This window comes from Phalacrocorax carbo, chromosome 4, assembly GCF_963921805.1.
Source record: "Phalacrocorax carbo chromosome 4, bPhaCar2.1, whole genome shotgun sequence".
Taxonomy (NCBI): Eukaryota; Metazoa; Chordata; class Aves; order Suliformes; family Phalacrocoracidae; genus Phalacrocorax; species Phalacrocorax carbo.
In genome coordinates, this window is record NC_087516.1 from 6314909 (window position 1) to 6375856 (window position 60948).

General features: G+C 43.8%; 1 protein-coding gene and 1 long non-coding RNA gene across 2 annotated transcripts; both read right to left on the bottom strand.

Annotated features, from left to right (window-relative positions):
* Window positions 1-22177: 22177 nt before the first annotated feature.
* On the bottom strand, window positions 22178-26199 carry LOC135313237 (uncharacterized). Its single transcript, XR_010372867.1, has 3 exons — window positions 26152-26199; window positions 25051-25197; window positions 22178-24136 (listed from the first exon to the last, which is right to left on the bottom strand). It is a non-coding gene; the product is annotated as an uncharacterized LOC135313237 (long non-coding RNA).
* A 3155-nt stretch (window positions 26200-29354) lies between these two features.
* SUCLG1 (succinate-CoA ligase GDP/ADP-forming subunit alpha) lies at window positions 29355-45521 on the bottom strand. Its single transcript, XM_064448882.1, has 9 exons — window positions 45363-45521; window positions 37631-37734; window positions 36612-36728; window positions 35866-36078; window positions 35720-35777; window positions 33302-33385; window positions 32544-32695; window positions 31431-31619; window positions 29355-30427 (listed from the first exon to the last, which is right to left on the bottom strand). The coding sequence occupies exons 1-9, from the start codon at window positions 45412-45414 to the stop codon at window positions 30401-30403; spliced, it is 996 nt and encodes a 331-aa protein (XP_064304952.1). The 5' UTR covers window positions 45415-45521; the 3' UTR covers window positions 29355-30400.
* Between the last annotated feature and the right edge of the window lie 15427 nt (window positions 45522-60948).

A 60948-nucleotide genomic window follows, 5' to 3' on the forward strand; every position in this document is an offset into this window, starting at 1 on the left:
GATTTCTCAAAAAACTCACAATTCTTTCCAGCTGTGCAGTCTGTGAACATGTCATTGTGCTTCAACATTAGCATATGTCTTTGTAACATTTCTAACTAATATTAAATGTTTGGGTGTTGTTTATTTACAGAGTTCAGAATTGTGATGACAGACCCATTTAACTGCAGAATGGCCAGTCAGCAAATACATTCTTCATAATTAAAAGCCTTTTCCCAATCCAAACACCTATTTATAATCCTTTAATTTGTGTCTACATGCCAAACACTGTCTTACTGGAAATCAGCAGTACAGCATTAAACAGCCACTTCTTTATTGGTCCTTCTATAAGACCAGCTCCCTGTCTCAAAGGCCACCTTGGAGAAATAAGCCCTGACACAGGTCCCATGTCAGGTAGGGAGGAGCAGCTGGTCTGCAAGATCTGGTGGCAGAGAAAGGCCACTGTAATGAGAGTTTAAGTGGTTCTTCATTCTCTGTTAAGAGAACACCACTGACCAGCAGCATGCAGCTTTCCAAGATTTCGTGGAGAACCAGCAGTTCACAGACCTTGATCCGGGTTCTGCTGCTTTGTACATTTACATAGTTGTGTACATCTCCAGCCAAACTAGCTATAGTTAGGAGAAAAATAACTTTCCCTTGCTGAGGACTAACCACAACATCCTTATCCACGCTGCTTAACCTCTTTATGTTCCATCATCCTTTACTGTGTTGCTCCAGTGACAACTTCAGAAGATGACTTAAACTTCAAGGGACTGCCAAAATCTTGCCTGTAGGCAACAGAGTTGATGATGCCTCAAAATACTTGCTATAGCAGTAGCTACAAAGTTGTTACAGCTACAACACACTCTATGGGTAAAAGGCTTTAGGCACTGACTTTGTAGACTCATACGCATATTAGTTCCAGATTTCCTATGCATTAAATTAGGCCATGAAAGTACTTAGGCCTCAAAGTAAAATCACCATAGACACTGAAAAGTACCTGAGCACTGATAATTAGCAGGGAATTTGCAAATCCCCTCGTACCCAAAGGGCAAGTCTACAGGACCTCTCTGTAGTCTGCAGTATTCCACGTATAAGGACCAGACTTGAAGCTTTACGCTTTCATACAACAGCTTTTGCCATCGCTCTTCACTATGGTCAGCAGCTACCACATGGGCCGTGTTGCCCTAGTTGGCACTATAATAAACGTGGCTGGGATCAGATGTGCTGACACCATACATATATCTATCATGCCTCAGGACCCCTCATTAGTAGATAACATATATACACACATACTGCCCAGAGACTGTCCAACCCTCAAAAAAGTAAAGAAAGTCTTGATGTGGGACAGAGATATTGAGAAAGGTCTTCCTGAATCCCACCAAACTTCAGGAAGTTAACTGCAGCAACTAGGAAGCCTGCTCACCCAACAGTGAGTCAGGCATCTCCAGTTGATATTTTGGCCTTCCTGAGGGACATGAATTACACCTGCAGTCTTCAGGGGCTCAGGTGCAAGAGGCCCTTCAGTTATTTACCTCAGGCAGGATTCATCTGACTGAACACAGATGTTGACTTCAAAGGCGTCTTCATCTCAACCCATCTCCCTGTGCTCTTCATCAGCAGTGGAGAGAAAGCACTTCGGGTATGGGTCTTCTTATTGCGACATGGATCTCCCAAATAGACTTAGTGAATTGACCACCAATTAAACACTCCTATCTTTCTCTACCAACTATAACCAGTCTTGGGCAGGGGTAGCTCAAACACCCCCGCTGCAGGTATCGCATTCCAATCTAGGTGGGAATGCAATCCTAGCCTAACCTAAGCATGATCCCTGTTCAGATTCCCAAAAGTGACAGCTCTGCAAAGGCTGAGATGCTGTTAACCCAACCTTGAGGCAGTAAAGATGAATATGATGATCTCTCAAGCATTTTCCCAGCCTTGCTTTCTATGACCACATGCTTAAACTGTCCACAGTGTTATTAATCTGCTTTCAATTCCCATGCACGTGTACCTTAAGGGACTCCTGTCCTACATGAGAAATGCCCAGAGTTTTACTGAAATCAGGATTGTTATAAATACACTGAGATGCCTCAGGGTGTAAAGACTGTATTTAATCCCTATTTATAAGGTGACAAGAGGCAAGACTCAGAAAATTGAAAGAGTTATTTAAGTCAAAGGTGCAAAGGTCAAGCCATATACCTTGCTTTGTGTATAGATTTATACTGGAAATGAGGTGCATCCAGAAAAGAGAGCACCTATCTAGTAGGGCGAGTGGAGGTAAAAAACTGAGGTTGAATTTAGACCTTGGTAGGTTTCTGAAGGAATTAATTAGTTCGGCTGGTTACGAAGCTCAGACAATCCCTTCCCACACCACGTGCCCACAAGCAGCTACAACAATCAAATATTTTCCACGAGCAGGTTGCTACAGCATTTTTAAAAAGTCCCTGCTCCTGCAGAGATTGATCTCCTTGCTGCAAGATAAATGCTCTCTCTGCAGCTATCGCCACTGCATTAAAAGACCGATTAGGTCATTAAGCCTATCTCAGGGCCAATGCAAGATTTCCCTAACGTATATTTTCCAGTGCTTTGTCCAGGCTGATTTTAATGACTTCTCCACTACTAAACTTGGCCACATGGCATAAAAACACCTTGAAAAAACAGGGGTAACAATGTTTCTGCCAAGGGAAGCTGCTGCTTGCAAATTTTTTTTCCCTGACTCCTTCAGATTTTACAACATTTTTCAGGGCCTGGAAACAGCCGAAGTGCTGTTGTTAGCAGTAAGCAGCCAAAGCAAAGGAAGGAGAAAAAAAAACGGAGCCATTCTCCTAACCATATGTCTGTTCCCCATGTCTGTCTAGAGAGTGCAATTAGCAATAGATAATCACTCAGTTTAGCAATGCTAGACCCCGTAGGCAGCTTTTGCGACTGAACGCAGGGATATGCAGTATTAAGTAGTTACTCTGCCACAAGAGATAATTCTCAGTAACACTTAGTGGGTCAGAAATCATGACTGCAATCAAATTTAGCTTTTATATCTTGGTCCAATAAGAATATATCAGGTACAATTTAGAAACAGAGTAAGAAACTTGCATACAACCAACATAAAACAGGAACTTCCCTTTCACATTTCCTTGCCCATCTTTTTAGGTTTTGCTCTACATTAGAGAAACAGACAGCCAAGACCTTTTGCCTCTTTGCCACATTGAACTTGTAAGGTGGGTCTTCCTCCCAGCTCAACCTTGGTGAGCTCCAGGGTGGGAAGTAGTTCAAGCTTCCCCTTGGAAGCTTTCTCTACCTACAGGAGCGTGCCCTGCATCTTCCCAGGTACCTCCTTCCCCTCCTCCCCTTATTGCTGCTTGGATGGAGTTACAGCAGCTGGCATGGAGCTATAGAGAGACACATTGCTGGGAAGCCCTGGCAGCGGATGCAGAGAGGAGGAAAGCCCCGAGGCTGGCCCTGCAGCTGAGCCTGAGAAACTCATGACGCAGATGACTTTCCCCTTGAGAAATGCAAGCCAGAGAGACCAGAGAGCTGGTTCCTGTTTGCAGTCTGATAAGACAGGCTGCGTGACCAAGGGCAGCTCTTCTGTTTCTTGTTCTATTGCTCTGTGCCTTCGTACCTCAGGTCTTTGGAGCAGGGTCAGCACCAGCACTAGATGCCCGAGCCTTGGCCATTGCAAAGCGATCTTGCCAGCAATTCATATCTTTATGCATCACCACTGATACCTGACGCTAGCTTCAAAAGAATATACAGCCCCCTCTAATTGGAGTGATATAGCTAAGTTTTGAAATACTTGGAATACTTTATGAATAAGATAGTCATAGAACTTGCTATACGTGATTAGATAGAAGGGAGTCTGGAGACACTGTAACCTTGAGCAGAATAAATAAGGGAATTATTCTAGAATAAGCTAGTTTAGTATCAGTAAGATTTGTGTAACCAAGCCAAAAATGAGCTGAGCATGCCCAGAGACTGAGTTCAACCAATGGGCATGGTGAGGAAGACTATTGACGACCACCAATGAACATGAATGAGCATGCGTTAAGGACATTTGCATATGTTAATGACTCCCAAGAATAGTAAGAATATAGTAATTATTTCCTAGAAATCTAATGAATATGTATATTTTGATTGCATATAACGCCTGCAGTAGAGCAACTCGGCGCACACACTAGGCGGACCGATCCCCTGTGCACCCGGCACCACAATAAAGAACGTCTGTTTTCTAAAACTACAAATTAAGTTTTAGAGGGTTCTTATATTTGCTGACTTACAGTAGCACTACAACACAAGCTCACTAATCCTCGCCTGGCTATGAAAGCCAGCAGGATGGATTTTCCCAAAGTGTTGAAAGAAACTTCTGCAAACCAACTCAGCTTCTTGAGGTAGGAAAGTACATTAACTGCAAGGAAAAGTAGTTTCCCTTGCCCCCATCCAGGCAGCTTTATTTATGTTCTTGGTAGTTCTGTAATGATGCCCTTGACTAATGCACAAAGTACTCCATGACGGGATAGCAAGGTACCAGGTTACAAAACTAAAAATCTCAAGTATCGGTTTTAACCAGTGACACCAGCGTTCGAGATCTATTGTTATTGCTGCTTCTGAGAACGAAAGTGGGCTGGCTACAAAAAGCAAGGAGGGGGCAAAAGCCTGCTCCCCCAAAGCCATAAAAAAAAAATAATAATCTCCCCTCAGTCTCCCACCAAGACCCCTGAGAAGTTCAAACAAAAAAGCTTAGGCTCTGGAAGCAAAGGAAGAGTTGGCTAAAGCTTGGGAACCCCAAGGACCATTCCCAGGTTGCTCCCATCTTGACTTTACAGACATCCAGCTTGCTTTGCCCCAGATAAATCCAACTGAAGTGCTCACACTGGCATCCCATTACTGGTAATGTTATAATTTGAGCAGCATTTTTGCAACCCCACAACTGCTGTTAGTGGTCCTGCAGTACCTGGGGTGCTCCAGCCAGAGTCAGGAGATTGCACACCATTTCTCCTGCTCCATGCCCTCCACCTTCTTCCAAAAGCCAAAACAGGTGGACCTATTTCATCTCTGATGTAGTTTAGATTGGCACGTTGCCCACACAGAAGGGCTTTCATTTGAGTTTTATTAGAAGTCATATGAGAAGCAGGCTTCAGCGACAAGTACAGATAGCAATGTACGAATGACTTGCCTTCAAGAAATATTATTTGGGCTTTTCTTGATAAGGCAATAGGGTAAAAAGCCTTGAGATGTATTTATCTGTTAAGGCTCAAATAAGTTTTTATCAAGAAAACTATCTGACACCTGCAACTCTTAGCTGGTTCATAAGACAACCTGTTTCAACTTGATATTGTCAGAAATTAATGTGCAAGGTTAAATATTACATTAAACTCAATGTTTTTCTGCCATAAATGTGACTACAGTTATGCTAAATCAATAGGCTATGGTAGCCCAAATTTACTGCAGAGTCACAGCATAAATAGTTAATTCATGGATATTGCTTTACCTGGTTTAGAGGTAAAAAGGTTTTTAAGAACAACGCTCTGGAGCAGTTCCCCAAGGCTGCATTGCAACGGCTGCCATTCATCTTCCATCCAGCCTGCCAGGCTTTTGAGTATGTTGAAAGAGACTTTGACTTAAGAAATAAAAATAGGTAGCTCGAATTTTGCTTGCTTTGTTGCTGTGCAAGCACAACTCCCCTAGAATAATTTCGTGTGTTTCAGTTTAAAGGCACGAGCCTTTCAAAACCATCAGCTTAGCAAACATATTTTTAACTTCGTGAAAGACGTGGAACCTACTTGCTGCTCAAAAAGCAGCTCACTGTACTTTTAAACTTTTTATTACTCTTTATACAAAAGTTATTCATATTAAAGTCATTAGCATTAATATGCATGCAACCAGTTTTGCAAGCACTGTGCCTTATATCTGCAGCTGCTTTCCCTCTTGGTTCTTGGCAAAAAATACCTCCCACAGGTTGCCAAGTCTTTGGCAGCCATCTTCTGTATATGTTATTTTGTCAAGATGAGAAGAGGTAGGAAGTCAGATACCACATTAACTCACCAATGCCATGTGCCTTGAAAGTGTTAAAAAGTATCACATAAAACCTGCCTTCAAGGGAGACCATCATGACATTTTGGTTTAATTTATTTTATTTTTAAATAAACAAAGCTAATTTGAAATTCAACTCAGATGAGTGACACAGTGAGGATAAAAAAAACCCTCTACCTTTTCATGTCTACCATCTCTACACCTTTTGGAAGGGGGATTTTCCAGCTCTCATTTGTGCAGATCAGTGAGGTTTCTCTGCACCCAGATGTTATGAAAGAAGTGGTTTTGTGCTTACCTTACAGTTGCCATGAAAATCTTGCTAGGGGTTTTGTGAAGGTCTTAATGGGTTAATTCTTCTGGCATGGTTGAGAAAATTAATCTCCGAAATCAATTTTATATGAAAGACTACACAACTTCACTGACATGTTTGGGGGGTGACTAGATTATGTATCAGTTTGTTTCTGCTGGAAAACAGGTTTCTGTCAAAAGTAATTTATAGTCTACAATGAATTCTTTTTTGGAGTAACCTTTAAATCCTTTTTCAGCAGAAAATTTCCAAATAAAGCAAATATTTGAATCTACTTTGTTTTCAAAGAGCAGATTGTAGATACCAGAAGTGGAACTTTTTTTTTTTTACTTAAAGGTACAAGTACATGGTTTTTATTGTAATATTTTCCTCAGGGTGTTAGAAAATAAATAGCTATGTAATAAAATGAATTAAAACAACATCAGTAGGATTCCTGACATGTTTCTTAAAAAGAAAAATGAAATATAGTTGTCTGTGTAGAGCTGCATTTATGGATTTTTGTTGTTGTTGTTACGGTCATTTATTTTGAGAGAGAGAAGAGTTATTTGTATGGTTATGGCTTCTTACCAGGATTATGGCTTCTCATAAGATGGTATTACTCCATCATACAGGGCTCTGGGTTACTTGAGTAGGCTTTGATATAACTTTCAATTTCATAGGCAGGGGCAGGGGAAACTCAAATAGAAAACTTCAGCTGACTTTTTAGCCCTTTCAGTCCTCAGTTCCTGCTCACGTATGTTTATAGCCACTTCCAAGGATGATAACTTCTTTGAAAGGGTTGCAATTTGAGCATTTTATATACCCCAGGTGCATTGCGCCTATGTAACTCTTATTACCATATAACTCTTTCTAACTATAAAACTCCTTTAGGGAACATAATATTGTTTGCATTAACTCAGGAGCGAGGAGCCAGTAGGCAGGATCTGGGGCACGTTGTGCAGGGCATTGCACATGTCCACATCCTTTATTCCAGGATGAAACAGGCCCAAGAGCCCTTTTATTCCTCTTAATGGCCAAATAGATTATAAAAACATTTCTTCACAGGAGTGGCTCTGGAGAAAAGAAATGTTTATAAGGATTCAACAGGAGCGAATTTAATTCCAGTAAGTGTTATCTCTAACTTTTCTATTGCGCACCTGATGCCTTCTCACGTTTGGCTGTGATGGAAATAACATAACGCCATTACTGACAATGAAAAACCAGTAGCAGGAGATGAGAGACGGAAAGCTTGTTGCGCAGATGAATATTTATAGCAGCATTGTGAGCATCTATTTTCTTCGATTACACTAGAAGATATGATAACAACACCGAAGGAAATTACTTTATGAATTTAATACCCATATATTTTCTGTACTGATTTCATTCATCTAGGTTTGGTAGCATTTTATGTGGATGGTAAACTCTGTTCTATCATTATTCTTCTTACAGCTAATAATAATCATTATTGTTATTGTAATTAATTGCCAATTTCCTCCTAAAAATCTTCTATAAAAACAACCACGACAAAGATACAATAACAATAGAAATAGATACACGGTACATTTAGAAATTGCTTAAGCGGTCACGCTGCCTAAGAGCTTGTGCTAAGGACTTCCCGCAGCTAAAATATGTCTCTGACATACTTAATGGCATTTTACTCAGCACTGAAGTGATGAGATTACATTCAAATTAGGAACTTGTGTCCTTTTTTAAAAAAAAAAAAAAAGCACATACAGAGATAAATTGTTTCAATTGCCTTGAAAACCTCTTAAAACTGCTCCTGTAGGGAAGAGAGGACTTGGTTATAATGAAACAGAAGCTGATTTAATGAGCACCGGACACAGATTTTGGAGGGTCTATCCAGCTTCCAAATGGTTTAATGCAAAGCACAGTACAGTTTCCCCATCTGAGGTGCAGACGATGAAGAGACATACAGGCACAATTCAATGCCCACAGTTGGTACCCTGGCCCACCTGGGATGCACTGGGGTATCAGAGAGCCTCACAGAGCAGGCACAAACCACACAGGACTTGTGGGAACCCCATGCCTTTCTGTCTAATGGGACATTTGGGGCATCTCAGATAGCACATGGTCTCTCCTTTAAAGTCACTGGACCCTTCAGGGACTTTTCCTTCACCAATGTCTGCTAAATCCATGCCACAGCCAGGCCCATCCCTCTCCTGTGAAGGTGGGTCTAGAAAACAGAAATACCTTCTACCATATTCAGAGTTTGGTTCTCCCAATGCTTAAAATCCCATTGTAGCCGTAGGCCCTACCCAAGCCTCTGTCGGTAACCTGATGTCTCCTGGAGCTGGACCACAGCATGCTACCCTGACCCACCTCTGCCCTGAGAAGCCATGGCTCTAGCCCTCACCTGTGCAGGGCTGCCCTTTCCTACACCTTCTCCACTGCTCACCAGCACTTAAGCTGGAAGTATTTAAATGTTATTAACAATTAGTATGTTTGCTAGTTTTCAGCAACACCTTCCTCATTTTCTACTGCAAACTGTGATTCAGCCTTCAGTGTTATTTCATGTAGACACTAAAGCCTGCTGAATAATAAGTTTCTACAGATTTTGCCCTAACTCTCCAGCTAGACAAGATCAGCATCGTTAATCCCCACGCTCAGCACAAGAAAATAACATAGCACAGAACGTTAACAGATAACATTAAATATGGGAGATTAAGCCATCCCCCATATTTGTCCCTGTTGTTTTTATCATTACACAAACACAATAAGTGGCATCAGCTGGAAATTATCTCTTCTAAAGCATTATGCCGAGAGGTATCTTTAAAGAGATCTGGAGTCCACAGACAGTTCCAAAATTCAGTAAAACCAATGGGTTCTCCAAAGGTTCTCCTCTTGACAAAAGGAGCGATTGAGCCCTTGTTTCCCTAAAGACACAAAGGAAATGGAGTTGTGTTTAGCCTGATCCATGTCACCGATGGAGAAGGGAACTGCAGCAGCACAGCAGAGCAAACACCTGGAGAAGGTGGTCTCGCTGCCAAGACAACCTTGCCTTGAAAGACGACGGAGCTCACATAAAGTGATTTTGAACTTAATATGTGAAGAAGCAGGTGGAATTGGCTCCAATTATTGGCTGGCTGCCAGCAGAGGCAGGCTGGGCAACCAAAATAAGATATCAGAAAGCAGAAGTCAGGGACAGGGTCTGGGTCTCCTGAAAGGCTACACCAAGCTCACCATGGAACAGCTATGTCTCTATATGGGTTCAGATACAAGAAAACAACTGGTGGCCATTTCAGTACATAAGAGAGACACAGTGTCACTGCCCAGGACAGGTCCCACTCTGCCAGTGTCCCTCCTCTCTCCACTGGTGCTTCAGATAACAGCTAGTCCCACCACCCTCACCATCCTGCTTAGCTCTCATGTCACTGTTGAGGTACCCCTTATCTCTCCCAGTCTCATCTATGGCCTTTCTCAGCTGGCTTTTCTCTCACCTGGTTAACGTGTGCTCCGAGATATAACCATATTTTAGACATGTTTGCGGGGCGACTGAATTACTTCTGCTTCTACTACAGGAGCATGTAGACACACTACAGTATTTACAGCCCTATTTCTCAAGGCACCATATAGATGCATTTGAAGAGACAATCCCTTTCCTGAGCTGGGTATAGATGAAATAGGCAAAGACAGACCCAGGAAATTTATTATAGATATTCAGCAGCAGAGCAAGTTTAAAAAAAAATACTAGTCTCAAGCTTGGTGTTCTGCCCAAACAATTCTACCATTCCTGCCTTTTAATACATTTAACTCTCCCTTTAGCTGGCATTTTGTTGAAACAAACTTTATGGTCCATAGCATCAATGGTACTAAAATATGACAATTAATCACAGTCAGCCGCCAAGTTTCCACTGAGTTCAAGCATTTAAGTCACAATTAGCAGACACAATATTTCAGGATATCAGTTTAGTCGAAACATTGAAACACTGAACCATATTTGATCTATGACATTGGCAGAGATGCAACCAGCCCATTATCATACAGCTGTATTCATCATAATTTATCTAGTCTCCATCAAACATTGCTTGTTCACCAGGCCATGAAGGAAAGGGCTGTAAGTGATCCTTGAATCTGCAGCGATAATGGTTCAAGCCTAGCTTGCCTAGCAAATTTTACTGTCCTGTTTCACACATGCACAGCCCGTAAAGCTCCTAAGAATAAGCACTTTAAGGCCAAAAAGATCAAATTTTGCAGTAACAGTAGTGCCAGACCAGCTGTACATTGAGCTCCCAAATATGAAGCAATAGCAACCAGCTCCAAAGCAAGGTAGGGTTCATCCACAGCTTTCTTATGTTATTCCTCACTTCCAGACAAACAGCCACTAAACACCAAAACAGAGAGAGAAGAAAATACCTGTAACTGCCATTGACCACTCTTTCTCCTTTCACCTCTATCCCTGTGAGACCAACGCAGTATTTCTGAGAGAGGCTTCGAGAGGACAAAAAAGACATTTGGAAGATGTTACTGGGTGATAGAGTAGCTGCTGAGGGCTCAGACTTTTAAATCAGCTCACCAGCAAATCAGACGTCCTTCAGGATCAGCCTCAGGCACAGCTAACAGGCACAGGTGAAGCAGATGGGGCTAAACCTGCCTATTGAGATGCACATCCTGCTTGGGCTGCAATTCCACCTGTCTCCAATAACAGGGGTGCAAGGCAGTCCTCACCTCTGAGCTACACATTCCTCCTGAGCCCTCCTAATTGCACCTCACAGCTGGCCAAGGCGTGAAACTCCCCTCCCCATCCGCTTCTCTGGGCTTTATTCAGCATCGCCACCAACTTCATATGCACTTCAGATCAAGTCATCAGAGAGGAATAAAAGCAATCTGGCACATCTTGCTATAAGCACTGGTGTCACCGTGTCTATCTTAGTGCACACTAACACTGGACTCTTTCAGCCTGAAAGGTACTGCTGGAATTATAAATGTTATACACTTGCCATGACACCCACAAAGAGAGAGCTATAATTGGACTACGGTCACAAAAGGGCATCTCATGAAAAGAAGCGTTTCCCCCTCCTCCTCCTGAAAAATTTTAACTAAATGGTTGAGAGAACCAAAAAGGGAAATGAATGAAAAAACATCAAAAAAATGCTAGGACTGGTTCATTGTCTGGCTAGTCACTGGTGAATAACAGGGTAGAAAAAGAAGAAGAAAATTAACCCCAAAGCATTAACGAGGATGTGCCCAGTGAGACTAAAATGTTGCTTACAGATAAGCTGCATGCAAAGGCACATATCTGCATTGCACAAAGCAGCGCCGGTGAAGCAAATTCATTCCCTTCATCTTCCCATCCTCATGGGCCTCTGCACGCCTGCTGAGCCTCCCCACTCCTCTGTCCATGAGGTCTGAGCAAGGTGATGGGCAAGAGGCAAAGCCAAGACTGCTGGGTCTTTCTTCCCCTTGGCCCCTTATGATTCAGCCCAAAGGGGCAGCACATCATTGCCCCCTGCTTGGTTACCCCATTGGGCCAACCACCACTGTCATTCTCTGTCCACCTGTACCCACCTCCTGAAAAGGAAGAGCGATCTTGAAGCCAAGCCATTCATCCTGCCATATGGTGCTCTAGACGTTTGCCCCTCATGTGAGCCTGCACTGACCCTCTTCCACACTGGGAAAGAAGATGTCTGCAGCCTGAACTCAGACTGCCTGGTATCCATCAACACCCTCTGCCTCTGAGCTGTGCCATACCCTGCTGGGCACCAGCCATCTGGAGGGTGACATCTTCACGGTGTTGATATGGATGTCTCCAAGCTCTCAAAGCAATGGATGCCCTGTCCAAGTCTCTACATGTGACCAAAACGACCTACTTTCTCCACTTGTCTAGATCTAAAAGTCTTGTAAACAGGTTGCACAGAGCCTATTTCTGGCTTGGCAAATGCATGCTTTTCTCCACAGTGGACTTTTTTAACTGATGGTGCTTAAGATGATTTATGGGTTTTCAAGAGCCAAAGTCAAATCACATCACTGGGTTATTTTTGTATTATTATTCATGAAGCCCATTCAAAGCTCAATTCAAAGGGCATCTGTAAGCAGTTGGTAAAGAGCTGGAACCCCTACTGTAATAAATGAGTCATTTCTCAGTGGAAAATTAAAAACTTACCATGTCAGCAAGATGACTGCACATGGTAGAGCATTGAAAGAAAGATGAAATGGGATTAAGGGAATGGAAATACAAGGAAATCTTAAGAGAAACAGAGAGAGCAAACTATACAGGTGGAGAGAGCCTTAGATGGAGTTGTATAAAGAATTTTCTTATGAAGTTCTTCAAAAGCTCCAGAGCTTCAGAATGAGAGAAAATAATGTGGTTTATGAAACTACTTTCTACCTCCCTCCCCACCGAGCTTGCTTCAGAGAGTGAATGGCCAGGTGCAGAAGAGGTGGTGCAGAGAGCCTCAAAGGCAAACAGGTTTTGTAGATGTATGGATCCATGTGTAGGGTAAATTTGCTAAGTCAGGACATTATTTTCTAGAAAGTACTTGGCTTGGAGCAGACCGGATCGCAGATGGGGCAGGCTTCCATCTGAAGTTTAGTCCACCAGCCTAGTACCATCGTTCTTTAAGGAGAGGGTAAGGATGCAGGTAGGAGCATTCAAAGTACATATGCTAGGGAAAGCAGTCAGGAATATTTTTGCTTGCTGGACTGTCCATAATAAGTTTTTGATCCTTAAGGACAAAAATTACTTTTGCACTGGGCAATGTCAGCCTTTCCCGAGCCATCTAGCTTTCCTGCCTGAAGTTTGGTTAGAAAAATACAGTGGTCTTAGCTTTGTATGAGCTATATCTGAGCTAGGCTACATCAGTGTCCATGCAGTCAGGGGAGTAACTGATCTACAGGGGTTGCCAAATCAGAGCCAGGCAAACATCTGTCTGATACACAGTCCTAACAGCATCAAAAATGAAGGTAGAAAACTTTCACAGTCGGCAGTCACACACTGCTGCTCATAGAAGAAAAGATTTCTTTCCAGGACAGACCAAAGCTTGTTAACTTAGAAGCCAAGGTACAAAGGTTCATCTGCCTCTTGGGCAGGGCTCAGCTGGAGGTAGTTCAGTCTAATTTAAAATAACGAGGTGTTAAAACCATCACTAGCTCCTAGCCTGTTTAAAAAAAATATTCCTGGGCTCACTAAAACCTTCCCCACCTCAAAGAGGAGGTCTCCACTCTGTCTACCTTTGCAGCTGCCTCCGTCCCCTCCAGCTGTCCCCAACCCAGGCATTTCTACCAGCCCTCCTGCTGCGATGGCTATGCATTTGGAAATGTGCTTCCTAGTTATATTGTCAGGCCAGAGAAAGCACTGACATTTTGTTGTTCTTAAAAGGATCAGTTCCTTTAATTCACTGTGGTTTTCTCAATAAAATCTTGTGGCTGAAGCTTTTCCAGATACTTCTTTATTTATTCAGAGGTATTTGCTTTCATCACTTTAAAATGTGTTTCGTTAGGATGGTCCTTGTTCTGGTATGACCAGGAAAGCCTGAGTGATAGACTTACCTTTTACTGCATCATCTTGTATTAATTTCTTCCAACAGAGGTTTTTTCATAGGGGTGATTATTTTCATCTCCCTTCTCTGAGCTTTTCTTATTGCTACCCTGTGCTTTCTCCAACATGGTGATCAGAGTTACACTGGCCTCATGGTATGGGTCTCAAACTGACACAATGCTAACTGTGATATTTGCAAATCTGTTCTTAATATAATCTATCATGTTGTTTGCTTCAGGGCCCTTGGTTGGCCGCTAAGCAGAGGTTTTTCACACTGCTGCCAAGAATGACAACTGAGGATTTTCCCCTGCATGGTGACTGTTGCTGTAAAGCCCAGTGCTCCAGCTGGGTAGCTCGAATGGCTCACTCCGGAGCAGGTAGCCCAGCAGATCATCACCCGGCTCTGAGAAAGCAGCATTTTTAAATTTACCACCTCACCTCTTTTGCAATGGTCATAGATGTAATCCTTCACGATTACCTCAAGGTGGCACTTCTCCCATTCAAATGATTAATCTTGTGCAGTGACCACCAGGGACACATCGGAAGAGAGAAAAAAGGAGGGATGAAAGAAGAAAGGGATAACTAAAAGGAAAGAGAATACAAAGGAACTTCTGCATTGTCTCCTTTGTCTCCCTGCCTCCCTTATTTTTCCCCTCAGAATTATAAATATGGCCCAAAACGTTCAGGTTATTTACAGATAACGCTGAAACAGTTTGCAACAGCAAAGGTGATGAGTGGGTCCCAGGAAGGTGGAGCGTAGAAGTGAAGGACCCTTCAGGGCCGCTGAGCTATGTTTCATGCTGCTTTCCACATACTCTGGTTTGGTTCCTTGCCCCTCCTTTCTCACTTCCCACTATAGAGCAAGACAGAACATTAATCCTTCCTTTATTTTCCTAGTTTCAGTAGAACCATGTCCAGCCTCTACCTTCCTGTCCTTGCATCACTATTGTCACTTCAGAAGCTCTTTTCCTTCCTTTTCCATCCCTGTCAATTATCTCCAAGCAACCTGGACCAATTGCCCATAGTGAAGATCAGGGCTCTTCTCACAGACAGCCACTCAGCCATCCTCATACCTGGAGTAGAAAACACTGTGGATGTTGCTGCATCAGTGATTCTGCATCAGTTCTGTGCTCTGCACTAGCAGCCCGGTCATGCTCTGTGGACTAGCATTTTGAAAGCTTTTCCCTAGACAAAAGCACTCAAACATCACATCCTTTCTCAAACGCTTGATGTTCCAAAGCAAACTCTTCTGGCCACCTTGCAGACAGTCCATTCTCCTTCCCTGCAGCCATCCTAGCTGACTTTCTCTACATGTCTTCAGTTTAATGTCATCTCCTTCTGAGCATGAGTACTTCAGTCATGATAAGGACTCACCATACCATTTACATGGGTATTTATTCTCCCTCTCCTGGAAGTACAGCTTGGGAACACTAGCGCTGTCTTTATGGCTCCATCATAGCAATGGCCTGGCCAGATACTGCATTAACCTAGACAATCCCTTACCTTTTTCTGTGCCGTAGCATTCGGGTTTTGTGAAGGTTGGTCCTTGGCCACGGAGAGAACTGCTAAATAAATCTTTATCCCACCTGTGCTCTTTGGTCCCCTTATCTAATACAAAAGACTTGCTTCACAATGTAGCTGTGATTTAAACAATGGGTATCAGAATACCTTGCTGTACAAGTTTCTTCTATATTGGCATATGGGCAACCTTCCATGCTTCTCAGTGAGGTGCCTGGGTAAACTTTTCAAAGATTAAGACTTATGGCAACAAATAAATCAGGTGCAGAAATACCAGCGTGAAGGGAGGTGAAGAACTTTGTGGCTTCTTGCTAGCATGGCCTGTTGTGACACGTATTTCACATCCCATGACACGATTGCATACCTGGACAGTCCCTGAAAATTGACAGTACGGGCAGATCCAGCCCTGCCTAAATCTGACTGTCTTTGTGCAGCAGGAACAAGCACCTACCCAGAAGGTGAGATGGCAGGCGTGGGATTGATGAGGAACAGAAATTTTAAATGCCAAACTAGTCTGAAGCCAGCATGAATTAGAGGAATGCAAAGTCTTTACCCAAACAGGAGGCAGACCACTGATGCAGCCTTTCACAGAGAAATGTGAACTTTTCCAAAAACATCTAACAGTCCACCAAACCAATGGCCATCCAGTTATCCTACAGTGCCTGCTTCTATGTCCTGTTTGCTCAAGGTCCATTGTTGCTGTACCAGACTTGTAGGTGTACACAAAGATGAGTCCCAGCTATTAAGTGTGACCTCTTGAACCATAGACCAAAGCATTTTAGCAAAAACTTGCCATGGACCAGAACCCCCAGGTCCATCTCTGCAGACCTGCTCTCCAGCCTCTCGCTCCCCAGTCTGTCTGTACAGCCAGGGGTGCTGTGCCCCAGGGGCAAACTCCAGCACTTGCCCTTCTTAAAATTCCTACAGTTGGTGATTGCCCAGCTCTCCAGTGAGTCCAGATCCCTCTGCAGGGCCTCTCTGCCCTCCAGAACGTCAGCAGCTCCTCCCAACCTTGTGTCACCAGCAAACTCAATTAGCATTCCTTCCAGTCCTGCATCCAAGTCAGTTATGAAGAGATTAAAGAGTACCGGCCCTAAGATGGATCCCTGCAAACCCTCCTCGTGACCGGCCGCCGGCCCGATGTAACCCCATTTACTGTAACCCTTTGGGCCCGACCCGTCGGCCCGTTGCTCACCCGCTGCATTGCGTGTTTATCCAGCCGTGTGCTGGGCATTTTGTCCAGGGGGAGGCTGTGAGAGACAGTATCGAAAGCTTCACTGAAACCCAGAGAGATCACATCGGCTGCCTTCCCTTGGTCAGCGGGTGGGTGACTTTGTCATAGGAAGGAATTAAGTTTCTTAGGCAGGCCTTTCCCCTCCTGAACCCGTGCTGGCTGGGACCAATGACTGTGTTGTCTTTCAGGTATTTTTCAATAACTCCCAGATTAATCTTCTCCATAATTTTGCCAGGCCCAGCAGTGAGACTGACGGGTCTGTAGTTACCAGGGTCATGCCTGTTGACCTTCTTAAAGACTGGGACAATGTTTGCCAGCTTCCAGTCAACTGGAATCTCCAGATTCCCAACAGCATTAAAAAAATCATTGAGAGAGGTCTCGCTATGACACCAGCCAGCTCTTTAGGTACCCTTGGCTGAATCTCATCAGGCCCTCATGAAGCACTGCAGCGTGTAAAACACACAGAGAAAGGTCCAAGCCTTGTAATATCTCACTTATATCTTCCTGAGGTGTGGAGTTAACTAAATGAAAGAAAAGCCAAGAAATTCACTGGGTATATTTTTGCAAGTGCCACCTTCAGAGAGGATGGGTCTAGGGAGTAAAACTGAGTCTGAAGCAGAAGCACAACTTTCATAATTACTGTGATGGGCAAGAGCAGTATGATATTTTTTCTTTTCTCTTGACACAGCTTAAAGATGAGTCACTCCACTTCTAGACCAGGCAATGAATACTGAAGAACAATCAGGCTCTACCAAAACAGACAATTCAAGTGTCCATGTAGACGAAGATCTTAAAATACCTGAACTCTACTGGGGCTGCTCCAGAATCAGGCTGCAAACATGAAACTGAAGTGCAGGGTTACTGTGGGGATAGCGAGCAAAGAAGAGCAGCTACACTTTCAAATAGCAACTTTCTGAAACAAACGCTGCTGCCAGCCTGGGTTTGCTGCAGTAACCTCATAGCTGACCCTGCTTTGAGCAGGAGACGAAGCTAGAGGCCTCCTGAGGTCTCTTCCCAACTTGTATTATCCTACGATCCCCCAGCCACTCACCGCCTGCCATCTGGGCTGTCTACTTCGCTGGAGTTTCCCCTGGGGATAAAGTGTTGGCAGACTTTGGTTAAAGCCCTCCAAGAACAGTTACCCACCTTACAAATCCAGACCACTATTTCACATGCTCTGCAGGCTCACATCAGGAGTGAGCCTTGGGTTGACACATGCAAGTCTGCAGAATAGAAATGATTTAACAGGTGTGTGGGTGTTAAAAGCCAGAAAGAGCCTTCCCGGCCATTGAGTGTGACCTCTTGAACCACAGGCCCAAGCATTTTAGCAAACACTTCTTTGCAACAATCACTTTGCTCATAAACGCAGAAGCATTGCAAACACCTTCAGAAGCTGAGATACTTTGAGATCTTAACTTCTTAAGAGGATGCCAGTGTAGGAAAGAGGCACTGAAATCCTTTCACAGTCCCAGGTGCTCGCTTATTAACCACAAAAGGAAAAAGGAGGCCCCATTTATGATTTAAGATCTCAGAGAAAAGCCTTTTTTTTTCCAACCATCCCCATTCTGTCCACACGGCTCACAGCCTGTGATTAAAGCTGGGTCTGGGGTTCACATCACACTGAAAAGGGCTATAAGACTGACCCAGACTTAAGGAACTTCTTAAATCTCTTGGCGATGAAAAGCGACACAAAATACCCTTTATGTCACAGGCTCAGGAGGAATTTGAAAACACTTCTATTTTGCCAATTGAATTAATATATTAACAGCTGAACACAAAAAGACAGACTGATCACACTGGTCTGGCAGCACAGACCTGCTCAACAGCAGCAGAGCACAGAAATGTAGATGCTTGTCACTTTGGTCAGACAGGCAGCTTGACAGACAGACAGACTCACAGAGGAGGAAGCTAGTTAATGGACATATCCTCCTCTATGGCAAAATTCACACACCTCCCTTTTAATTTAGTAACATTGAAAATGGGATTCAGCTCCCGAGAAACCTATGCTTTGGCATCCAGGTACAGGAGTTAGCTGGTTATTTAAGCTAAGTCTCAACGGAGATCTAAGGGTCAAGGTAGCAACCAGCTGGTGCCAGTTTGGATGCCCCAGACTGCCCTCCCTGGTGTCCATCTGCTCTCCTTTAGCCCATGAGTCTTCCACAGGTGCTGTATCATATTCACAAGCCCCATGTAGAAGTTTTGGCTACTTGGCATCTCCATGTGGGAAGTTGAATCCCACTCTTATATTTGGCAAAAGCCAGATTTAGGGGCCTGAATGCAGAGTTGAATAAAACCATCCTCTTCCTCTGCTGTGCCAGCTGTTGACACCATCAGATATCTCTTCCCCTTCTGCTCCATCTTACCACCTCCTGAAATCTCATCTAAGGAATCATTTGCTAGTTCATAATATTTCTAGAGTTTTCAGACTCTTTAGGGGGAAAAAACCAAATTACTAGATAAATCATTAATAACCAGGATACCGATATCCTCATTCCTGATGAGCAGGATTCAAGCTGTCCCATCTGTGGAAGTAGTGGTTCAAATCTAGGTCTGCTTCTTCAATATTTTGCATGAGAGTGCTTTGCCAGGCCAGACAAAAGAGAGGGGAATGGTTTAAGCAAATAGGAGGTGAACCAGAGTCATCGATGGCTCAAATGCGTCATCAGACTTTGTAGCCTTCTGCCCTTGAGGGACCTTCTGTTACCTGGGATAATTAGCATTTATCAGCCGTTCTTCAGAGCTGCATCTGTGGAGAAAATCGTTTTCAAATCCTGAGGCTGAAATTCACTTCTCTAATCAGAAAAAGAGTCACATAAAGCAAATAAGTGAACAGGATAAAAATATTCACAAATCAAATGTCAACAAGCTGCTAATCTCACCCTCTCTTCAGTCACCTGGTTCATTCAGCTAAGTCAAAGAATGCTCGCAACAGAAAGAGTCCGGGCTGCACCGTCTTCTCAAAATCTCCACAAACCTGAGCTCTCAGGGTACGTAGTGTGGGGTATTTCTGCAGCCACATGGGAACAGGGTGTTCTATAGGCCTGAAACGAGCCAGAAACTTGGGTGTGCTTTTCACATGGGTTCATGTGTAAGAAGAGCCTGCCCTACACCACCTTTCCCTCCCCAGGAAAATTCCAGCTAACCATCCTCTTCGGCTGTGGAAGATTGATGTGGGGTAATTACCAGGTGAGGAGAAAAGCTTTTAAACTTGCATTGCTTCCTTTCGCAGAAGGATGCGTGCAGGCTATTGCTTTCCCCTGTCGCAGTGCAGGCACAGAGCAGGTTAGAAAGCATCAAAGTGCAGCGCTCCGTGTGGAGACCATCTCTTGCCGCCAGGTAGCCCCCAGACCTGAGGCAGCTGACTCACATCGACTGAAGAGGTTTGGTCAGGAAAGTAACTTTTCCATTTCTTCCATGTTCAGATCTTCTCCGGGAACTTTGGCCAAGTTACTTAATGACTTCAAAAATGAGAAACTGCTGCAAGGGTTAGGAGGGTCCTCAAACTTCCAGCTCTTTAATGCTATAAAAAATCATTTCCTTGCTTATGCCTTTGCCAAAAGGAACTCTTCAAAGGATTTTATGGCTACACTCGTCTTCAGAGTGCACAGTGTAGTTCCCCTGATTTAAGTTTCTGAGCTCATCGGTTGCAGCCAAGTCAGGTTTTCAAGCTTTTCTCCAGTGTTGGGCTAAGAGCTACCAGGCTGCCACTCCCAATGAAGACACGGTCAGCGCAATAGCCCGGCAACCTCACAGGGACACTTGGCTCCTGGAGCTGGGCATTTAAGGAGCAGAATTAACTGACAAGGCACACAACAAGAACTTGAGAGATGGCAGTATAGCTTTTGGTCCAAACTTTAGACTGACTTCCTCTAATCCAAACCATCTTCAAGTTTCTGCATGACTGACATTCAGGTGATCTTTATAGTCAAGAGAAATGAAACAAACCCCAGTTCATTACAACTATCCTCTGAAAAAAATAATAGTTTCAAGCTGTAAATCCCAGCACACAGACTCTAACAACATAAAAACAATCTATCCAGGAGAAGATGTTCTCCCCATCCTGCTAGCATTATTCACACATTAAATCAGAACTGACAACGCAATCTTTTCAGCTGAGCTGTTCTCATTCTTCTTTTTTTATCACGATGAAATAATTCCCCTTTTTAACCACTTCCAAATGTTCGTACGGATGCGTTACTGAAGTGACAATGCAGATTTCCAAGAGAATGTGCTTGATTTTTTTCAAAGCAGTAAATAGACAGGATGTTAATGAATTGGGGAAGTATTAAAAATGTTTTGCAAAAGGAAATGTTTTTAACTATATAAACCGTTGCAAAAACTATTGATTGCATTTCCCCCACAACAAGGCAGGCAGAGGCTGATTTATGGCAGCAACCCACCCTAACTATCTAACCAGATTTAATATAGTTGCCATCCCATGACACAATGATGTATATTTTTGTGGCAATCTAGAAAATAATTTGCAAGGAGTAACAGTTCGTTCTTCAGCCATCGGCCATAAAGCTGCCAGGGGAGGGTCTCCAGCGCTGTCTGTGGGACAGTGATGTAGCGAGGAGGACTGCAAAACCTCGTGGGCTGGGGGGGAATGAGGGGATCTCAAATTTATGGATATGAGCATTTTCAAGAGACTGTGTTGTTACTGGTTTTATTTTAACCATAAACCAAAGGTAACAGTCTCCACAAGAATACGCGGTGTTTACCAAACCTCACTTTTCACTGTCTGACAATAAAATTCAAATGGGGCCTTACTGTGTGAGCTGACAATGTGGTACTGAGTTGTCTGGAGATAGCTGGGAAACAGCTTTCCCTCTGGGAACCCTGAGGTCAAGTTTGAGGAGAGAAGAGGAAAGTAGAAGGAAAGTTCCTGTCCACTTCTTTTCTTTCTTCATGTGAAACATTCTGGTTTTAGCTAAAGCTGAGCAAAACTCTAATACCATATACTGAAGCCATTTGGAAAACACAGTCTCTTCCAGCCTGAAATGCTTTACAAGGTTTCTTCAAGCATTTTTGTCTGGAGAGGATCAGGGGGTCCCCAAAAGCTGACAGGGAAAGAAACAGCACTTACATCATACCCAGCTGCCACCGTCGCCCAATGCACAACTGCCGCAGCAGGAGGGACTCAGATACTTGGATGGAGGTGACCAACACACGAAGCCTGGGGGCTCCTTGCTTCATGGGTGACAGCAGAGATGGGGCCCTGACATTGCCGAAGCGCTGCAGGGGGCTGGTTCTGGGAAGGCTGTCCACAGCATCTCCTCGGGAGGGGCTGCTAGAAAGGATCTTGCCAGGGGAACAGAGCCAAAGGGATAAGGGTAAGGCAACAGTTTGACTTAAGGGCTTTCAGGAAGAAGACCCGTGTTCACAGGCTGCTGAGACACAAAAAATTGTGCTGAGATATATACGTGGCTTTGCAGATCCAGCCACCACCTTCACTCTTGGGCTAGGAGGGTTTTGAGGAAGCTCCCGCTGGTTGAGAAGCTCATTTGCTATCCAGTCCTCAATTAAGAGCCTCACACAAGAGGATTTTTACCTATTTATCAGAAGCAGAGCTGATAAATACCTTGACAAGCATTTTTTTCTGTGCTTCAACCTAGACTGCATTAAATAAATGAGCAGTAAATAAAACACACACCCCTTCCCCTCCACCGTCTCCTCTATGAGGCTCTCCAACACCCCCATTTCATGAGGGTGTCACGATGGACTCTTGGGTTGAACAATGTGGCAGAGGTTAAACCCCCTTGCTCTCCAACCGGCCTCAGACAATTCCGGGAGGTTGGGGGCGGCTGGGCTTAGCTTCTGATTGACTCCAATGTGTTATCCTGACTAGGTTCCTGTTACATTCTCAGAAACAGGATTAAGATTCAAAACAGGATCAAGTGGCAAGTCACCTTAGTTGGCCAACAACAAGTACACAAGAGAACGGGAGAGAACAAGAGAAAAAAGGGAGAAAGGGAGAGCTGGGATAGCTACCACCACGGATCTGCGGCGTCCCGTCAGTCCGATGTATCTCCAAATCCGGTGGGGGAATGTTCCAGAATGCTCCTCATGGTGTCTGCTGGTTTCCCCTTTTACAGCATTGTCCTCGCACAGTCAGTAACTGTTCTGCACAGCCCTGCCTCCCGCTCGGCGGTGGGGCGCAGGACCAGTACCAGCACTAGAGGGTGCTGGAAAGTTCTAGAGGGTCTGAGCCCCCCCATATGTTGTCAGTTGACCCTGGGCCCAGGCGCATGCGCAGAGGACACGTGCTCCGAGACAACAGGACACACACATTCTGGTCGGGTAGAACTCACTGGGCTGCTGTGGGGATTAAACTGCCCCCTCAGGTGCCGAGGTGATGAGCCTTCGGTAGTTAAACTGTCCTGCCAACAGCGCTGAGACAAGTTTCCAGTCCCTTACAGAGGGTCTGGGGTTTTTTCTTTCATTTTTGCTCGTCATTATATCACCCCCATTTGGGGTGCACTGGCTTCTCCACCAAATCTCAAAGTAACTCCGATCCACAGGAGCAATAACACACCCAGAGACCCTCCAACCAAGTTTCAAGGTGGAATGCAAAGGGGACAGGAGGTGCCCGCTTCAGGCTGAGCGACTGGCACCGCAACTGGCTTCCCTAGGGAAAAATCCATGTTTGCAGCCCCTAAGGATTCCTTATTTGCTAGGGGAAAAAAAAAAAAAACAAACCAAACAACAGCAACAAAACCCCCCGAAGTTAACCACAGAACACAGCCCCTTCTTGAAACAAACTGCGCATATTTTCTTTAGTTGACTAATTCTTGTTCATTTTTTGAAGGCTGCTGCTATAAAATTCTCAATCCAATTACAATTTCCACGCTGTAGGAATGTCTTCTAATTATATTGTTTTCCATCATCGTTAGAATCATTGCAAGAAAGACTGGATTAATGCTGTATGATTTCATTCCCTGTACAAGAATCAGATCTCAGCATTCTCAAATGATTTATAAAAGACACATTAAATAAACTATTAACAGTGTTTTTGCAACAGAAATGGGCTGTACCATAAAGAGGACAAATGGAAAAATATGGATTTGCTGCTGTGTTCCAATGCATCAGAAATGAGGATCGCACAGCACATACTGAGTATAAACTTGAAATGGGAAGGAAGACTCGGGCGATACTTGAAATGTGGACCTCGGTCTCAGGAGAGCTGGCTTGGTGTCTGGCCTGGCAGAAGCCTTCAATGTGACTTTGGGTAAGTCACTTGGCCAAGGGCAGGAGGAGCACATCTCTACATAGAGCCCACCTAGCTGTCCACCCAGGGTAGCTGTCTCCATGCCATGTGAACGAGCGTGCTTTGGGTGTCTATGGTCCTGTTATTATCGGGAGAGATCAACAATCCAACACGGATGAATAATCAAACGCATCTACGTGACTGTTTCAGAGGTTCTGCTGTCCTTGCCTGTTTCTCACATGCACTCCCCATGCACCCAGTTCTGCCCTGTCTGAACTTTGGGAGGTGGATATGGATTCTCGTCCCAGTTTCCATGTTTCAGGACAGCGCTGAATCAGAGTCTAGGCTGGTATCTATGAAGCTTCAGCTGGATTTACTCCCAGGTCATCTGTACTGTGGGAAAGAAAAAAAAATGTAGTGCCTGTCTTGAACAAACAGTGACAGTTGCCTAGAGAAAGATAAATAAAATATATCCAGTTAAATGACCAAAATGATTGGAGACTAACTCTCCCACCTATTGCTTCTCCTCCTTGCAGCTAGAGCTAGCTAACAGCGAGTCTGAAAACAGAACAAGGAGAGGACAACCTTGAACAAAACACAGCCCTTCAGGCTGTGAATCCTTCCGAGACAGGTTTACACGCAGGTGCAAGCACACATCTGTCTCCGCATACACAGGAGCGGTTTCCAAGCACAGCTCGTAGCCCACAGGACCCCCTACAGCCTCTTCCCTGCAAGGGCGACACCAAAGAGCCTGAACCCGATCGGTATAGGGCCTGGTGGACAGAGCAGTCTGGAAGATGCTTTTCTTCCAAGCTCAGTCTCCTCCTCCTGCTTCTCCCTAGGGAGCCAGCAGTTGGTGGCTACATCATCGTTCCTTTTATTATGCACTGGTTGGGTTTGGGTTTTTTGTTTTGTTTGGGTGTTTGGTTCTTTTTTTTTTTTTTTGCTATTGTAAATAAAAGAATTCCTTGTACGTCTGACAATTCATTTCCCTCCTCCTTAACAGCCCCACCTCTTCTCCCCCTCTTCTGCTCTCCAGGCTTGGGCAACTGAATAAAAGCAAAAAAAAAAAAAGAAAAGTCAGAAATGCTAAGCCCTTGAGGAAACAGTCTAAGCCATTTATTGCCCATTCCAAAATGAAGATAGGTATTTCTCTAAGGCAGGTCCCATTCGCCTGCCAAAGCCACACAGTTCCGACAACATTACTCATACCAGCCCGAAAAACAAGAAGAAATTTCAACATCATGGGCGTATTGAGAACACAGGGAGGAAGAACAGCTAGGTTCTTTACCACCTCTCCAACTCACATAAAAGGATACGATGATAAATCAATATAACAGCCAGAAAGAAGAAAGTAGTAGTGTTTTGTTTTCATCTTCTATTTCTCCAGCACATTTCTGAGCCCGAGTTCAGAGCGGGAACCAAAACCACGTTTTAGTGTCAAAACCTGCCACCTAGAGTGCAAAACCGCAAATGAAAAGAAATAAGTTTGCAGGCTTTTTTGGTTGTTTTAAAGCAACTATCTCGTAACAATACAGATGTGCTGAAAGCTATACATTTGCTGTGCTGTCTTTTACAGCAACAGAACAGATTTTAAGAGACCCTTAATTATGTATCTGCACAACACAGACACCGTTACAGGCTATCGCGCCCACTCCCAGCACAAACACTGCTGTGTGCGGGTCAGTGATTACAGGGCAACATTCTTTCTCCCAGTTCTACGGATTTATGTGGTTTGTGTAAACAGAGACCAATCTCTTCTCTTTCGAGATCACGTAACTGTTGCAGAAAGCAAGGGAGTTTTCAATTAGAAGTTTTGGGTGCACTGAGCGGCAGTGAACTGTCTGGGTCCGAGTCTGCTAGTGAGCTGTGATGCTCAGCAGCTCTGACAGATATCGGGCTGAAGACACCATGGGCCAGAAAGCCTAGACTGGAACCACCAATAAAATAATTTAAAAAAAAATAAATCACAGTGTGCTTCTGAGAAATTTTCCTGAGGTTTTTAACAGGAACAAAACTTTCAGATTTCCACTTCTAGGGAAATATCCTGTTTGCATCTCAAATTCCAGTGGAAAAAAATTGCCAATTTCCTTTTGAAAATGGAAAATGTTTCAGCATTTCTGAGCGAAGAAACATTTCCAGAACCGTAAATTTCGATTCCAAGTCAACTCAACACTAAATCATATTCTTACAGATAAGAGGAAAGGGGATATATTGAAATAACCCCCCTAAAAATGCTACCTTTCAGGCTTTAGTGCCTGCACGAATCACCCCCATAACATATCCAGCCTCAGGGCTCCCATGCTTCAATATACAAACCATGCAGAAAAAGGCAAGAGGAAGGAAGAGAAGAAGGTGAGACATTGCTATAAATTCAGAATAGCAAATTACTCTTAATCATGAGTTACCTTGCTTTGCTTCCACTAGCTGCCAGCTCAGTTAACCCTCAGTCCTTTGGGCTGCACAGACCAAAGGTTAAGTGTGAACTAAACACCAGTTCCTGTATGTGCTGCTGCCTATAGCAACTCACACACCTTAACTACAGGAGACCAATATACCACGCAGCTCCGGGATGTACCTCTGACAGAGAAATACAGTTTAATCCCTCATTAAATAAGTCAGAAGAACTAATAATTTAATAGTACGGCCAAAGACATGTAGCACAAGCCCCTGTTTAATTGCTAGTGGGGTACTGCAAGTTGATGTCCAAGAGACATTTTTATTTTGGTGTTACTATTTCTGTGGAAAATGCCAAACCTGGGCTCTCTCCCCTCTTCACCAGCTACTTCTAGTCCCCACAAAGCCCGGGGCTGCCTCAGCACTCCCAGCACCGTACAGATGCTCTGGGAGGAACAGCCCGCTGCATAGAACACCCCGAAGCTGCTGCCTGCCAGCCGTCTGCAGCAGCACAACTGCTCTTATCATCGCCTTGAGAAATCACCAGCAGGCTCCTGTCCTTACTGTCAGACTTGCACATAGACCCTCTCACTAAAAGCTTTAATCTAATCCTGACGAGTGACAGACAGCGGGAAAGGGAGGGCAAAGGCGATGGTAAACTGAACAAATTATTACGTTAGTGCAGGCAATACTTAATTCCACAGTTTCAACATAATTAGGAGCTTATTCTTCAGGCATCACTTTGAAGCCAGCAGCACAGAAGCCAGCCCCTGAGGTTCTTCTTGAAACCACCATCACGTCTCTCAGGGCTCAGATCCTGACATTTTCTGGCCCAATTTGCTCTGCCCCCACCCCTCCCCTGGCTGCTCCCAGGGGATCCAATCACTAGACCTGCCCGAATCTGAGGAGAGGTCAGCCACCACCCCGGGCCGAAGGGCAACGCGACTTTGTAGGTACTTTCAGCCTCCCTGATTAGCAGCCTTCTGCCAGAGGGCAGCCTCTAATCCACCTGTCACCGGTGGGGCCCGTTAGAGAGTGCTCGTCTCCTCACCTTAAAGCTTTAAACCTATTGTTTGATCTGCAAAGAATTAAGTTGCATTTTTGATTCAACTACAACCACCGAGATCATCCCAATACAGCAGCTGCCCGATTTTGATTAGCACTGTGCTCGGGCCCTGTGGAACTGCAGTCCACCACAAAGGGAAGCAGGTAAGCAAGAGGATGAAAAGTAGTACCTCCAAAAATCGGGACAGCTTGAACTGTGACGAACCTCAGAAACTATGACAATAGTATTTGAGAAATCCACCCCTAATCATCTCAGTAATCCCATACAGCTGACCATCTTTCACCAGCCCTTCCTCCCCCACCTCCAGTGCAGGAAGGAGACCTTGTCTGACCAAATGAATTGGCATCAAATGTTTTTGTTTTCATTGGCGACCTTCGATAAAGTGAATCTTAAGAAATCCCCTTGCCAGAATCTCACGCTTCAAGTACAAAGGCACAGAGAGCAACTTACCACTCTCTTCCCCCAAAATATTGCATAACAAAACATTCACCCTGGAAAACAGCATAAACAGAAGAAATGAGGCATGAATACATTCTAAAAAACAGAAACGGCATAGCATTCGTTAGGTGTGACAGACCCCTCTGATCAACCTCAAAAAAAATTTAACACCCTCAAACTCAAGAAGCACCTCCTAGTGAGAGTGTTGGGTATCATTCAAACACAAATACTGCCCAGTAAGAGAAAAAAAAAAAAGCATGAAGTGGATCTATATCCTCTTCTTTTTGTTCAAGAAAATCAGCGCAGCAATGAATTCCCCTGACCAAAATGAACACCTAGAATTCAAAAGGAGCATCTAGAGTTTATCCCTCTAAAGCACAAGTGATTTATGGACAGACACCATTGCCAAGTCTAGAACGAGGGAAAAAAAAGATTATTTCACAAAACTTCCTGAGAACTCGCACAATAACATCCGCAATGTTTCTCTGGCACATAAAAACTACTAAGTTATAAAGTAGCAACATGTTTAAGGCTCAACACTAACAACTTTTGCCTTTAAAAAAAAATAAACAATTTTCCAGATTACTCAAAATATTTATTCACAAGTACATACGGTATTAAACAGATGTGAATACGTTTTCCAAAGAGACATTGTCATTAGCAACGTAAGAGGCTCTGATGATATTTGTCAAGTGCACATTTTCAGGCAGCAAGAGAAAACTGAAAACTAAGCCTTTCTACCAGCCAAGGTCAGGTTTCTTCCCCACCCTTAGGTGACGCTCCGCTCCAGGCTAGTACAGACCGCTTGCCCAGGCTTGAACAGAACCGGGCAGCTGCTGAGGTGCAGCACCAACCGACTGCTGCAAACATTAGTATCAAGGTTGCGTTTTTAAACCCATCCTCAAATTTCAAGATAAGAGGGAACACTTTCTCAGGGGACAACAGTCATTGGAGTTTATGGCTGTCTTCTAAAACAGCTGGTACCTCTAAAAGAGCTTCCATGGAGCAATCCCTAGCAGGAAACTTACTACACCTCAGCTGACCTGGAAGGTCATCTGCTCTAACACTGGTGGCAACGATGAAGTTCAGGCAGTTCATCAAGAAGCATTACCCATCCCAAAAGACGCGCTGTGGAGAAGCCCATCGCTATGATGAGTTACTTTGATTAGCAGGCTCGTAAGAAGACAGGCCGCAATATCCTGGCATTGGTTGGTAAAGAACTGCACTCTTACACAGGCTGAGACACGTTAGCACTGGTACTTCTCTAGTGAAAGGGCACCATTCAGTCTTTTTGCTCCAGGTCAAATCAGGCACCATCAGAAAACTGAGCAGATCGAGTAAGAAAATTCCTATCTGTTGTCAGAGGCTTTATCAAATGATTTACCACTCGATGCTGCTTTCAGCCGCCTAGTGACAGGATGTCACGTTCACTTCAGTAAATCATACCAAGGTGAATAATGCAGCAGCTGCTCTCTGTGTCCTAGGGCCTGTATCATCTGACTGATGCCTGACCGTATACGAAGCACACCAAAACACAATCAGTGCGGCGGGGATAGGACCTGTCCTTTTATGCATTTTGTCAGGGCTTAGCTCTAGGAACTGTAAATGTCGCTGTCAAGACACCTGCCTACTGCTTGCATTAGGAAAGGAAATTCCACAGGCATTTGAGTAAGAAAACTAAGAACAGTTTTAAACAAATAACGACACAAGTTTTCGTAACAGCACCTTTATGGAACACAAGGTTAGCTTTAGACAAGTGCCAGGTTACATGAACTTTCAGTCCTCTTTATAAAGAAAGCAATCTTGGTTTTAGTCCATCCTGATAAAACTTGTAACACTCATTTATAGGCACAGTGCTTGGGCTATTTCCAAAGTAAAAAAAGGGCTTTCCATTACAGTGCTGGGAGTGGTTAACAAGAAAGTTACCTTACTACATTCTTCTCCAGAGAATAATAATTCTCCTCCATTATGTCCCAATGCTATTAGGATTTCAACACACACAAGCAATGCAATCCTAGTTAAGATAAAGAGGAAATTAAGGTAATGTTAAGCTACAGACCAAATCGTTTTCATAGATACAGACAATTCTGAATATATGCATTTGCCTGGGAAATTAGATTCATTTTTATGAATAAAAATTCCATCTCTCCACACAACAAACAGAATTCCTTGCCAGTAGAGGACTACACTGCGCATGGCTCAGCAGCCTTGAAAAGGAAGTCTGGTCTTCAGGCATATCCCGCTACGTGGATCAACAATCAACCCCTTCAGATCCAGCAGCTTTGGTTTAATGGACGGAAACTTTGGCCTGTTGTTCAAACAAACATACTCGCCAGCAACAAACAAGACAGACTGGATTTTTTGAAAATAAAGTGAAGTGTGATATGTGCATAAAGTCAGTGCCTTGATCCTTTAAAGCATCTCTATAAGCAACTTTACCTTAAAAAACAGGCGGTGCTTAAGTTACAAAAGATTGTTTTGTTTATGGTGATTGAAGAAATGGCTCTGCTTCAGGAATTCAAAAGATGAATCAGATTTAGTAGTAGATTTATTAATTTGCTGTGATTTACAATGAGGTGATAATGTCTGAACCAAGGAGACATCAAAACAGGTTTAGCCAGAAGGTTTATGGCTTCCAGGTCAAATTCGTACACCAGTGTCAGTCATTTGGGCAACTGAGGATTAGCAGATGTAAGATAAGCGGAGGCCAGGTGCTGCACTGATGTTTTGGAGACAGTATTCCAAAGTGTCTTCTCTTACAGCAATTTCCTTTTCTCAAACTCCTGCAAATAGCACACAGCCATTACCGGTGGGAAAAGAAGAAAACGCTTCTATTACTATTTTATTTTAAATTACTTTGTATTTATCTTAGCAAATCTGATTTTAGGAATTAAAAACCAGAATTAAAAATTAAAATTAAAATATAAAATGTATAAAGTGCGCAAGTTAGGGGAAAGGAGACTAAGTATTCTCTCACCTCACATTACCAAACCAGCTACGAAAAACCAGTAGTGCTAGGCTGCAGCCAGCGCACTGCACTCAGGCTGCAATGCTGTCAAGGAACCATTTGCTCCCAGGCATAGTGTAACAGGCTTGAATAACACTACTTCTGCGTAAGAACTGCAGCAGAATCCTTAGAGCAAAGGATTCAAAGCCAGGGAAGCAACAAAGTAAAGATTTTCATTTCAGTAAGGGAAAAAACACAACAGAAGGGAAGAATCCCACAGCAGTCTGAAGATGCTCTATGATGCAGTCAGCACTGGCAAAAAAATCTACCTAGCACAGCTGAATTGTGCATTTCTTCTGCTGTGAAGCAATGCCTTTTTTTGGCTACGAATTAAGAAAAATGCAAACAATCCTATTCCGTACATAAGTTTTTCAGCTGTATGCATTCAACCACAGTTCTGATTAGCACTTAAAATGGTACTTAAAAAGCCAAGGCTTTCCTTCCTCAAATACCCTATTTCTAAAGAATGCTTTCAAATTTTAAACTAATTCTGTATCTCTGCATCCAGAAAACACAATTCAAGAAGTTGCTACGCTTGAAAGCAAAATGTAATCTCTATTTTGCTATGTTTACTTTTCTGTAAAGGCAACATTACATAAAACTACGTGCACGTATTACCTAAGTAATAACTGCAGCTTGTTCAGTCAACAGAGTTCCTATGTTTAACCAAATTCAGAGCAACATAATATTTGGGTAAGAGAATTACTCCCAACTCGTATTCCCTCAAAAGTAGCTTCTTGCTCTGGATAAGTATGTATACCAATTTCCAAGCAACGAACCTTGTAGATGGTGCTACCTAGCTGAGCAGGAGACATGCTGACAACAACACCAGCGCTCTGAAGAGCGGCTATCTTCTCTTTAGCTCCACCCTTTCCCCCAGCAATGATTGCTCCAGCATGACCCATCCGCCGGCCTGGAGGAGCAGTCAGACCAGCTATGAATGACACTACTGGCTTGGCATTTGGACCCTGTGAAGAAAGAAAAGATACTGTTTTACATAGGGGAGAGTGAGATGAAAACTAATTCTACACAGCAGGTTTTGAGTCTGGGTTTGTTTTTTTTTAATATCAACTAGCCAGGCAAAGATATCAAACAGTTAGGAACCTCAGACAACACGGAATCAGGAGTCTGAAGAGCCTGGATTACTTTCTCTCCTGATAAGCATCATAAACCAGAAGCGATCAGAAACTTTAAAACACCCCTCTACAGAGCCACGTGTATTACAAAAAACAGAATGTTCACCAGAAATATGACTACAGGACTAAAAATCTGAAGTTGGCACGGCTCTCCGGTTAGATTTCTTCTGGATAAAGCTCCTAATTTCATAGAATCACAGAATGGTTTAGGTTGGAAGGGACCTTTAGAGGCCACCTAGCCCAACCCCCCCTGCTGTGAGCAGGGACATCCCCAACTAGATCAGGTCGCTCAGAGCCCCGTCCAGCCTGGCCTGGAATGTTTCCAGGGATGGGGCATCAACCACCTCCCTGGGCAACCTGGGCCAGTGCATCACCATTCTCATTGTAAAAAATTTCTTCCTTATATCCGGTCTGAATCTACCCTCTTTCGGTTTAAAGCCATTACCCCTTGTCCTATTGCTACATGCCCTTGTGAAAAGTCCCTCTCCAGCTTTCTTGTAGGCCCCTTCAGGCACTGGAAGGCCACAATGAGGCCTCCTCACAGCCTCCTCTTCTCCAGGTTGAACAACCCCAACTCTCTCAGCCTGTCCTCGTAGCAGAGGTGCTCCAGCCTTCTTTCAACTCTTTCTCTTTAATAACAGTAGGGCGGTTTGCTTTTTTTGTAAATAGAGATTAGAGATTGAACTGAGTTTTCCTTGACGTGGCAGAAGATGGCTAACTACCAAGGTGTCTGGGAACAAGCTGTTTAAGACTTACAGAATTATTTTCTTTCAAGAATGCTGCTGCATCTTCTTCGGCATTTCCTCCAATTTCCCCAATCAATATGATACCCTCAGTATGAGGATCCTTCAAGAAGACATCAAGGCAGTCAATAAAATTAGTTCCATTGAAGGGATCGCCTCCAATCCCTGAAAAAAATTAAAACCACAAAAAAAAAAGACTAACTCAAGATAATGATACTGCATTTACAATAAAAGTGTCAAAGTAAATTTCAGCATTCCCAAAGGCTCATAAGAAGGGCAACTCCGAAGGCTCTTCCCAAGTCCAGTGCCAAATTCCCGCTCCAAATACCTCCCCGACAATTTACAGAAAACTTTGATATCTGAATAATCACCTTCCGAACTGTAAACACAATGTTAGGCCTTACGCAGAGGTTGTGTAAGGCACCCCAGGACCCAGACCCCAGCTCTAGAATTTTGCTGGAAGAAACTGAATTTACTTAACATACCCAACTGAATGCCTAACAATGCTTCTTGGGAAAATCTGTTTCCAAACTGACATTATATTTGCTGGCAGTTCTCCATTCAAAGCTGGTTTACAGGCTTTTATTAATCTGATGTGGAAATGGTAATAGAGAAGTGTTATACTCTTCACAGCACTTAGGGATCTCATTTCTCAACACAATTGCCATCCAGTAATTTCTACACTTGCAAAAAGGAATTACTTTGGATTTCTTCTAGTAAAGAAAAAGCAGCTTAGTATGGGTGCAATAGGCTGTTTCTGAGGAAACCTACCAATGCATAGAGACTGCCCCAATCCAACTTGCGTCGTCTGATGAACAGCTTCATATGTCAGGGTTCCAGATCTTGACACAATACCTTTAGGAAAGAAAAGGAGATGAACTTAACACTAATACAGCTGAGCACATGACCGGAGGCAGCTGTTCTCATACTCATGAAAATTACCTTAATAAACTGAACACAAGACGCCAGGTTTTCCAGCTATCCTTGCCAAAACATGAAAACTCATTATATAAGATTCTATCTGTACTATTTTCTGGTTGGCATTTTTTGACACTTAATTGTCAACAGACTCAACCTGCCCAGAAAGTCAGTAATATTGGCTGAGACAGCATTCCTCACGCTACAGCTTTACCAGGAAAGAAAACCGAACACAAAATAGAAGAATATACTTGTCTTGCGTGAGAGTAGCTGATGCACTGAACTTGGAACAGAGTTGCAGCTCAACAGTTAACGTAAGAATTCTGTATTAATCACATCTCCTATATGGCCTGGCTCACAGGAGATCCTCCAGAACAGGAATACGCCGCGCAATTGCAAGTTATCACCATTAAGGTATTTGTTGAGGCAGCTCACTGCTCTACAATACACATTCAGCATTTACATTACAATATTACAAGGGACCACAGCCCTAATTTTAAATTTGGGATGGAAGGTCATACAAAGCCTAGATCAGGGGCAAAAATTTGCATGCTTTTTTGTTCATTTTTACAAGATTTCTGTTAATACTACAAGAGGGAAGGCTTCCAGGAAAAACAGACATCATCTTCTATCTACTTCAAGCCATCTAACAAGGAATATAATACGTATATTGCATGAACAGAGGAAAAAATACACTACTAGACTAACAACATTGGTTTTATCAACTGTTTATACTGTTGAACAGCACAGATGTCTACTAGCAAAGGGTTTCTTTCTTGCTAGGTTTGCAAAGGGCTTCCTGTTTACTATTAAGATCAGATTGCCTCAGAGTAGCTACAGATAAAGGTCCAAAGACTGTGGCTATTTTTATAGCTTGCATCCCAAAATTATCAAATGATTCTCAGATGCCTCACAGTAATAGAAAGCTGGGGAGCATATCACCAAAGGTCAGAGCGTTAGATGAAGCTGAGAGGATGGCAAAGTTACATTTTTATTCCCTGATCGTTGGATCACGATTGAAAATGTTTCCAGCAACAGTGGGGCAACCAGATTCAGGATTTAAAATATTCTTTTGCACTTGATGTGTCTTGCATTCAGATTCTGGTATCTTGTCACTACAAGATATTTCTTGTAGATATTTAGAAAATCTTAACAGAACTTTGATTCAGAAGGGAGCTCAGGGCAACAACGGCTGATGCTTTTACAGTCCTAGAGCAATATCTTGATGGTATCTACAAAAGGCATAATTGCAGTCATCTGAGTTTTCAATTCCAGGTTTATAGGTATTTCTGAAAGCTGGAGGTGTGACACGAGTGTTAACGCATCCTCCAGCATTCACTAGGTACAGCTTATTCTCAAGTCAGAAGTGGTTAAGTAGCAGAGATAGTTTCTTGTGTTAGAAAAAAACTGCACTGCATCCACATAGTTCAACAGCACTAAACAGGTCTTCCCACAGTAAATACGCTTTTCAGCAAAAAAAGTTGTAATGTTGCAAAGCGTACTGTGCCCAAGTTAACCTGGTTACCCCACCGACAGGTAACAGCAGCATATGCTGTCGGTAACAGTGTTTCTGGAGCCCTGTAAGTACAAATGCATATTTTGGAAGAATTTTCTTTATAGCTCCTGCACAGCACTATTTTAAAAATAATCAAGTTGTTATTTCTGCAGTTTAGAACAAGGAACTAATAGAAGTCAGGACAAGAGACTCGCATGCAACAGGGTGTGTAACTAACATACGATTATGAATAAGTCACTGCCTTTTTGGCCTTAATTCCACTGAATTAGGTGAGTATATTTGTCACTTTCTCCACTCACGATAGCATAGTTGTCTAACTTGTCATGTTATAAATTTGCCTGTAATCTCTTCTCTTTGCTCTAATACCGAGTTCACTACAGGTGGAGGATCCTAGTCCTCAGGAGCCAAGTTGTTGGAAGGAATAGTGTTGGAGAGCTTAGTGCTCTCAAATCCCAAGATAAATGGAGGTATCCTCAAAGGAGGGTGTTAGGGAAACTTAAATCAATCACATTACCTAAGGAAACTTCCACTTGCTTTGCCTCTAACATCAGTACTCGGTGCCAGCTATGGTAGACTGACTCATTTTGGCCTTCGGGATTGATAATGGTGAAGTTCACTTACAAACTGAAGGGACAGACAAGCTGTTACACTGGGTGTCAACTGTCTTCAGGGCACGATGTGACTAGCCTCATTAACAAGAGCGCTAGAGTACCAAACTTCTGTTTTAGATGATGCATAAATATTCAAAAACTCACCAATTCTTCCCTTCTTGTGAATGTGACCAGGCATGATACCAATTTTACATTCTCCAGGCTAAGGAAAGAGTGGGAGAAGTCAGATGGAACATTCACACTATCACTAAGAATGGTTCATCCTTGGAGCAAATCCAGAAGTCACTTACATTGATGACTCCAGGGCAGTTTGGGCCCACTAGTCGAGTCTTATCCTGCCGAAGCAGCCTGTGTTTAACCCGGACCATGTCCTGCTGGGGAATACCTTCAGTAATGCATACAACTAAGGGCATTTCTGCGTCGATTGCTTCATTGATTGCAGCAGCAGCAAATGGAGGAGGTACATATATAACAGTGGCAGAAGCACCAGTTTGTTCTTTGGCCTACAATGGACATAACAAAAGATATCAAGCATTTAGTGTGGTGGAAGAGAACATTGGACAACTAGTCATTTAAAATATGTCCATTTACAGGCATAAATTAAGTGAATGGATATGAATTAATTTATTATAAGCAAAGTAAGCATTAAATACACTGACACATAGGACCGTATAGGACACATACGGCCCAACTAGGGAACTGAGAACTAACCACTGTTGGGAAAGGATCTGCCCCGTGAACACCACTATAAATACACTTAGGTAACAGTTTACTAAAAATTCACTGTACACACCAGAATCAATTAGAAACGAGCTGCATGCATAAAGTAAGTGTATCCAGATTCTGTGAACTTCACAGTGGAAGCCAAACCCACGCTTGAACACACTGAATGCTCCCTCTTTTAAAAAGCTTCTATTTCACTCCTTGCTGAGTGACATCCATGGCTCAAATATTTCTCTCTTCAGTGTGAGGAATTAAATAAGGAGCCTTTTAGCAGCATTAAATTGTCTGCCCTCCAGTCATTGCTGCAAATTACCTCCTTCACAGAATTAAACACAGGCAGATCCAGATGAGTTTTTCCCCCTTTCCCCGGAGAAATTCCTCCAACTAGATTGGTGCCATACTCCAACGCCTGCTGGCTGTGAAAGGTGCCCTATGAGAGAGAAAATAAGTAAAGTTAAAAGGCATGTAGTAGCAACTACAATGAAGCAAAAGAAGTTTACGTTATCTATAATTTTGAAGGCAATTTATGGCACTTAAATTGCCACGAGAAGGGAAGTTTCCACTACATATACACAACCAGCTGTTCTGAAGAGTGCATCAACATGTTTTAAATGGATTCAGAATATGCTATGCTGTCTCTTTTACATCAGAGCACTGTGGTTGCACACTGGAAGATATTTTGTAGTGTATTGCTAATACACCTGCAGACATAGCAGCCACATTTTATTTTCCGCATCAAGTCTGGCAGATGACAAACACTATAATGAAATAGAAGAAATTAGCATTCTCATCCATGACTAGCTGCTACTTTTAGCAAAAGCAGTCTTCTCCCCTTGCAAACGTGTAAAAGAGTGAACATGCGAAAATTATTAAATATCCTGAAATAAAACCAGAAATGTAACTCACAGACATTGATACTCAAAGGCATTTGTGAAAAAGGCATGTCTAAGATGGTAAGGTTTTTGTAGTTTTTTGCAAATCTCCCTTTACAAAGAAACCCTTTCAGCTGTATACAGTAAACAGGTTTAAGACCAAAACCAACAACAAAAATCAAAAGTACTATAACAGACATGACTCAAAACCAAGTTTTAAGCTTGTGCACAAGTGGAAAAAACCAAACTAGTCTATTTAAGAAAAAAAAAAAGTCTATTTCAACCAAAGAAAGGAAAGTACAGTGGTGAAGGGACCCTCCTGACCATGAAGTCCAGCTTCCTATCAATACAGACAAAGCCAGTACATACTCCCTTTTATATATATTATACATATTGCGGGGTTTGGCCAACTAACTTCCCGAATTGAAAGGGTAATAGAAGAAATCGTTTGTATACATACCTGTTTGCCTGTAAAACCCTGGCAGATAACCTTTGTATTTTTGTTAATGTACAGATTTTTCCTTGATGCTGAGTAAGAGCAGTGTCGTACTCCATTCTGTTGCACTAGAGAAAAAAAAGAAAAAGAGAGGACAAACCATTAATCCACAGCTTCATTAGACTCTAAATCAAAAAACATCCTATCAAGTAAGTGCATATATATTAATGCCTATATCGAAAGAAGAATTGATCCAGTAGTTCATGTTTTCAAAGAGCAGCTCCGAACGTTTTAAGTATTTAGGACTTGTTATTCTAAGATATTAAACACCTGCAATTCATTCTGTTTAACATTGTGATTACTCAGTTTGCTAGGAGTCAGGCTAGGTATCTCTCATATTGGGCACTTAATATCAGAACTCCAGTCACGACAAACAGCAGACGGAAACACCATCTTAACCACTACTTTCAGTTAAAAGTGAGCATGTTTCTGTCCTCTAAGAAATTCTGCAAAGTGACAAAGCAGAACTAATACCCTGGTATCCCAGAGGCTGTTATAACATGGGTACTGTTACACCTTCTGTGTACATAGCACAGTCTATACGAGACAATGAGAGATACTGAAGAGGTCAAGGGTCCCTCACCCCAGGTGAAACCTAATGCCAAGCAAGACATACAGTGAAAGACCTTTTTTCAACAGATGCCTAGCTACGGGAGCCTAGGCATCGCTGCTTGAAACGGGCTTGGGCTCATGAGGAAACACAGCTCTCCAGATACTCCACTAGAACCATTTTCAATTTAGTTCTCACAACTCTGGTACTGAAAAAAACAAAAGAACACAACTACAGAAAAACAGCACAGTGCATGCTGGTATCAAAAAGACAAGGAGAGTGACTGCATCTCTGCTGAAGGGAGAGATATGTTGACATCAAACGATGAAAAAGAAACACACAGTAATTTACCATGCAAGAAAGCTTCAGATGAAGAGGAAAAAAAGGTCTTCTGGTATAAAAAGGATGTATGCATTGCCTATATTGCTTGCCGTATGCTTTTTCAAATACCAGACTTTTGAGGGGATCAGAACTGATTTACTCCCTCTATGTGTTTTAGATAAAAACCATATTTCATGCTCAGAGTGAACACGGGAGGTACCAATCCTAATACAGAAACTAACACCAGTATGTTGCTATATACCTCTTTAGCTCTTTTAAAACTTTACCACTTAAGATTTGAGGAAGTAAAATGTGAAGTTGAAATAAAAATAAGATTCTGCATCATGGTCCCTGGACTGTTCCACATATTGGCTAGGCATGCCTGAACAAGGGACGGACTTTCTTTTTCTATTTTTAGAAAGGAAGCAAAAGCTATTAAGTGGAAAAAGGAAAAAAGCATTCTTCAATATAAACTGCTAATGCACAGAATTTATTGGGAAGCATTATTAACATCTAGTAATAACACAATTTCTATGGGGTAGTAAAAAAGTCCAGAAAATTTAAGAGCCGTGTATATACATATTTCTACCACAGAGCTACATAGGACTCCTCCAGAAGTACTTTTGCCAACTAAATTTTAGTGATACACTGCTTTTATGCTTTACTTCTATTCACAAAAAGTGAGAAGAATAATAAACCCATGCCAGAAGCAGCCTACAGACACCGGTGTTATTGCTAAATCTGAAGCCCTTACTCCGTTCTTCAAAAGTGCTGACAGAAACACAGGACTTCAGCTCCAACCACCTCCTGCCATTCTCTAAGGAGCTGTGGCAGCACATCATCTTCAGACCAACATAAAATAAAATTCAGCTAGATTTTAAAGAGAAATCGACACACTAGCATGCAGTAAACTTGTAAGAAAAGTGCTAAAAGTGCATGTCAGCATATTGACCATTAGGGTTTTAACCTAAATCACATCTTTATCCACAAATACTGTTACAAAACTTTTTATGCCAAGGAAAAATACAAAGCAGTAACAGACCAAATATGTCTGAAGCAAAGATTTAAAGACCAGGGTTGTGAGTTTGTCTGTGGAAGGGTACAGGAAAGTTTTGCTGACCAACTGCCACAGCTACAGGAGACAGCACAGCATGGTCTTAATGCTTGGCCAACAGCTTAGCCTTCCTAGACAAGGCTGCAACGCTCTGCAGGCTGCACCTGAGCTGCAACACCAAGTCACTGAAACACACAACTGAAACAGCAGCCTGCCTCCAACAAAGGAGAGAGAAAATAAGCACAGAAACAGCTGCCCTGCTGGTCAGGAGAACAGGGCATCGCCCTACCTGATCCCGGCCATCTAGGCAATCCCTCGCAGGTACGGGACACAACTGGGTGAAAACCAAGCTTGAAAAAAGCAGAGGATGATCCCCCTGTGAAGAAGCTGTTACAATCAAGACCTACCACCAGCAATGCCTTTCGGAGGACAGTCTTGGATACCAGAGGTATAAGAGTGCATGTTTTGAAAGCCCTCTGATGGGCCTGCAAGGGTAAGGAATAAACAGGCAACACTAAACCAATTCAAATCTAAGTTCTACACATATTGACTGTGCTACAACGCTGACAAATCCACCTGCAAACTAAGAGAGGGCAGCTTGCCAGGCACACAGCGCGCATCCAGTAATTTCAGTATTTGGGGAAAATAAAAAAAGAACCCAACCTTTGACAAATAGTCACTCCTTTCTCTATACCATAAAAGCAATTCTACAGTCCCAGCTCAGCTGTTTCATATCTATTTTCTACTATTTATAACCTTGCACAAAAATGTTTTGAAAGCTTAGTGTGTCAATTCTCAGTTTTGAGAAGTCTATATAGATATATTTTTCAAGGATAAGAAGCTTTTGAGCATTTTCCAAGCTATCAAAGTACATCAGAAAAAAAAATTGAGGCAATGATAACTAAGAGACAGCTTAAATTGCAAGCTTTGTATGGATTTACTCTTGAAAACTTTATGTGCTGCTTACATGCCTGAAGAGCCCTGGTTCAGAGAAAATACAGCTGGTTCAAAAAAGCCTGGCCATAGCCTTGAGCTGTTTGCTGTCTTCAGAGAGAGACAAGCTTAGCATGGGCACATGTCTGGGGAGCGATATAGTTTTGAAGAAATTAAAAAAAATATATATCACCTTGAACTTTCTGGGCTGGATGAGTCTCAGTTTTGGGGGTTTTCTAAACTGACATGATACAGCCCTGTATTCCTCTCCACAGCCTTGTCTGAAGCAGAAAAGTTTGCCCCAGATATCAGCACAGTAGGAGCAGCAGGGGCATTGGTCAAGATGAGGTTCTGCTATACGTGGCACAAACGGCAGGTCCCGGGTGCAAACAGCTGGCAATTTAAATAGTTGAGACAGATATAAGATAAGAAGGAAACAGGTGGTAAATCAAAATGGTACGCCTAAGTTCACAGCAGGTAAGAGTCAGAAATAGAATCCAAGTCTCAATTTCCACCCAGGACCTTCATTCACTAGCTCGTACTGCTTCACAACTTCCAACACCTGTCCAGGCAATTGCTTTTACTAGAACAAATGAGGGTGCCCGAGTGTAAATGCACGTTCCTTCAAGAAGACAGGTCACACAGAAAAAAAAGTTATTTGCTCTCCTGGTTACCAGGATTCAGCCGTGAACCAGTAAAAGCCAAACTCATTGGCGATGCTATTTTAACGCACAAGTCTAAATTACAGGCCAAGTTACAACGGTGCAGGCTCCAGACGAAGCCACAGAGCATAAGGACAAGTCTTATCAAATACAAATCTTACCGAAAGCACACTGAACTGCTGTATTTTGTATAATCAGAGGTCTAACACAACATTACAAAAGAGCCCATGCTCTTTTGAAAAGAGTATTAAAGCTAAAATAAGAAATTGGATAATCTTTCCCAGGCAATCCCTTTCACTTCAGCCCCATCCCTGTTCTGTTTTGCATAGTTTGTGGTTCAAAAAGAAGTTATGCAAACAACAAGACACATTTATTTTGGCTTTCCAGTACTCCACCTTCTGCATAGCTGTGGCAAGAACCTACTTTAGTCCATTGTACAGGATGACCAAGTAGCTATGAAAAGTACTCAAATACCAAAACTTTGCTGTCGCAGGACAGGTTTGAAAAGTGTGATCTAAATTTAGCAGAGGGGTATAAGCCTTCATATTAAAAAAAAAAAAAATCAGTTTTTTTACAATAAAGAAACCTTTCTAGAAACGAAGAGACAATTACCTCCAGCACATGCGCGGCTGGTAGTTACTCTTCCGTTTCCAGGGAACAAGGCCCCAGCCGAGCCCAGAACTCAGCACAGCCCAACTTAACAGGAAAACCCAGCTGTGTTTACTTCTTAAAAGAAAACTCACAATTTGTAGCCCTGAGTGGGGCTTTAAGCCCACTTTTGTATTACAACTAAAAAGCCTTTATAGAAAAATACACTACTATTTATCATGAAGTCCAAACATGAATTTACATGTCAAAAAGAAAACTGGTCTATCTATTTGCAAGGTATTTTAAAGCACACATCGAATGCAAATACTGTTTACACGGAGCTTTCAGGCAGTCATTGAGGAACAACACCTCCCAGCACAAATCTCAGTTAAAGTTATACCACACAAGCTACATTTACCCAGCTTATTTGTGTTGTGTGAGCCAGCTGACAGTACAGATACTAAGGGCTAAATCTTTACCTCATTCAAACCTTACAAAGCTGAAAACTTGTTATTTTCAGGACTTCTTGCAAGACCCCCTAGAGCTACAGACAGGATCCAAGTCACCGCACCTCCCTCTGGCCCACATTTATCCCACACAAAAACAAAGTTTGGAAGCTGGGGTAGCATCTGAGCGTGCTCACAAAATGAGCACAACACAATAGCATAGCAAAAGAGCAGATATTCCTTTCTAGAAGGACCTGAGCAGATACCTACATTGCCAGAAGACTGAAAAGTAATAAGTTAAATTCTTCATCTCCAAGTTCTCTGGCTATTTCAAGGAGTAATGGAGGAAGGAAGATAGTCCTTTTCCTTTCTATTACCTACATAAGGAAAAAAGAAAGCCTTGGGTATCATATGGGCTCCAGTAGAAATGAGGAAAACAGAGATCAGTGCAGGGGAAACTCGTGGAAGGACTGAGGTACAAAGAACACTAGTCAAAATGCTAGAAAGTGGGGTTTTTTCACAGCCCTTCCCTTTATTTTCCATCAGTTACGGACCTTCAGTTTGTTTTTGAGAAATCCTTCCAACATTTTGTATATTTTTTATGTGCTTTTTTATGACCGTCTCCTTTCTCTGGCTACAAATGCATGGCCTGAAGAGGACACAACAAAAACAGCTCTGGACAGCTTCTTACATTACAGAAGAGTATAGACATTGAAAAAAAAGTTTGGCAAAGACCAAAGTGCTGCAGCAAATTTCAGAGCTCACTGACTAGAAGCTTGATATTAACAAGAACATTTCAGGTTCCCATCCTAGTTCTGTATTAGCTTTAAGTCTTCATTATCAGGCCACATGCATATATTCACACCCCTACTTATATTTGGATAATTCTCCCTCCTCCCCAAACCCATCTACAGAATTCACCCTTAAAGGTGTCAGTTGCATTAGAAGATGATCCTTATCGACAAAGTTTTCATGCTATACTCATGTTTTTAAAGAGAATCATGTACTCGGAGAAGGACTTCTAGGTATTGTATCCCAGCCTCTCTTCTCTCACCATTCCCTTGCCAAATTCCTGTTAATTACAGAAAACCCAATTTATGCACATGGCATAGGAGCTGAGAAATTAAGTAAATTAATCAGTCTGTAAAGGACAGATGCAATGACGATGCTACACCTACCATATTAAACAAAGCTAGGACTAACGGGCAAACGACATTCAGAAAAATTTCAGTCCTTTCGACACACCTCTCTTTCCTAATCAAAAATCCCCGCTCATTGCGATGGATGTTACAGGCTACATGAGGTCATGGGAGACACGGTGGCATCTGAAAGAAAAGCCTTCTTCCAAACTTGAGAAGCTGAAACAAAGTGAAGCATCTCAGTGAAACTGCAGGCCCTTGAGGAAACAAGAACATTCTTCTCAGTGCCTTGTAAGGCAATCAGTTTTTCCCATGTATACTCCACAAGAACATGTGCAGCTAAAGGTTTCAGAGCTTTCCTCCCCCCATACTGTTTACATAAAAAACTAACAAATTCTTCAATTTACATTGTTATTTCTGCAGCAATTCTTTGCAAGGGTTATTCACATTATTTACTGTAATCTTTTAATCTAAGAGCTCTACAAAGCTTTCTAACGTGCCTGGAACATAAAATCCCTAATCCTGACTCTCCGATCACAGTTAAGGTGCCTACAGAGACTCAAAGTGTGGTATAGCCCGACACCAGTCTTTCTTGACTCTGTCCATATAGAAACGCTGCTTTGAGTTGACCTTTGAGCAAGCACTTATCATTCACTGACATGTTTCATACTACGTTTTCACAACTTCCTGAACTGAACTTTATGGATACACACCCATGTGCATCGCTTTTGCAACAGAAAACACTAGGAACTCATTATTTTAAATCACCCCTCAGAGAAGCAGATGTTAATTATTTCTTACTGAAAATGTGCGTACGAAGTCCAAATTTAAGGTTTCAGCCACCTTTTAACGTTTTCTAAAGAGTATCAAACCAAACAAAGGAAGGTTTCCAATGAAGGACCATTTCATGTTGCAGGAGTTTCTTTAAAAGGCTTCATGAACTGTTGCGAACAGAACACTTACTGAGCCACTTAGACTACTTCTTCCCCTCCACCCACCCAAAACCATCTTAATCGCTTTTCCCTGAATCTCTTACTGCTCTTTGTAATTGGAACAACGTGGGTTTTTAACGCATAAAACTGCACTCAAGAGTAGCTTTGCTGGGAGCATAAATTAACCCAAATTGGAGGTACTACGTTCCCATCTGTTCCTCTTCATCAGAACCAATTCTCATGAGACTCAGGGGAGGCAATTCAAAGAGCTGAACTGGCAGAAATTAACAGTACAGCAATAAAATAGAGTTTTCTGCTCCTGCTCATGGAGGACAACAGGTAGGAATGGATGGATACCTGAGGGGATGGTAGGTGTGCCACAGGAACAACTCAGGCCAGCTTAAAATCTTGTGGGATCACATCACAAGACCCTGACCTGCTACTTACCACCACACCGAGACAAAAAGAAACTGCGTGCAGTGAGATGAGGTACGTTTAAGTTTGTCCATTTATTCTCAGTTGCAAGAACCGAGACTAATGCACCAATTCTTCAGTTTTGATTCCAAGAAACAGCTCTTATGCCTAGGCACACCCATTCTGATTTCAGTAGAGAATACGGCATTAACTGCACAAAAGTGCAGTGTAAAGAAAAAAAAAAAAGGGCACTTTATTTTTTTATTGCGTTCTTCAGAACAACACACATAAAAACTTTCAGGCTGAAGCCCACACCTGCGGCTGACCACCCTCAATGCGGACACGCGGGCCGAGGCCCGGGGGAGAGGTGTATCCGTCCGCCGCAGCCCCGCGCCCACGGGCCTGCCGGTGCCCCCGGGGACGGGCCCCCCCTCCCCCGGGTGACCTTGCCCCGCACAGGCCCGGCCCCTTCCCCTCCCGCAGCGGGCGGAGGCGGCCGGGCCCCGGCGGCAGCAGCGATCCCCCCCCCTCAGGCCCCGCAGAGGCCTGCTGCGGAGGGGCGGCGCGGGCGGCCCGGGGGGAGCAGGCCGCGGCGGAGAGCGGTTGCCAGGCAGCCCGGAGGGCCCGGCAGCCCGGCGGCGCCGGCTCGGTACTCACGGCGCAGGACGCGGCCCAGCAGGCGGGCGGCGGCGCGGCTGCAGTGAGACATCGTCCCCTTCAATGGCAACGGCAATGACAGCAGCCCGGCGGAGCGGAGCGGGGAGCGGCGGGCGGGCGGGCCCGAGCGGCGCCTGAGCACTGCCCGCCCACCCCGGCGCGGCGCCGGGCAACCCCGGGCGCGGATTGGCTCATCCCGGAGTACCGCCCTTTCCCTTCCCGTGGCGGCAGCCAATCAAAGGCGAGGCGGTGGGGCGGGGCCGGCGGTAGCCCCGCGGTGCATTGTGGGTGTGGTAGTTCGCGGCGGGCCCGGGGAGAGGCCGGGTGGCTGGGCCGCGCTGTGACACAATCGCAGAATCACAGACTCATAGAATCATTAAGGTTGGAAAAGACCTCTAAGATCATCAAGTCCAACCGCCAACCCAGCACCACCATGTCTCTTAAACCATACCCTGAAGTGCCACATCTACAAGTTTTCTGAACACCCCCAGGGATGGTGACTCCCCCACCTCTCTGGGCAGCCTGTGCCAATGCCTGACCACTCTTGCAGTGAAGAAATTTTTCCTAATACCCAATCTAACCTCCCCTGGAACAACTTGAGGACATTTCCTCTCATCCTATCACTTGTTACTTAGGAGAAGAGACCAACACCCACCTCACTACAACCTCCTTACAGACCCGCAGGGCGGGTGACAGCAGGGTGATGGTGACAGCCAGCCCTGATAGCTCCTAACGTGCTAAATTCAGGCCCAAAACAGTTTTTGATCGGTGCCTGGCGCGGCTGCCTGTTAAAAGCCAGCACGGTACCTCAGTGGGCGGTCAGTAAAGGTGAGGAGAAGCATTTCCAAACAAGCCAAAGGCATTAGTGGACAGGGAGGGCTCACTGCCTCCTGTGGCTGTGGGGGCATGAAAAATCCAAAAAAGTCACATTTTTCAAGAAAAGGTGGTATCTTTTAATTGAGTAAACAATATATAAACCCACATATAAATTAATTGGTCAAACAAATTAAATAAGTGCCCCTCCTCTAAAACCTGACCTTTTATGTTATCAGTTTGTATGAAGTGCTGTAGAAAGAGAGCAAAACCCCTGTCCTGACTGGGCAAATGCTGTAAGGCACCGGGCAAATGCTGTAAGGCACAAGTAAATGCTGTGAGGCACGAGGATGGCACGAGGATGACACAAGGAGGACACAGACAATGGTCCCAAGAAGAGTGACTCGGCCATAATAGCCAGCCTGATAAGCAGCAGTCCTGAGCATTTGCTGTTTTATTGGGGCTAAATGGTTCGAGATAAAATAATTTTTTTAAAATGGTGAACAGACAATCCTCTTTCTCATCCACCATTGTCAGTTTACTTACCTGGGGCAGGAAAAAGAGTGTATTTGAATAAATCAAACAACACAGTTCTGAAACAATAATTAGTCTTTTCTTTCCTCCCTACAGAGAGTCTTAACAGCTGCATTTTCTTTCTGCTAAGCATCAGGGGGCCTTTGTTCCAGAAGAGAAAATGGTTAATGAACCACAAGAAAGGCTCATTTTTTTGACAAGGGAATTTAGGTAAACATTCACAAAAAAAGAGCATGTTTTAGGGACAGTGATTATAGGAGAGGCATCTCCAGAGCAAACAGAGGATATGTCTGTACCCGGGACCTGCAGGAAAGTTAGAAAAACCAGGGAAAGCCGTGAAATCAGCTCCTTTATTAGAAAATGCGCAATTCTTGCAGCCATGAGTAAATTGACCTTAGATCAGTGTCACAAGAGCCACTGAACTTTACAGTGAGGCTTCCCACAAGTGGTTTTAAAATGCTTTAATTTCTACACATGAGCTTCAGACACAGGTCAGTCCATCATCTATGCCATCAGCTGCCTTCGGAAACAACAGTGCATATACTTGTGTGTCTGTGGGCAGAGGCATGTGGGCATGGGGCAAGAAAAGACAAAGTGTTCCTTTAGGACAAAAGTGAACACGCAAAGTCATACTCTGGTTTCATTCTGATTATTTCATTCCCTCCATGGCCATAAAACTGAGGCCAGAATGAAAGCGTAATAAATAAATGAAGCAACCGAATGTTCAGCTTCATATGAGGTATATATGATCCCCTTAGGAGGACATACAGACTGATTTTATAAGGAACCCACGCACGTCTAAAAGATTTATACCTGGATCCATTTCCAAATCAATTTTTCCTTGACCTGAGGCTTTCACTAAGACTCTTGTGGAGATTATAGAATTTGAGTTAGATGCATTCATTCTGTATACAGGGAGACTTTGCTTTTAGCAGTTTCTCAACAAAACTCTATTTTCAGGAGCGGGAGGGAGAGAAGCTGATCTAGAAAATAACACACAAAAGAAATGAGAGAGACTGACTGGATAGCAGAAAATGAAAGGGATTAATAAGAACCCAACTGTTTCTAAGTGATCCCCCTCACCTTGCTGCATAGGTGGCAGTGACAGGCAGGACTGTCCCACTGACAGGGGTCAGAGAAGAGTCCCAGTCCTGTCAACAGGGAGATCTGGAGCATTTGACCCCAGCCAAATGATAGAGTGGGTTCTTCTTTCTCTCCTTTTTATGTTAAGCTATGTAGTGTCAGAAGTCCATCTGTTGGATATCAAATGCACTTAAAATAACTCAGCCATGAAGTCAAACAATATGCCAAAATAAGGACAACCGCAATTTTTTACTGTTTTTAGTAGGATCATGCAAGTTGAGGGGCTTTGGGTTGTTGGGTTGTTGGTTTTTTTTTCAAATCTCAGTAGCAGAAACATCTCTTCAGTCATTTGCATTCAAAACCTGAATGCATATAGAGTCTTTTGAATCTTAATATTAATGCAAGTCATTATCACCCTGACAGTAAAAGTTTCAGGGTACAGAAACCAGCTGTACAGTATATAATTGGACAGACAAATTGAAAAAAATAAACCTCTTTTCATTTGGTTTAACGCAATGATTTGGTTCCTGCCAGAGAACACTCTGTCCCACTGACATTAATTTAGCTGATTTAATCATCTGCCTAGAAAGAAACCATTCAGTCCAGGGAGAAACAATACAGCAATTAGCAACGCTCAGGTATCAATGACAGGGGCTGCCTTACAAAGTTCAGGACAGACCCAGTGCTGGCTCCGCATGGGGTAGCCAAAGGATTAAGACAAAATTATGAAAAATTTGGGGATTTAATCTAAGAACAATAATTTTCAACCATTGCAGAAAGCCCAAAGGTCAGATAGGGGGTGGAGTCTCTCCCTAACACATTTTTAAGTAAGTAAGTTCATTTTAAGAGCAACACAGATCCTGGAACTGGATCTTACAAAAATCACAAATGCAGGGACAGACTGAATTCTAGGGAAAACATTTTTCTTGCTTTCTTACTCATAGTTGGGCTTTAATTCTGTTCAAAAGCAGAACTTCCTGATATTAAACACAGGACTTTCTGCTTAGTATCCCTCTACAGAGGACTCAACCTTTTGCTAATAAAAAGCCCAGAGGAACATTGTGTTAATGTTTACCTACCCAAGGAGTTCCAGCTCTAGCAGAAGAGAAAAACATACTGTCTGCTAACATTTTCCCTTTTATAGATCTTTAGATGAAAGGGACATTCACTAAATGCACAAAATGCAACTTCTTTTCATACTTCCTCAAAGCGAATGGTAAAACGTTTCTCTCTTCTTCTTTGAGATAGTGGCTGGGCAGCTGAGGGACCTGGGTGTGGTGCTTGGTGGCTGCAGGCTCCCTCTGTGTCATCACTGAAATCACTCAATCTCTCCCAGCCTTGGTTTCTTCTCCATGAGAGAAGTCATTGCTAATGCTTTGTTTACTTGCACCATCAGCCAAAAATGCGCAATGCAAATAAATCACCAACCCCTTAAGTGTCTAGATTTACTAGCACTTAGACATCCAGCTTTTTCAGGGTGTCCTGTTTACACCCCAGAGTCCAGGTTGGATATTATACCACAGAATAAAAACTGGCTGTGCTTCAGGCACTGGCACTTAGAAACACCAAGATATAGTTGTCAACTGCACCAACCCACCTGTGTCTCTCTTCTCCACAAGGCCTTGATGGATACAGCGAGTGCCAGCCTCCATCTTCCTCATCCACGTGAGGAACTCACCCATTAACTCACACAGTACCCTCTGTTCCATATGCACATTTCCATGTATGAATCCATTTATCTCCACTTCTGGGTTTCATACTGACCTTGGCCTTGCTGCAAATAACAGAGAAGACGGTTGAACTGCAGCTCAAGTCACTTGCTTGTGGACTGGTGTCTAGTGCAGCCTGAGCTGCCCTGCGGCACCCTGTCCTGCTCCCTTCTTTCCAGGAAAGCTTGGGTTTGCCTTAAGTTCTCTATCCCATTAGCCAGTCCTCCACAGAGGTCTCAGATACCCCAGGGCACCCCACATGGCTCTAGACACCTATATTTAGACACCTAATATGAATCTTTGCTCTCTGAACAGTATGCAGCTAAGGCTGAAATTCAGGTCCAGATTCAGCCACCTGAAGGTATCTGCATGGCAGGTGTGTACGTGTGTCGTCCCAGCTCTCGTTGTGCCAGTGGAAACCTAGTCCATGCAGTCAGGAGAGACAAGGGAGCAGTTCCCATGCTGTCTATAGGTGTCTGCTGCAAGGAGAGGGTTGAATTGCTCTCTTGAAGCCCTCGCAGTGCTGGACAATCTCCACTAAGCTCAACAAGAGCTTAGAAACCCACACATGTGGAGGGAGCCCACGGTGGGTATATCTGCAGGAGGTGTTTGAAGCTGGACCTGACTCCCACCCAAAAGTATTTTGAACCCAGTGAAATCTGTCGCTAAATAAGAGAGGCAGGGTCAGGCGGGCTAATGTGGTGGTTGGGGAAAGGCTTGGTTCCAAGCTTGTGAAATAACGGGGGCTGCAGACCACACAGGTCCATTATAGCATAAAACTGAAGTACGGTTGCTTTTCTTGAATAAAGCCTTTAACACTTTTTTCTACCCCATAGTCATGTCAAATGACTCTGAGCCCTGTTACTGCTTTGCCAGAGAGTGACAATGTAAAATGATCACCAGGGGAATCCCGCTGCCAGCATGTATCACAGGGTATTTGCTGTTCACGTTCACATTTGCACAGCCGGAGGTTAAACGCTGCCACCAGTTACTTAGGGATTTGAGCCTTGCATTTGATTGACAGCTTCAGTAGACACCGTTTTCATAGCTGACCCATCAATACATTCATGTCTCTGTTAAATGTTATCATAAAAGAGTGGTAGAAAGCCAGCTGCCGCCTCCTTTGCTCCAGTGCAGTAGTTCCTCCTGCCATCTTTTTCTGCAACATTGATTTGTGTGGGTGCTTGTAGGACTCCATCAACCTCTTGCCACTTCCCAAAAAGGAAGATCAGAACTTAAACAAGCTTCTTGCACACCAAGGTCTTCAGCATTCACTGCAGCACAACTTCCCGGGAATACAAAGTGCCTGGACTGCCAGCATGTATCTCTGAGCTGAAGAAAGCACTGGTCAGGAATGTCATGCTCCTGCAGACTTCTCTGTAACGCAACATGCACCCACATCATGGCAAAAAGTAGCAAACCTCAAAGTCTTCCAAATCATGATTGTATATGAAAGGGGAAATAAGAAGTGGTGTTTCCCTTCTGTGTAGCAAGGTCTGTTCCGAGCTCTGCTCAAGGAGGTTTCCGTGCCAGCAAGAGACCTGCTCCATCATTTCCCTACTGGCTGCTCACTGCCTTAGGACTACAGCCCTTTATGCCACAAACTGTGTGTTGAGCTTCACACCAAGCAGAAATCCTTTGGGGTGATGGCAGGAGTCACACACTTGATCCTTACAGTAAACTCAGACATATTAAAAAACTTACGGTTGTATTCAGTCCAGCAGCTGTACAAACAACACCGCTGGTACAGCAACAGAATGGACTTTGTGGGCAGATATTTAATAGCATAAAATACACCCCAGACTTCCTACTCAGAGTCAGAAACAGGTTTGTCTTCTGGTGCTGGCCAGAGCTAAAAGATATCCCTTTGACAAATGCAAGAGGGTTTAGCAGGAGGGCCGTCCTTGGAGGGAAAGCCTGTATTTAGGGGATTGCTAAACCAGGGACAAGCTTTTCAGCTGGTTTAGCCCTTACTCATATTAGCGATGACTCCTGGCACCAGCTGATGTTTGATCACGGTCTCCCATTCTTACCCTCACTGAAACAACCCTGCAGCTTGAAATCCTCATGCATCATGTTAGATTTAGTGGCATCATCACCTCCTATCACTGGAAGTTTAGAATGTGCAAACATATTGGTCATTCCCCTCATCTCCCTGGGATCAAGGTAGGGACTCAAGCATGAAGCTAAACCCTGGCCTCACCTGTATCCTGCTTCCAGCAGCTAAGGGTATCGGCCCTTCTAAAAACAGACTAGTTTGTGGTTTTCTATACTTTAATATACAGGTTGTAAGCAAAAATAGTCCCAGCATCTCAGCCCTGGGAGAGTCACCAGGAGGAGCTGGACCACTGCTCTCCTTTCCTTTGTAAAGAGCACAGAGAAAATCAGAGGTGAAGATTCCCTCTGGAGGCATTGGCTGCACTTGTGCTTTAACCTGCTTTATTTTTTTCCCTATGGCCTGTGTTTTTGCAGTAACAGAGCTTTGGCTGAGAGCATCTACTAAGGAATTAGTTAGAAATGGGCTTACTGGGACTTCTGGTGTAACTCCAGATAGCAGTTATAAGGACCAGTTGAGAGTTTACAGTGGGGAGGGAAAGGTGGTTGTTAGTGGCGTCATCTCACTTGATCCTTTTCTGTGCAATCCCCATCCTGCTTTCAGCAAACAAATTTTATATTCTGATGTCTGCTTCTGAAACATCATGCAAACTTATGTGGTATTGCTATTGGTATAGTCATTTTAATATTTTTTCAGTATCAGTAGTGCCAAATGAAAATAAATACGCACACAAACACTACCCCTTTCTTCCCTAAGCAGTGCCATGGCTTGGTATTTCTGCAGAGCCTGACATTTATATGGTGCTTCAAAAACGGTGGGGGGTCAAATTTCAGCTTGGCACCAATCGGGGTCACAACATCAACATTGGAAGGACGCTAGGGCGAAGTAACCAAGGATGGACACCAAACTGGTACCCGCAGCCCGCCAGTCCCAGACTGACCCTTTCAGGTCTGTCACAGCTTGGATTTCTCCAGGAAGAGAGAAGCTGCTGAAGACCTGCGCTTATCCTCATCTAAATACTTTTTTTTTCTCCTTTGCTGTGTGATCTGAAGCAAATCTGGCTCTGTCACATATCAGGGGCTTATCGGAGCTTACTCATTTTATTCAGTAAATTTTGCCAGAAATGCCTCAGCAGCTCCAGGTCTTAAAGAAAAGCTTGACATTTGATGGGCTTTTGTAGCAGTTCACTGGGCTGCAGCCAGAGCAGCCATACACATCTCACTGCCTTTCTCCCTTCTGGAGGTAGGGCAGCCGAGCACAACAATGTGGTTTATTAAAAACACAGGTGTCAGACCTGGGACTCCTCTGCAGTGCTGGGAAATGTTCATGTCTTGGAGACCTGCTCTTGCAGATGATCAGGTTGCCCTGCTGGTCATGAGGAATGGAGCAGACCAGAAGATGGGAGGGGTTCACAAAAGGAAAACAGCAGTTTGGGGAAAATTCTGCTCCCAGAGACCCTGCATGGGGTTCTCCTGGTGTTGGAGCAGGATACAGGATCCTGTGGAACCTCTGGCATCCAGGAAGAAGTGGAAGCAAAATGGGATATAGGTTCCTTGAAATGCATACACCAGAAAACCCTTTCCTCATGGTTTGTCCACCTGTCGTAAGGAAATGGGTTTGGCTGTTCGTTCTTTGCCCTGAAAGAGACTTCCACAGAATAACAATGACTCCCTCTGTGATAAACTCAACTCTCCTTCCCTGGAGGCTTCAGGATTGTGGTGTGTAGCTCAGCATAAGCTTAGCTGGAAACTGATACAACCCTGAGGTCTAAGGGCCAGACATCAACCAGCTTAACAGCAGAGCTCAGAGGGTCATGATCAATGGGGCAGAGTCTGGATGGAGGCCTGTCACTAGTGGCGTTCCCCAGGGGTCTGTGCTGGGTCCAGTCCTGGTCAACATATTCATCAGTGACCTGGGGGAAGGGACAGAGCGTCCCCTCAGCAAGTTCTCTGATGATGCCAAGCCGGGAGGAGCGGCTGATGCACCAGAAGCTGTGCTGCCATCCAGCGAGAGCTGGACAGGCTGGAGAGCTGGGCCCAGGGGAACCTCAGGGAATTCAACCAGAGCCAGTGCAGGGTCCTGCCCCTGGGGAGGAACAACCCCCCGCACCAGCACAGGCTGGGGGGGACCTGCTGGGGAGCGGCTCTGCTGAGAGGTCCTGGGGGTGCTGGGGGGCAGCGAGGTGACCCTGAGCCAGCACCGGGCCCTTGGGGCCAAGGGGGCCAGCGGTGTCCTGGGGTGCATGAAAAGGCGTGTGGGCAGCAGGGCGAGGGAGGTTCTCCTGCCCCTCTGCTCTGCCCCAGTGAGGCCACATCTGGGGTGATGCGGCCAGGTCTGGGCCCCCCAGTTCAAGGACAGGGAACTGCTCGAGCAGTTTCTTTGCTCAAGAAAGGTCTGTTCTAAAGCACCTTGACCCTCCTGAGGAGATTTTTCTTTGAGGTGTTCCCTTTTGCTGAAATATTGCTGACTTGGCAATTTCACTGTGCAATGCTTTGCAGGACCAAGGCAATGTTCTACTGACATTCTTTGCTTCAGGATTAGGTCTTAAAAATGTCTACAAAATGTAGAGAAATGCCTAAACTAAATACACAGAGGCTAAGCCTTGTTTCACAGACTTGCAGTTAAATCTAGAGAACCAGCAGTGAAGAATTAAAAATCCCCCCAAATAAATGGCACTTTTACCGTGAATGGACTTTGAGCCAAACCTCCAGTGGGTAACAGAATTTTTGTCCTGCAGCTCCATCGTAGAGGAAAGGTGCAGGGTAGTCATGAAGGCTTGTCCTTTTGATCAGTTGGTGGTCATATCCATGTTTATGGTGGTGTTTTTCTCTGTACTGCAATAACTACAAGCACCACTAGATGTCACGGCTGCTTCACTGTTTCGCTTTTCTCCCAGGGCTGTTTTACTGACCGGCCCCGGTTGGAGAGGGCGCTTTGCAGGTTTAGCTGAAGAGTGAAAAGCGAGGACCATGCAACTAAGCAAAACCAGGTTTTTATCCTCAGGAAGTTCAAGGTGCTTTAAAACAGACCTTTCCTAAGCAAAGAATTCATACGCTGCTGAAATCCTCCAGCTGGACTAGGCAGACGCAAAAAGACTCTGCAACTTGTTTAGTCTGAAGGAAACTATCAAACCTGCAAGACCTTCCTGACTCTTTGAAGCTACAGCAGAAAATCAGGGAGGAAGAGAGGTTTGAAGAGGGGCAGAAAAAACTTTGCTGAAAGCAGGAAAGCAAAGTGACCACAAGGATATTATTTCCTCCTTTATTTTGATAATTTCAGTGTCAGAATTAACTTTTCTGTACTTTCTCTAGAGTTAGCATATGGCATTTGTGTTGTTGCTGTGGTTATTGACGCTTGCTGGTCCTGGATCTCATGAGAACCTGCCTCCTCCTTCTGAAGTAGAAAAGAAATAGCAAAACCATCAACTGACTGTAATTAGCCCAAACTCGGGGCATTTTCTGTCAAAGGGAGCTAATTATAGTGCTGAACTACTACAGAGGCTGGCTATATCCCTGCCCTATTTTAGCAACTTGTGGCAGAGAGGGAAATGATTGGGCCGCAAAGGAGCAAGCACAGTTGCTTTAGCCCATGCAAAGGTCAGGAAGAATATTCTTCTCCCCCCTTCCCAGGATAGTCTGATTTCTGTCTTCTAGGGACCTCTTCATCTTCAGGACTTACCACTGAGGTTACCACAAAAGAAAAATACACCTTTTTCGGAGGGAGGTTCAAACTAATTATCTCCCACAGGCCTTCAGAGAATTTTTCTTTCTCCTCTAAACCCACTGCAGTCAGTGCACCAGCCCGTGTCATCATTACGCACAAGAAAACAATAACAAAGCTGAAGATAATTAATTCATTTATTCACTCTGTCATGACCAGTAATTGCTCCTGTGGATTCCTTTTTCACTCCAATGACAACATTTATTACAAACAAAACCAAAACTGAGTTACTGTGAAATTGCCATTAAAACATTCCCTGAAGGTAAAGAATAAAGAATAAAAACAATTTTAAAAGAAAAAAAATAAAAAGAGCACAAAAGTGATTGTCAGAACAAACTGCATATTACAAAAAGCAGTGGATGTGTTCCGTGGGGGTGTTCTTGCTGTGCTGAATTTGTGCAATGCACACCAGCCTTGCACGCCTTCAACGTTCCGTCGTTTCCACAGCATCACACCTGCGTTCTCGACAGATGCCAACTGGAGCCTCACGTCCCTGCCCAGCGTCGCTCCATGTGTTGCTTCCAGCACCAACCAGCTGCTTTTTATGGAGTTCATTTTAGACAGCCCAGGGCGGACAAGTGTTAATTCCCCTTGCTGTTTCCAGACAGAGTAGGGAAACTCCCACGTATCCACCGGGATAACCTGCAGGTGCCTCCTCTCCGGCATGGTGTTGATGAATTTTTGTGCAAACCAGACGTGCACAGCTCACACCTGCGCCGTGCCACACTGCCACCCATACAGACCCGCTGTAAGCTCCCCACCTCCCTTCTCAGACACTGTCCATCAGCATCCAGCCTAGCACACACACCAGGGGAGGTCTTTCAGGCTCGATTCATCTGGATGCTCCTACTCTTCATCCAAGGCAAGGATTAAACCAAGGAAAAACCTGGTTTAACGTCATCCCTAAAATGGAGGTGAAATGGAAAAACCCAGGAGCTTTGTGTCCCACCACTTCAACTCTTCAGCTAAGTTCATTCATATCCTGAGTGTCCTTTTCTAAATGCTGAGTGCATTTAACAGGAAAATTAATTAAAAATCCCACAAACATAAATGGCAGTTTTACCTTGAATGAGCTTTGGGTCAGACCTCTCGTGGGTAACAGAGGAAACCCACGGAAAGCTCTCCCACCCACGGCTCTCCCACCTCCTTGCGAGACATCCCACCGCATCGCAAGCACCCAGGCGCAGAGTTCTTTTCTTGAGCAAGGGGCATTCTTCGGCTCAGTGGGGTTTCTGCTTGGTTACACCACTTACATGGGTACCGCAGAGGATTATTAGCCATCTGCCCTCACACACCGCTGAAACACCCAGAGACATTTACCATCAAACAGAAATATTTGCGATACTGAATTCAGTTGAAAATCACTGGTATTATTCACAGGTTTAGAATTACAAGAGCCCAAGTCCCAAAGAAGGCCACAATGAAACACTCATCATACAGCTTCAGGTGATAAAATACGATTTTGATTGGATACACTTTGTGCAGTAATATGAAAATCACACCTTCTGTGATGATACACATGAAGACATTCAGAATATAAGTTTTAAAATGGCCAGTTTCTAAGTAATTTACATCATCCTTATGATCAAACAAATTAAGGAAATATGGTATAACAGAGAGCTAGGGTTGTAGTGGGATCTCAGATAGTCATCATCTTAAAAGTCTTAATGAGTCAAAGATGACAAGTAAATTATAACATATGAAAAGGCAGATGTAGCCATGGAGGAGACCTTGAACATGTCATCTGAGAGTGCAGGAGGGCAAAGCCACCAAAGGTCCTAGCTGCAGGGACCAAGTCATCTGCTCACTGAATTTCCATCCAACACCTTTATCTCCACAAGCTGGAGCGATGTTCCCCTTGTCTCCAGTTCCCCACGTCCATCGCCTGTGCACTTGCCGATTGCCTCCGAGGTCAGCCTGGTGTCCCCTTCTCATCCACACTGGCCTTCTGCCACGTCTCTGCTCCTTCCATTTGGGGTGGACTGCAGAGGAGGAGGTGGACCGTGGATTAGGAGATGGATCATGAGGGAGGAGGTAGCCCATGGCTCCCCACTGATGGTCTGTAGCGTGAACCCAGAGTGGCATGAAGTGAACTGCCTCACCCATCTCAAAGCTTGGTCAGATGGTTCCCACTCCGTTTGACTACATTCACCTAATTTGCGTGATTTGCCTGTCATGAGATAATTATTACATTGACTTTATTCAAATTCCTCTTCCACACTTTAAAGCAATCCTTTTTTGTCTATTGGCTTCAGATGCAGACTAAAACTAACTGAGGCCAATAGGTCTACTCATGCTTACACGTTTTGCTAAATGAGCATTTTTGTTAGGCTCAGTGATACTTTCTTTTGAGATAATACCAAATCACAGCTCACCCGAGCCTGATGCCAACTGCTCTTCATGTCTGGAGGAAAAAGAAACTCAGCCCATAATTTACCCCTGGTAGGATATGAATAGAACAGAAATAGAACAGAAATGAATAGAATAGAATAGAATAGAATAGAATAGAATAGAATAGAATAGAATAGAATAGAATAGAATAGAATAGAATAGAATAGAATAGAATAGAATAGAATAGAATAGAATAGAATAGAATAGAAGCAAAACAAAAAAAAAAACCACCAAAAACAAAACCAACCTTTTTTCCCCCTCCTATCCTCAATATATAGCCCAGCTTTTCCTAAGTCAATCTGGCAATTCCTCATTAAAACATTAATAATCGTAGCTATAGACACAGCCCATTTCCTGCCCCATGTCAGCCTGGAGAAGCACTGTGTGAGACCCAGGGAGGCTTCCTCCCTTCTGCGTACTGCCCAAGCTGTGCCATTTGGACCAGCCTGTCCTTGGGGCATGGAGGGATGGAGCTGCACCAGATGTGCCCTAGGTGATCATCTTCAAGACACCAAAGGCTCATTGTGTATTTTGCCTCCATTGCATCGACTGGCCTCCCCAAGCATGGCATATATTTGTCTGGAGAGTCCTTGCCCATTTCCAGAAAAACAGGATGGTTTCAAACCATCTGTTTATCAACAGGGGTGACAACTAGTATTGCCAGGTGAAAACTGAGAGCCCTTGTGTCTTTTCTCTTCTTGGCACTGTATTGGAAAAAAACAACCCCATGGCTGGTGAGGTTTGGTGACGAACCAGCAACGCCCTTTAGCAACCTGGCTGCTGGCATCTGAGTGCGTTAAATCAGACCCTCACAGGTGGTGAAGGCGACGGCAGGGCTGATACGGTGGCAAGCACTGGATGCAGGGAGTGACTGGCTGCCTGGCCAGCAGCCCCATCCCCAGCGCAGTCACGTTTCACCACCCATCTGATGGGAGGTAAACAATGTAAGTATGAGTGTGTTGCCCTCTGTCTTACTCTGCAAAAATCAGCTGTCACGTTTCTGCTGTGCCCTGGCAGGTTCCCAGAAAGCATGCCCAGCTCCCACCCAGGCTTTGTGGAACCTTTCAGCTCATGAATGTCCATATCCTCCCCCTGAGCACACCCCGGTGCAGAACAAGCCCAGTAAGTGTGTTGTGTCAGGGTTTTTTCTATGAATAACCTAGATTTTTAAAACCACATCTCACTCAACATTTCAAAACATCTTCCTTCTCCATCTTTGGATCCATCTGCAGCTAACACCGATTTCTTGTTCGATAGCTTCACCCCTCTCACCGGAGTTGTTCCTGCTTCGCGCAGAGGCAAGGAACTGTGGTCATCGCCCTCTGATGCTTTTTACCGGATCGTGCTTTCCTAGCAAGTAAGCAACAGCTTGGGCTGACACGAAGTACTCTGTATGTTTTCTGAAGTAGCTCTGAAAAAATCTTTCCGCATCCTCCAATGAATATTGTGAATTTGAGAAAAATTTGTATCCACCCTTTTCACTTTGACCCATCTCTACTAAAATTGCATTTTCTGCTTTAAGTAATGCAATATTTTGCTAAAGTTTTGTCTTGGTTCTTTGATGTTGAGAGGCTGGGAGGCAGGGGGGGATGTGGGTAGCATTTATCTGGGGTAGACAATCCCAGGAATTGATGGGTCCTGCGTAAAATAGATGGGGTGAATCCATTTGGCTCTTTCCATGTTTGTTCAAGCTAACTGCTCACGTAGCTTTTGAGTGGGAAGGTAGTTGAGGTAAATCCTGTTACTGATGCGGTAAAACTAGGAATAAGTTGCTCCTGGTCCTGCTATAGCTGTCGGTTTGATGGGTGCAAAATGCGTGCCGAGGTAGGTTGATAGATGGATAAATGTGGCTACATAGCACTATTGATCCTGTAAATAATGACATTCCTAAAATATCTAACTTACTCCTCAAGCAGTAAATACAGGCCTTAGGGCATGAATTTCTCCACTGAATTTTTCTAGGGAAAGGCAGCCATCCACTGCAGAGTAACTGCATGATGTGGACTCTCTCTCACACTGGTTGTATCTTATATATTTCTCTTAAATTGGTTAAATGAAGAATAGAAATGTATCAAGTTTCTTTTCCCTCTCATTTACTGAATATTCAGTTTGGAACTTTGAGTATTATTTAATTCAGAAACGTTCAACTTTTGCTAGCGGTCATTGACCAAATGAAGCTTATTTGTTCCTTTATAACCAAAATGTTCCCAATCGGGATGATTGAAACAAGCTACAAGAACTCGTATTAAGCACTTAGTGGCTGCACCACTTTCATGAAGGCAGGTATAAGAGTTGTGTTAAAACACAAAACACATACAGAAATGGCATATCATCCCCCATGTGAAATGCAGCTTGCCTGGGAGCTTAAAAACATGTCCATCTGACTTCCAGAAAAGAAACATCATATCTTTTCCATCTCTTTTACAGAACCCAAAACTAATTTATTTGAAAAGCAGTAAAGGGAAGAAATTTCCCAGGCAGGATAGATTAAAAATACCAAACCTGTGAATAATATTTTGATGTGATTTTTGACTGACACTTGTGGCAAAACTTTGCTGGCACCTCTAGCTGTACAGTCCTGCAAGCAAAGAAGATTTGTCTAATGATTCTTCTGCAACTGAGGGTGCTCAATCTGTTAAAAGTTTCTTGCTGACTTTCTTTAAAAGCGATAAAACGGGACAGCCCTTGGCCACTTAGCTGCTGCTGAGGCAACGGTGTCAGTCGGGCAGAACATCCGAGGGACTGGAAAGAAAGCCTGATGGGCACCTGTGGGCATCAGAAATATCAATGCATCAACCCAGCCTGTCCCGTGAGCTGGTGTCCCTGCTGACATGGCGAACGAGACAGGCTGGGGAGCGTGCAGGTCCCTGCTCTCCTGGGATAACCATGATGGGGGAGATCTGTGCTGGAAACCACACCCCGCTGTACAACAAACCTAGGGATTAAAAGTCAGATTTTAATGGTCTTCACCAATTTTTCCATCCTGGAGGAAAGGGGTGCTGCAAGGGCGTGGAGGAGGGAAGAGACCCTTCATGGAGTGGCGGTTCTGTAGTTTCCACGGATGCAGCAGAAAATACTGCTGCAGGGGCTTCACTGCAAGCAGGACCTGGTGAATTACAGCAATGTCTATCACAGAGAAACGCAATAATAAGAGGGATCCAGCTCCTCTGAAACACTCATTTCTATTCAAGTTGAAAAACAAGCTTTTTTAGCAAAAAATTCTCTCTCCAGCCCCACATAAAACTGTCTGATACCCTTCCACTTCCAATACCCAAGACAT

Coding starts and splice junctions, on each gene's coding strand:
- SUCLG1 (XM_064448882.1), bottom strand. CDS start 45,414: ATGTCTCACTGCAGCCGCGCCGCCGCCCGCCTGCTGGGCCGCGTCCTG. Junction 37,735..45,362: donor GCTGGGCCGCGTCCTGCGCC/GTGAGTACCGAG, acceptor TTTTTTCTCTAG/TGCAACAGAATGGAGTACGA. Junction 36,729..37,630: donor AGGGTTTTACAGGCAAACAG/GTATGTATACAA, acceptor TCTCTCTCATAG/GGCACCTTTCACAGCCAGCA.